General features: G+C 38.8%; 2 long non-coding RNA genes across 2 annotated transcripts; one reads left to right on the top strand and one right to left on the bottom strand.

The window, feature by feature from the left end:
• Nucleotides 1-678: 678 nt before the first annotated feature.
• Nucleotides 679-14,013, bottom strand: LOC110137752 (uncharacterized). The gene is made up of 3 exons (XR_002314008.2): nt 13,738-14,013; nt 2,207-2,274; nt 679-813 (listed from the first exon to the last, which is right to left on the bottom strand). It is a non-coding gene; the product is annotated as an uncharacterized lncRNA (long non-coding RNA).
• A 16,048-nt stretch (nt 14,014-30,061) lies between these two features.
• Nucleotides 30,062-63,236, top strand: LOC110137762 (uncharacterized). Its single transcript, XR_011492953.1, has 3 exons — nt 30,062-30,260; nt 32,045-32,117; nt 62,933-63,236. It is a non-coding gene; the product is annotated as an uncharacterized lncRNA (long non-coding RNA).
• The last annotated feature ends 8,853 nt before the right edge of the window (nt 63,237-72,089 follow it).

The raw sequence follows: 72,089 nt of genomic DNA, 5'->3' as shown, positions 1-72,089 counted from the left end.
GAGAAAGCAGCTTTATCCTGGGGAAATGTTTTCTAGGACTCCACATTCACCATTTTGCCACCCCAAATTAGAGGCAGGAATTGAGTTAGAGACTGACGTCAGCAGCACCCAATCAGAACCAATCTTCCGGTTAGGTTGTCCATAACACATACAGATTCTAAGCTCACTGGCACCCTCTTCTTATACATCAACAATGCTTCATCTGATTTTCCATCCTCTGTCTTTATAAACTGGGATCAGAAGGGATGACTGGAGACTACAGAAATGGAAAGCCTGCTTTTGTCCTTAGATCTCTGTTGGTATCAGTAGCTTGGTGGTTCCCTCTCCCATCAAAGCCAAGCCTAAAGGCTGAGTACCTGAAAAAGCCTGGATAGTTTCAGTCAGTCAGTCAGTTCAGTCGCTCAGTCGTGTCCGACTCTTTTCGACCCCATGAATCACAGCACGCCACGCCTACCTGTCCACCACAGACTCCCAGGGTTTACTCAAACTCATGCCCATCGAGTCGGTGATGCCATCAAGCCATCTCATCCTCTGTCGTCCCCTTCTCCTCCTGCCCTCAATCCCTCCAAGCATCAGGGTCTTTTCCGATGAGTCAACTCTTTGCATGAGGTGGCCAAAGTATTGGAGTTTCAGCTTCAGCATCAGTCCTTCCAATGAACACCCAGGACTTACCTCCTTTCAGAATGGACTAGTTGGATCTCCTTGCAGTCCAAGGGACTCTCAAGAGTCTTCTCCAACACCACAGTTCAAAATCCTCAATTCTTCGGTGCTCAGCTTTCTTCACAGTCCAACTCTCACATCCATATATGACCACTGGAAAAACCATAGCCTTGACCAGACAGACCTTTGTTGGCTAGTTTAGGTACACCTTTTTCCTGAATCTTCCCAGCAAAACAATAGGACAATCACTAGTATCTCCATGTTACAGATGTAACAAATTAGGCTTGAACAGGCGAGAGGAATGCCTTAGGCTCCCAACAGCCTGTCCAGGCTCAAGGCCTCTGACCTTTCCACTATTACATGCTACCTGTTAGGGGTTTTGCTCCATGAGTCAGGGAATATCTCCATATGTTCTTTTCTGTCCTCCTTTAACCCTATTTCTCAGTTCTGCTTTCCCCAGTTTCCATCATGTTACCTCACAGCAGAATTCTGCTGGTAGACACAATACTTTCGGGTTTTTTTTGTTTGTTTGTTTTTTGGTTTTTGGTTTTTCATTTAGATGCAATACTTTTGAATTGATACCCTAGTTCAACTATCTGCTTGGTTGTCTCTATCAATTTCTGCTCTACATACTTCTACTTTAGAAGCTCCTGGGGTTTCAATCCTGTACCCAGTTCAGGCCCCTAGGACACAAGACTTATGTCTAGAACAGAGTTTGGATGAGTAAATGGTCATTTATATATGCTCCCATCTTTTTCTTCAAGCATTATGAGGAAAGTCTTGCAATAGGAAAGAGACAGGAAAGAAGTGAGTGGAAAGGGAAGGAAGAGAATAAAAAAGCCTGTCCTTAAAATGCCAATTCTCACTCAAACTGGGTCCCCTGTCATTCTGTGAGACTTAAGGCCATCTGTAAAATTGGGCTCAAAGTTGGCAGGAGGCTAAGGTCAGATCCAAGCACCTGCAAACAAGTTACATATCAGAGGACATTTGAAAACAAACATAACTGTTTGACCAAAATCCCACAACTCTACAGCAAAGCTGTGCCTAGGAGCACATGGTCCATTAATAACAGAAACCATGTATCTACTGCTTACCATGTGCTGAGAACCATGGGAAGATCTTTACTGACATGTTCTAATTAACACTGTGAGGTGGGCATTATTGTACTCATTTACAAACAATGGAACTGATGCAAGAAAGAGGTTCAATGTCACAGGTCTAGTAAAAACCAAAACCTGTTTTTCAACCCAGGTATATTGATTTCAAAGGGCACATTCTTAGCCATTATGCCATTCTACCTCCAAATCCCTCTACAGAGCTAACATATTTCAATCAAAATGTTTACCTGGTCTTTAAAATAACTGCATTCAATATACTTTGGGAACTACAAAGAACCTTAGTCATTTTTCTTAACATTGCCTAACTGATCGGCCTAGGATTTTATCATCTGAGTCAATGACTGCAAATATTACATCATCTCAGACTAAGGACCAGACTTCACATTTATTCAGCAAACATCTGAGTGACTACTATGTGTCTGGCTTACCTGGAACTTGGCTCTCAGGATCTGGTTGTGCAATAATCACAATCTATGGCTCCCAAGGTGCTCACAACCTAGTAGATGAGACCAATGTGCAAGGAGATGGTTATTATTCAATATGGCAGCTACCTCTGAGCTAGACCCAAAATGTGCTTAGAAGAGGCAGACCTAAAAATGTTTGCTAGAGAGCTAAGGTTTTAAAGATGAACTCCTCCTCACTCAAGAGGCAGAGAAGAGGGTGGTCCATGGAGCAATCTCGGCAGGACCAAAGGTGTGGATGTGAGAAAGAGGGTGGTGTGTTTAGGGTTCCCTATCTTCCAGTCTGTGTTTTAGCATCTGTTATCTAAAACAACAATAAACACGGCTATGGCTACATGAGGCAAGAATTTCCAACTGCACTGTGTTCTTTGGCTCAAAATATTCTTCATCATCTGTTTTATTTGTCTAGTGTACACAAAAGACATAAAAGATAAGGTGGGAACTTGTCCAGGTGAGGTCATTAACTACCCAACCAAGGCCTTGTCTAGAAGTCTTCCTTCTATATGGAAGAAACAGGGAACTGAAACAAAGGTTTAATAAAAGAAAGAAAAAAGGGGGTGGGGAAATAAGAAGAAAAAAAGTTATTTCTCAGCTAAGACCTAACAACAGCTCAGGTGAAACAATTTTATCTCAATATATTTGAGTTTTTCTTCTGTTGTCAATCACAACACTTGAATAAAGCTATCTCAGAAATCACCATATGTACTACATTTATTATTGTAGATAACAATATGAAATAGCCCATAAACCAACAAAATGTGAGTAAAACTTTGTAATCTATTTCTTTTCTTTCTCCTCACTGACCATACCCAAGAAGGAAGTGGTTCAAGTGGTTTGTGTTTATTAAAAGAAATAACAACATTAGTCCAAAATGTCTACAGAGAACTTCATATGTTAGTTAAGGACCAGAAATTAGACTACAATTGATTTAGATGCAGCAGCTTTTACATGAGTAAAAACTGAAATAAATAAAATGTGACTCTTCTTCTTTGTTTTTGACTCTTAGAAGGAATATAGACTAGCATGGCATTTGAAAATTAAATCTTAGTTCTGCCACTGCAGAAGTCTATAAGCTTGAGTAAGTCACTTCACCACTTTAAGTAATTTCTTCATCTTTAAATAGGGTTAATAATAATATCCACAATGCATACTTGATAAATCAGACAAGGCCATGGCCCTAGACTTCACCAATGAGTCTAGACTCTGGATTCTATTGAGTAATAACCCTGACATTAATTTAGTTCAATCTTTTGTTAAGAACATGCTGGCAAGTATTAATATAGAGAGACATGTATGGGGTGTTAAGGGGATTCAGAGTTTGGACACTTAACTCAGCAGAGGAAGGCAAAAGTTAGGCAGATAGAAAAGGGCAAAAGGTGTTGAAAACTACTTGTGAAAAAAACTGAATGCCTGCCAGTCTGGCCCATTCTGAAGATTCAAGTCATTCATTAATCCATCCATCCAATTATTCATTCAAGTTTTACTCTATTATAATAAATTACTCAACATTCCATTCATTCAACACACACATATTGAGACATAGTATGTATAAGGTGTATATTATATCCAAGAGATTTAACATGTTCCCAAGGGGTTTCCAGGCTATTGGGGAAATGGAAATTGAGTCATGAGGAAAAAAAATACTGTAATTCATACTATGGCCATACTATGCACATAATGATGGCAACCACAGAGGAAGAAAGGGCACTTAAACCAGGCTGGCTCATCAGGATGCCTTCCTAGAGGAGATAAAGCCTGAGCTAACTTTAAGGCAAGTCTGGAGGATAACCAGATGAATCAAAGGAGAATGGGAAGAAGAGTCTAAGGTATAACCACACATGAGAAGGTAAAGACAGTTGGAGACTTAAGAAAATACAGGTGTGATTTGTTGGGGGAAGTAGCAGGACTTAACTCTAAAGGGACAATGGAAAGTTGTCCTTCCACCACACTATGGAGGTAGACTTGACTGTGAACTCTACAGAAAGCCACAGAAGAATTTAATTTGGACCCAGCCAAGATTAGACTTGCATTTTAAAACTTTATTTTGGCTGTAAGTGGATCAGGGAAACTGTGGCAATGATACAGTCAATGAATAAGTAAACCATGAAAATAGGGAGGTAATAAATTCTAGAAGATTTTAGAAGGTTGAACAGTACTTTGTGAACAGTTGTTAAGATGGAGTTTAATTGTAGGAGAAACAGGCCCAGGGTGACTTCTGGCTAAAGCAATTAGGAAAAAAATTAAGAACAGCCTAACACTTAATAAAAGTTTTCTATGTTCTAGGCATCATGCCAGTTTGTACATATCATTGATATGTACAATAATAATCCTATGAGATTATTATTTAATCTTCATAGTAATTCTATGACATAATTGTTACCACTTCAACCTCAGATGAAGTTTAGAGTCAGAGACATAATTTTCACAAGAGAATCCAAAAAGGCAAAGACAGGTTTTGGATTCAGATGCATCTAACTGTCTTATCTGTCAGATAACAGTATCCTACTATCCATATCATCTTGGGTGGATGAGTCCTCTCACTAAACAAGACAGAAGATTTTGAATGAAGAGCAGGTTTCAGAGGCAACTGGGTATGGAAATGTTGAAGAAAAAGGACTATCCATGTGATTAAGAGGTAAACAAATACTGAATGTTAATGGTGGATCCCAGGGAATAGAGTGAGTGATCACAATGTTGAGGACTTGTAAACAGATAAGATACTGATTGACAAGTGTTTATTAGATTAGGTGACAAGAATTTCAACAGTAGGTAACCTTGAAAAGAACATTTTGGGGGAAATAGTAGGGGGAAAAAATGGTTGAAAAATGGCAATCAGAAAAAAAATTAAATCCAACTTGAAACTCTAAGTGCTGATTTGATGTAAAAGAATGAACTGTTTTTAAGGGGTAAGCCTTATCAGGGAAGGTTTCCTGCTGGACAAGGCTAGCAAATACATATTTATGGCATCTAGACCCCTGAATAAGGTATTGATATTAATCTTAAAGGAAATGTGGGAAGGTTGCTTGTTCTGTACAACTGACATAATGGATTTACCCCAAGGATTCATCACCAAATTTAGTCCCCAAATCTTCCTCAACTCTTACCTGTTTTATACTACATGGAATCCCAGGGAGGGAAGGGGAGCACGGGGCAGGCAGTAGGGGTAGAGTGGGATCAGGTTCACAACACACGTTGAGAGAATTAAGAAAAAAAAAGCAAATTATATCAAGAAAAAATGTATGTAATTGCATGTATATGTATATCCATATTTATCTATATAAACATCTACTTGTACCTTTAGGATATGTCGCCTGCAAAGATGACAATCTTGAAAATAAGCATCATTTCAATATTTAACTGCCTGTGTTATTTGGATTCCTAAGCTTTGATATTCTAAACTCTGCCCAGTCTAACACCAGGTGTACACAAAGAAAATAAGAAAGTTGTAGGATAAATAGTACTATTTTGAGTTCTTTTAGAAGCATCTATGGAACTGCTTTAAGTAACAAAATGCACAAGAAAGCTTATCTTTCAACCACATAAATTTCAAACAGGTTTACAATTTATTAATAGGTAACAATCCTATGTACTAAGTTCTCCTTAAATTATAAAAGATATCACAATCATCAAAAATTTCAAAATATCTTGTTTAGAAATTGAGCTAGCAGAAATTGTAACAGCTTTGTATTTAAGCTGTTCTTAGTAATATATTTTAATATAACTAATTTTAATCATTTTTATTTGGTCACCTGGAGGTCAGTGACTTTAATCTCAATTTTAACAGTTATAACTGAGAATTTTAAACTATACTTCCTCAGATTTCACTTCAAAGACATAAAGTAATACCAACTGAGCTCTGTGGCTTATTTCATAAGAAATTATGTAACAAGCAACCTTGAAGCTGCAAGAAAAAATTTTTAAATCAGCAATTTTGATATGAGAGAGCAAAGCCTGATTATAGTGAGAGAAAACTGTTTCATTGTTTGAAACTCTTGTGCTATAGTTTATATATAAACTACGTACAAACTGAGTCAGAAACAATAACAAAACTAAATGTTCTCAGAGTATAAATTTCTGATTGATTAATTAGGGAACTTTTTAGGTGATAGGAAAGATTCCAACAAAGACAATAAACAAGAAAGATTTAAAATCAGGGTTTATACCAATTCTGATACTAATTCAAGCTCATTTTTTCTCCAAAGATATTTAGCTTTTCATCTCTTTGTGAACTACCCAAAAGGATACATTCTCCCACAAGGTTTTGGGCATACTCTGTGTCTTGGTTCAGACTGGGTGGCTTAAACAACAAACGTTATTTCTCATAGTTCTAGAGTCCAGGAAGTCCAAGATCAAGGTGCGAGCAGACCTGTTAAGAGCCCTCTTTCTGGCTTGCAGATGGCTATCTTCTCATACATATCATCATACCGCAGAGAGCAGAGAGAGAAGAAAGCCTTCTTCTCATAAGGGCACTAACACCATTCATAAGGGCTTCACCCTCACGACCTAACTACCTCCCAAGGGCCCCCACCTCCTAATACCATCACCCTGGGGTTAGGATTTCAACATATTAACCTGGGGTGCATGTAAACATTCTGTCCACAACATCCTACATTATTTTTATTTTAGGCTACCTTAAAAGTGGCCTAGCGCCATAGAAATTTGCCAGATCTGTTTAGTGAATCTCATTCAACCCTGTCACCTCAGAAAGCTTGCCAGCAAAGCTGGAAAGTTTATATCGTTCATCTGGTCACCTTATGTCTTCTTATTCCTCCAGAGAGATCTTCCCCAGACCTCCACAGAGGCTGCCAACATTTCTTTCCAGGTACTGGAAAGCTGGTACTATGAGAGCTCTTCTGCTGCCTAAGTCAGCCCTGGTGATAGCCCTTCCAGACTCTGTGCTGTTACCCCTTTAATTCCTCATGAGCTTGGGAGCCTTGGGAGAGACTGAGACTCAGGCGCACTTAACACAATGCAAAGTCTTGCCTTGGCATCCTAGCCCCAGTGTCTGAACAGCTCTTTTATACTCAAGCCCTCTCAGCTATGGGCATTTGATAGAGATCCACACTCCCTACCACGCTCCCAGGGGATGGCTGCAGCAGTACCCCAGAGGCAATAACCAGGAAGTGGCTTTCCAGAAGCCACAGTCCCCATGGGTGATCTCTGTAAGGAGGGCTTTCATTTTCTCATAAACATTGGTGGTTGGTGGTTTAGTCGCTAAGTTGTGTCCGACTCTTGTGACCCCATGGACTGTAGCTTGACAGGCTCTTCTGTCCATGGGATTCTCCAAGCAAGAATACTAGAGTGGGTAGCCTTTCCCTTCTCCAGGGGATCTTCCCAACCCAGGGATTGAACCCAGGTCTCCTGCATTGCAGGCAGATTCTTTACCAACTGAGTTATAAGGGAAGCCTCATAAATTTTAGTTTCTTTAACTCTGTAATTTTTCCAAATTTTCTATGGCTTTATCTTACTTTGTTTTTCAAAAGAGAAGATGACATCTTTTGATAGTTATCTGGTCCCCAGATACCTAATGGGGATTTTGAGGATAGCTGCTCAGTTGATTTAATAAAGCCCATGAGGAAGTGACCAGAAGTGACCTCACCCTAGAGGAATATCTCCAAATTTCTGATTTGTCACTTTCCAAGCTCCTAGGAGATGTGGTGATCATAGCTGTAACAATATAGAGACAGGAAAGAAAGTTCATTTGGATCACAGACTAGTTAGATCAGTTTTCAAGCAGGGCAGTGTATTACCACCACATTTTTTAAAAAGTCATTTTTTCTGTACCTGAGGAATAGTTTTTCTTTTCTGGTTTCCAACATGCCCAAATGAGAGCCATGGGCTTTCTCTTGTTCTCACTTAGCCTATTCCATGTGTCTCTTAAAGTACAAGTCCTCTCCAGGGCTGGAGAGTTTACCCACAACTTCTCTTTGGCATTAATCGCCACATTGCAAGAGGTTTGGATTTCCTTGCATTCGTACATGCTCAATTGCCTCAGTCATGCCGACACCTTGTGAGTCTATGGACTGTAGCCCATCAGGCTCCTTTGTCCATGGGATTCTCCAGGCAATAATACTGGAGTGGGTTGCCATGCCCACTTCCGGGGCATCTTCCTGACCCAGGGACCAAATTCCCATCTCTTATGTCAAGCGGATTCTTTACCACTGAGTCACCAGAGAAGCCCTTGAGTTCCTTTACACTTTCAATAAATTTATGTCCAACTTTCCTTTGGCTTAATCCTTTCCCCACCTCTAACTATCTGTACTATTTAACCACACCTTAACCAAGCTGTTATCTGAAATGTTATCAGCAGGATATACTGTCATTCACAGATTCATAATCGAATTATAGCGGTTTGCATACCATGATTACTCAAAGTCAGGTAAGAAGTTTCTGGAACACCTTACGAAATACCAAGTGACAGGATCCCTACCCTGAAGCACTTACAATTGAGGTATCTAGGTCAGACGAAAACTGGAGAGGGTAACAAAAATGGAGAGGGTAAAAAAAAAAAAAAATCTTCTGCAAGTAGATTTGCAGAAAAGGAGATGAACATTAGAAAGATGTAAAAAAGAGACGACTGGATATGTAAATGACGGCTACCTTTTCGGTGAGTAATATAAAAACAAAGCATGAAAATAAATGTATATATTAAAAAAAATAATAGTCCCAGAGGCTGACACAAAAGTAAAAGCTATGAAATGAAGTAGAAGATCAAGCTGGATTCCAGACTATGCAGAGGCCCAATGAGAACAAAATCACTGAACTCACTTTGGAAAAAAACTAAGTGAAAGAAGCTCATCACAAAGCAGAGTGATATCTTATTTATGGGAGGAAAAACTAGCACGCCTAACAGAGATCTAGATAAAATTTTAATGTAAAAATTTAGAAGGTGAAAATTCACAGTTCAAAATAGATTTAAAATTGCTTTTACCTCATTGTAATCTAATTTTAGATAACTTTTCATTGTTCACATTTCATAGATTGTGGTAACTAAAGTAGCAAGGGAACATTAATGAAATCAAAATCATTGTGAGATTTTGTGTGTTTTTTCCTCTCAAATGTTCAAAATTCCTTGGTATTTTGAAGACACTCTCATTTGGATTTTGTTTTTAAATTATTTTAAAATAATCGTTGTACATCAGATTGTACATATTTTAGCTTAGTCAGCTGGCCTCTTATTCTGTTTTACAGATGACAATTTCAGACTTTGGCACTTCATTTCTTTCTTTTTTAATTTCAATTATCCCACACTGAAGTTGGCAGGAAAACCAAGTAGATGGTTTACAAACACAGATAAAGTGCCACAGAGTAAATAACACACTATGAGAACACCCAGCGATTTACTGTTGAAATCCAGGGTAAGCTTGTGAAAGCTAGTTGGCTCCACAATGGTGCTCCTCTCCAGAACTGAAGGCTGGCTTGGCTCCGTGTGTTAAGGTGGGGCTGCAAGGGCGTGGGTCAGGTGGGACCAGGACCCTTCCCTGGGCTGGGAAAATAGCTCATTAGTCATTACCCTGTGCCTCTCCCCAGCACAGAGTCTGAGCCAAGCTGAAACAGACTTCGTAGGGGGAAGATTTTCTCAGTTTGCCTCGAGATGAGGACTGCTGCCCTCCTGACTGCCCTGTCTGGGATTTCCCAAAGGACAGTCACTTTTCTCTGTGGGGTGAGGAATGGCTTTCCTGACAAGTCTCCTCTGGCCACTGCAGAGACCTGCTAAAGACAGGTCATTTCTGCTCTGCGCCTTAGGAACCAGTGCTCTGGCTCATGTAGGAAAGTCTCAAAATCACTCATTACATCTAGGGGAGAGTTGAACAGTTATCTAGAACCTAAAATCATCCAACATAAAGGAGACCCAAAAGATCACTGTCATAGGTTGAATTGTATCCCCTTCAAATTCATATGTTGAAGTCCTAACTTCAAGTATACCTTAGAACGGGATGTTATATAGACAGAGGGTTTTAAAAAAAAAAATACCCTTTTATCTTGATTCTGAGATAAAGCAAGGTCACTAGAGCAAGCTCTACTCCACTAAGACTAGTATCTTCATAAAAGAAGAGAAGTCTGCACACAGAGACACATATAGAGGGAAGAGGATGTGGAGAGCCAGGGAGAAGAGGCCAACTGCAAGCCTAGAAGAGACCCTTTCCTTCACAGCACTTGGAAGGAACCAACCCAGCAAACACCTTGATCCAGACTGCCAGCCTCCAGGACTGCAAGAACTGTGAGAGAATGCATTTTCATTGTGTAAGCTGCCTAGTCTGTGGTTCACTGTTATAGCAGCCCTAGAAGAACAATTCAACAATTCAATCACTAAATTTCATGAAAAGATCGTCTAATACAACTGTGATTCTAGCTGAGGAACCCGAGGAAGAGGGACAGAAAAAGAGCTGCTTTTGCCCCACAGTCTGTCTGCCCCACAGTGCCAGGCCTGACACCCGATTCAGTGTGCACCGCCTCCCCAGATGAGCGGCCCCCCGCCACCATCAGAAGGTCATTGAAGGGTCACGTTTAAGGGATCAGAAGAGGTCACACCGAAGAACCCACACTCACTCAGCAACTCTGCACCATGACGGGGGCTAAGTGTGGACAGACCCAAGCCTTCACAAGAAAATGGATGCTCTGAGCTTTCAGCACTTCATTCGCCTTCCTGAGGTGAAGCACCCGCAGCAAAGTCCCTTTGAGGGCCTTCCTGAAATAATGGAGCTGCAGGGGAAGGTTTAAGATAAATGTGCCTAATGGTTTATTTTCATACACCTATTTCAGATCCCTAGCTCCAGGGCCCAGGACTAAACTTCCACCAGCATAACATAAGCAATCTTTTTCCACCCTCTCCAACTCAGTACGGGAAGTCATGGAGGAAGCTTGTTCCAGGGATCTAGAGAATGAATGACCCAGGAGAAGCTGCCCCAAGGGATGATGATATCTCACAAGCAACACCTGTCTGCAACTTCATGCAGTCTCTTAGGTGGCCAGGTCACAGGTCTATAAGGGCAAACAAGTGTTACATCTTGGTGTGTCCGCTGCCCTACCCTGCCATGGGCTGTACTTTGTATAGTCTTTTCCTCTAGTTAATTGGCAAGAAATTTCTTAGAAGTGACATATTTGAACTGGGAAGCAATGGAAGTTTTTACATGACTACTATCTACCTCTTTCTATAATATAAGGGGAATTTTAAGCTGGGGCTTGAATTCAAGCAGAATATAAGCTCAAGGTTAGAATTCAGGGAGTTTATGAACTCCCTGATGAGGGAAAAAAAAAAATCACATCTTTATTCTCACAAACTTCTAACTAACCTTTAGCGTTTCCTTCTTTTTGAATGTAGGCAATAAAGCAGTGGTATTAGCAATATGCATTCGAGAAGGAAATGGCAACCCATTCCAGTTTTCTTGCCTGGAGAATCCCAGGGACAGAGGAGCCTGGTGGGCTGCCATCTATGGGGTCACACAGAGTTGGACACGACTGAAGCAACTTAGTAGTAACTGAAATAGAAGTCATTGATACAATCATAGACACATCAATTGTTAAGAATATAAAATTTTCATTCATGCTCATCACAGCCTTGAAATATTGGTAGTTAATATACCTATCATTTGGTATTACTGAATATTATTTTATATATTCATTTTAAAAGGCAAACAATTTTTTTCTTTGATAATTGCATTTCAGTATAATTCATTTTTAGAAATCCTGTATGTTTTATTTATGAATTTATAAACATTATCCTAAGAAGGGAGTTGTAGACTTACCAGACTCCCAGATCATGGCACAAATAAAGGTTAGGAACCCCTACTGTGGCAGCAAGCAGTCACTGGGAAAAGGGATCAGAACTGTGAACATTCCAGCCTGTCACTTTTAATAAGAAAAAAATTAGAAAGATCCTCAATAAGCTCCTGAATCATAGGAAGCTGATTAAGAATGCAGATACCTGCATTCTATCCCCAAAGAGTTGAGTCCAGGTGGCCCTCGGTGAATTTGTTTGTTTTTTAAAAGAGATTTTTAAGCAGGTGGTATAAGGCCCCAGTTTAAAAAACCCAGATGTTGATATTCTGCTAATCTAACCATTTTACATTAACATTTAATAGCTATCCTGGATTATTTCTTTTCCATCCCTGGCTTCTAAATCCATGATTAAGTAGCATAAGCAAAAAATTTTTAAAAAAAAAAATTTTTTTTTTTACTTTACTTTTGGCAGCAAAAAATAATTTTAAAAGTATTTTCACAAGTAACCAGTTTAGAATAGCATTTATGCTTCAGCACTTTTTAAAGATAAGAGGCAAACAATGTCAAAAAGAGAAAAGCTAGAGAGGTGTGCAGATGTCAGGGACCTAAAAAGGATTAATATTTTTTCTGAGCATGATGTACTTTGTTGATGTGAAAGATGAAGGAACTAAAGGCTGTAATGCTTGCGGGCTTGTTCAGCTCTTTGAAAGTTTGCTTCTGCAAATACCTCTGCCTCTCTTGAGTTCTGTGATTCATCTTGTGTTCACATTGACAGCTGACTGCCATTTTGCCAAGAAGTTGACACAATTTGCAAAGCAGTAATTGACATCTCCTGGAGAGGTACATAGCCCTTAAGGTAAGGAGGCTTTAGTTAGCGGCCCTGTAAACTCAGCTCAAGTGTTCCAAGTAAACAGACTAATTACAATAGCACTCGAAGGACCAGCATGTTTGCTCCGGGAGTGGAGCAAGCATTGTTTTCTCAAAGTTACTGCAGAACCTTGGAGGCCTCTTAGCTCAGCAGCTACTATAGTACAAAGCATCAGAAATTACAAAATAAGTTTTAAAGAAATGATTTGTATAGTATGTATCCTTTTCTAATCATTAAGTCATGTCCAACTCTGCGACCCCATGGACTGTAGCCCACCAGGCTCCTCTGTCCATGGGATTCTCCAGTCATTACTAGAGTGGGTTACCATGCCCTTCTCCAGAAGATCTTCCCAACCCAGGGGTTGAACCTAGGTCTCCTGTGTCTCCTGCATTGGTAGGCAGGTTCTTTACCACTGTGCCACCTGAGAAGCCCTTATCCTTTTACCCTGGCCCGTTTTAACTGCATATCATTGTATCTGGAACAAAAATGCAACCAACTATTAAGAAACTTAAATTGTAAACGTTTCTCCAACTTTGCTGGTAGCTTTGTGCTGTGCTGTGATGAGTCGCTCAGTCGTATCCAACTCTTTGCGACCCCATGGACTGCAGCCCTCAAGGCTCCTCTGTCCATGGGGACTCTCCAGGCAAGAACACTGGAGAGGGTTATTGGGAGCTTTACCACAGGCCTTATTAGAGCCTACCTTGCACTCTTATCCTGGACTGAAAGCCCCTGGAGGACAGGAATGTCGTTTCAGAGCTGGCCTGGTTCAGAGCTTGCCTGACACAGCTCTTAACATTAGAGACCCTTCCACAGCAGGAGCTTAGATGGAGGGACTCAAGGACCTTACTTGGGATCTGTCCTCCTGGCCCAGGGCTGGGGCCTGGGTTGGAGTCTTGTCTCTGCCACTTACCAGCTGTTATGACCTCACTTTAGGCCAGTGAGTTACTAGATAGTTCCAAACCTCAATTTCTTTGTCTGTGTAAAGGAGATAATAAGAGCCTCTTTCTCTCAGACTTGTTGTGGGAATCACAAGAGGTGATGTATATGAAGTAATTAAGACAGAACCTGAGAAGTACTCAGGAACTGTCGGTTACTGTTATTTTCAACCAAAATCCTGGACAAAACATAAAAATGATGCTACTGTGAAATCCTGAACTAGGAGAACCTCAGATAATGGCAGTCAACAATCTGAGTATTAGAACTCCATGACAGCAGCTTTTAGCCAGTGATCATGCATCAGAATCACCTAGAGAGCTTTCTCAACATTCTAATAAGCCAGAATTCCCAGGAAGCTGTGAGTAACCCTCCTTTTGAACACTTATCTTTTTGTGGTAATGACCCTGGAGCAGTATTTCTGGGCAGATGGTGCTGAGGGAGTCTGGGATCTATAAGACCTCTGGGAGTCACAGGGCACCTCACTGCTGATGGAGTCTCTTAAGAACAGTTAATGACTTGCTGCTCATTTACAGAAGAGTCCATGTCAGCATGTCTTTTCAACTGGTCTTTTATATTTCAGTATATTTATTTTCTTTTCAGATTCACAGTGACAAGCAAGAGATAAGTCATAGAATTCCCCTGTAAAAAATGATTTAAAAACTCTGCACTCAATTGTCACTCAAAAATAGTTAGAATGGAAAGTTTTATGTCATATATGTATATATTTTGCTACAATTTTTAAAAATTAACAATAATATATACCAAAACCCAATATACTTTAAATGGGTACCTTATATATGAATTATATCTCAATAAAGCTGTTTTTTTTAATGTCTATTCAAAATATGGAAATTTTTTTCAATCTTCCTTGCATAAAAGAGGCCCCAACAAATGTCTTCGTCCTCAGTAGCTAGAACTCATAAATAAATTCCTCTATGCATGTTCTCAGTCAAAGCAAAGCCTTTCAGTCATTTGGGATTCAGGGATTTTCCTTGGAAAATGCTAACTTACATCTTCCAAGAAGAGGAAAAAGGAGGGGAAAAAGGAGGAGAAAAAAAAACCTAAAATAAATATGTAATTATAAGGGTTTTTTTCCTGTCTAGCTCAGTAATCCTATGTTTATTGTTAGGACATAGCACAATAGTTCAATTCTGATATTATTGTTCTCCAATCTCTCTTTTCCCCTTAATCTTGCTTTCTATTCCCTAAAAAAATAAGATTCTTCCTTGGGATGCTCTTGGGAAGGAAAGAGTCACTGCATCAACTCCCCACTGCAGCTTGCCCTTTCCTCAGACACACAGAAGATTGCTCTTCTTATCTGCATCCAATAAAGTCACATGAAGGTGTGAAGTGTTATAAAAAACTAGTGAGGAAAAAAAAAAACCCACAAAACTACAGTGGGTTAACTTTCCCAGATATGCTTCTCTTTGAAAAGTTTAGCTCGTTAACTACAAGGGATGACTGTCTGGGGGCTGTATATATCCAAGGTAATTTTGATCAGATGGGCTTTTCCATCCATCTCAGATATAACCACAGTACACTGGGTCTATGCTGGAGGCTGTCACCATCTGTCTTTCCCTTGGAATTAGAATCTTCCACTTCGGGTGGATGCCACTGAGATGAATGATACAGTTGGCCTTACCTTAAGACTCAGTCTGCTTGACCTGAAGGTGGTCATTTAGAAAATTCCTTTCACTGGAGAAACAGCAAAGGCATTTGTAGTGCATGTATCCACATCCTTCACTGTTTATGAATAGTGATGGAAGATTTAAAAGGTTCTTTTTATTTATATGGCTGCACAGGGTCTTAGTTGTGGCACGCAGGATCCAGTTCCCTGACCAGGAATCAAACTCAGGCCCCTGCATTGGGAACGCAGAGTCTTAGCTACTGGACCAGGTATTTCCCAGATTAAAAGTTTTAATCACTGAGAAAGCACCACTTTAGTGTTTTAAAGGTTAAGAGATTTAGCTATGGTCAACTGGTCAACTAATGGCCAATAGAGCTGGAAATCGAAACACCCAGTTATTCAAGTCCTCGAATCACTGCCTGGGCTTTAATCGCCTCACCTGTTTGCTACTGTTGAGATGCTAAGAAAAGGATTATATAACTTTCAAGGTCCTTCCTAGGTCTATGACACAATTTTACAGCAGGGAAAGTCTCATCAAGATAGTGACAAATTAGCCAGCATTGCCCCACCTAAAGATGAAAGGATGATTCAGGGTCATTCCTGAATAAATGAATAAAATCATTCGTTTTATCTAGGGTAGTGGGGCTAACTATCCCTCTTCTGAATACAATATTAGATATACAAATGCATTGATGAGAATCTGTGATCATCATAGAAAAATATCCAAGGAGTGACCCAGATATATGTAGTCTTATATAATGATGTCATTGTACAGTGGTAGATTGAGATGTCTGTGCAGCAGGGTTGTCAGCAACCTGTGATGTCAGCTGAGAAGAGGCATTATAGTCAGATTTCCTTTCCATCAGCAGCTCTCTTCATGGTCTCATTTGTATCAGGAGGACAGGAGCCACGTTCTCCATCTGCTGCTTGAGAAACAGCACAGGCTTTGGGATCAGCTCACCCTCCCTTGGTTCAAGTCAGAACCCTTACTTGAAATAGCCCAAATTTCCCCTATGATCATGTTTCACTCATATTTATCTTCCACATATCCCCAGTAGTGTCTCCACCTCATCCTGTCTTTATTTGGCGCCCCTCTACCCCCTCCACAGACCCCACTGTACCCTGGGCCTCCCTGTTTCTCCCTTGGGAGGTAGTTACTGTTGTGTGTGTGCATGTTCAGTTGCTCAATTGTGTCCGACTTTTGTGACCCCATGGACTGTAGCCCGCAAGTTTTATCTGTCCATGGGATTACCCTGGCAAGAATACTGTAGGGGTTCCCATCTCCTCCTTCAAGGGATCTTCCCCATCCAGGGATCGAACCCGCATCTCCTGTGGCTCCTGCATTGGCAGGTGGATTCTTTGCATTGAGTCACCTGGGAAGCCAGTTACCATTATTATCCTCATTTTACAGAGGAGGAAACTGAGGCACATTGGATGTTGACTTCAAACAGTTGTGGAGATTTTGAAGGGGAAGAATGCGTGATGAAGCTGTAGAGAGCAAGAACTACTTAAGGAGGCTGACCCAGAGGGTAGGAAAGAGGAAGGAGACTCTCCTCTCCTTGCCTTTCTCCTTCACTTTGCCCAGGGACCTGGATGGAAGTCAGGATCCTTGGAATGACTCAGTCAGTCAGTTAAATCATTGAAGTAACATCTTTTATGATGTGACCCAGGTTAAATGAGGACTAGGAAATTTGCTACTGATTCCACACTTCTTTGCAACATTAAAGGATTTCAGATGCTGCTTTGGGCACACTTATTATGAAGACAGACCTATGTGGTGCTCAGTTCTGTGAGGGCACTTAGTCACTCAGCTGTGTCCGATTCTTCGTGACCCCATGGACTGCAGCCCACTAGGCACCTCTGTCCATGGGATTTTTCAGACAAGAAATACTGGAGTGGGTTGCTATTTCTTTTTCCAGGGGATCTTCCTAACCCAGGGATCGAAACCCACATCTCCTATGTCTTCTGCAGTGCAGGCAGGTTCTTTAGCCACTGAGCCATCTGGGTTCTCTGCTTCCTTTCAAAATTCCCAGAGATATGAGGAGCATAGCAGCTCCTGGGTGACATTTTCCCAAAGAAACGCCTATAAAATATAGATTTGTAAATTAAAGAAGAAACCTACCACATGTGATTTGTATCTGAAGCCAAAATTATACCTGATCTGTGATCCTTTGGTATTCAATTGACATGCATAATTTTCATTTATGAAATTCTGGTGATGATCAGACTAACAGATGAATTTAGCTTCTTTATTTGTATTGGCTTTGTTTCAATACTGACCCAAACCACTTTCGAAATGTGTAAACAGTACTAGTTACTTAAATTTCCTGGGCCTCAGTTTTCTTATGTACAATGAGGATAAAAACAGTTTCTGCTTCTCAGTTGGAAAAATTAAATGAGTTTGTTTATACACACACACACATATATAAACTGCCTAGTCCATAGTAACATTCAAATATTGCTATTACTATATCATGTATAAAACATATATTTATTGAGTACCTTAGTACCGTCCAGTGCTGTGTCAAGCCCTAGGGATCCACAGATGAGTATTTTCCTTCTTAAACCTTCCAAGCTTAAAATTTTTTTCAGATGATTTACTAAGATATAAACAATGATGCCAGATAACAGGAATTAGAAGTAGATAAGACAGATAAGGTCAAGGGAAGAAGAAGAAGGGGCAAACAGGGGCAGGAAAACTTCCCTGAAGGGTCACATACTTACTAAGGGTGGGCCACCTTTCTGGCTCTGACTTCCCTGCAGCCAACAGGAAGCTGCAAAGTTGAACAAGAGGAGATTTCCGACCTCAGGGAGCTCTGAGTCTAGTTGAGGAAACAGATGTGTAAACAAACAATTACAGTGCAATGTGATGAATGCAAAAGTGGAAGTTCTCTGGCAGGCTTTGCAGAGGAAATGATATTTGAGATTGGCTTTCAAGGATGGAGAGGGTTACAGAGAATAACCAGGAAAAGAAACAGCGTAGGCAAAGGCTTAGAGCCTTGAAGAGCACCACTGTCAGCTCGGAAAACAGCATAAAATTTTTTAGAGTCTTGTCAGAGAAGTTCTAGAAGACATTCAGGTCCTCAATATTTTTTTTTTCTCCATGAAATAATGACAGGGCTCCTGATAAGTGTTCCATGGCAGCAAGAACAATAAACACAGCATCAAAGAAATGAGAGTGAAGTTAAAAAATCAGGCAAAATGCCAAAGAATGAAAAGAAACCCTAAAACTCTACCCCTCTCACTATTTGTCCACTAAGATTTTGCTTTCCCCAGTAATCTGTGGGGAAGGAGAAGGTTTTATGCTTAGATATAAATATTAAGTAATTCACAGTCATCTAAAAACAGCATCAGAAAAAGAGAACTAATAGGATGGAATTTTGGAACTGTGTCAGATTATTAGAAATTATAAAATCCCACACTCATTTTAATTAAAAAGAAGCATAAGCAATTAAAAAAGAATAGCTAGATAGTGGTAAAGCTGAATTGACACTAAAGTTTTTCCTACTTTCACTTTGAGTCTCTTTCTAGTTGACCACATGGTTTCTGCCAATCCAGTGGCAAGGTTTTGAGATTTGATATAATTCTTCAAAAATTAAGGAGCAACACAGGGCCAGAAACAGGAGAGAGAAGCTGAGGAACTAATTCAAATTCCAAAGTCAAGAATATCTTTTGCAATATGTAAGAGGTTATTAAATACATGAACAATCCTATAGAGGAGTTATGTATTTGAAAGGGGAGGGAATTACAATTAAGTACATTACAACGTTTTAAAAAATCTTCCACTTGACATAAATGTTTCCTTATATTTACAGCTACCCAATTCGAGAATAATTTATTTTCAAAGAACAATGACTGTAACTTGACAGAAGTTTTCTTTCTGCACATTGCCATGCCATTGACTGCACTGGTTTAAACTGTGTCTTCACAGAAATCCTTTATCCTCCCGGCTAATGAATGATCTTTTAGCACTGATTCCTAACATTGCATAGTGGGCTGGTTCCATTTGGCTCTCAATCAGGTCATCTATGAACATATGTTTAAGAGCACTGAGACAGTTCCATATTCAAAGAAACTCTTTGTTGAAATCTTTTAAGTGAAGCAAAGATAAATAATTACTCCCTTATTGTATTCTTTTGGAAGTTCTGTTTACATATTCTGCATTCTATTGTTCTGCTTTAAAAGGGATCACCTGTTTCTTTTTCAAAACCGACTGGATTTTCCTGGTGTGAATGATTTGCACATATTCACTTTTGTAGCATGGCCAGCGATTTCAATTTTATAGGACCTCCTTTGCCAGGTCCAGAGCCTGCTTGCCAAACGAGCTTTTCAGGGGCACAAAAGCCCTTCCCAGCCAGGACAGGGATCAGTATGCACATCATGGTATGGGACTTCCCTGGTGGCTCAGTTGGTAAAGAATCTGCCTACAGTGTGGGAGACCTGGGTTCAGTCCCTGGGTTGGGAAGTTCCCTGGCTTGGTATGGCCAGTGCCAAACTAGTATCTGACTGGAGAAGCACTCAGAGGAACTCTGGTGAATGAACTGCAAGATTAATGATCAGGACCAGGGTAACACAGGTCAGGATGGGATGTGTATCTCTGGTAACTCCCAACTTCCTTCTCAGCTATAGGGGCTGTTCTTTCTCTCCCCCACTGAGATATCAATTACACATTGCCCAACCACTGTCAAAAACCTCCACTTTTACTTTTCACCCTTATGACTGTCAAACACTGTACATCATTATTAGCAGTATACTACATAGTATAAGAGGTCATTTCTTTTATCACCCCAAATCCACAAAACAAGCAAGGATTATCACTAGGACCCACACACAAGAAAGCCAGGAGGAGGAAGCCTGAAGGACCTGGCCATTAGCACACAGTGAAGCAGCAATGGGGTTCCCATCTTCACAGCCCTTCACCCTGCTTCACAGAGTTCTCATTCTACAAAAGTAGCCCTTACTATACACTACTTTCATTCCACATTAAAATATCCATAGCTTAGCTACGTCATTCAGGAGACTCCTGAGATAAGGAAGTAAAGCTTAGTTTCAAATCCAGTCTCTGCCACATACCCAATTGCCTAACCTCTCTGAATCTCAGCGGTCTAACGTATACACTGGGTTCATATACAATTTCCTGTTACAATAAGTATATACTCTTTCACCATCTCTGCAACTTATACATTTCAAAACAAATATAAATAAATACGTGACAGTTCACTGAAATGACACGTGTAAAGTACTCGGCAGAGAATAGGTCCCAAAATGTTTGTTCTACCCTGAGCAGTTCAATTACCTCGTTATCAAGGCTGATGAGTTTTGCTGTGACACATTTCTTGTACGAAGGTGTCCATAACTTGAGTGTGTTTCTAGTTGGTGGAGTGTGTGAGAAATAAGCTCACTGGCATTTCCTCTTACCCTATCCTCCTAGGGAATTTCAGGCTTCCCTGCCTGCTGGGAAGAGTGCACTAGGCTTGGATTGATCTCTGGGCAAAATAATGAAGTAGGATAGTTTCCTTTTCCTGTCCTTTCACTTTCCTCTCTGATTACTTTCTCACATTTGGGTTTTTCCCCTTCACCCACTCCATCTTTCCAAGATCCTGTATTTTAGCATTCCCCTCAAAAACTAATAATTACACATCTGTTTTTTTTAAGGTTATTCCACTGCATTAAATATCCCATGTACCAAATATATATTTGGTTCCTATCCTTTAATGCCCAGGGGACAACTAACTACATACACTGAATCTAGGGTTTAGAATTGCAACTATTGTGTATGTATACACACACACAGCCATAAATAATTTTTATAGCTAATGATTACAGGTATAGAGCTTCAAGACATTCTCTTTCAGAAGGAATATATCCTTCTACTTCAAGAATGTTCAACAGCTTTGATTTGTCATGGATAATTATCCTGGTCTCTCCACACTGGGATGGCAGTCAGGAAGTTGTATTTTCTGTCCTAGGGCCAGGATTTTTACCAATGCTTCCATGGCATTATGACTTCCATTAACCAACAAGGCCACTCATCTTTCAGAGAACACAGGGATACATAAACAAGCATGCCAGTTCTTATGTGTACACAAGAACACACATACACTGACCCTGAAATAAGACTTCCTCTTTCCTCTGACTGAAATGTATTTCCCCAAAGTGGAAAAGTCGGAGAAGGGAAAGTATTTTTTTCCCATTTGGTTGTCTTCAGTGATTGTCAGTTAAACCTTAACTTTGATGAATAATGCAATACTATGTCTAGTTCTACCTAAACATCATCTATCTAAACTTTGTAGATGTACATTTTTACACACACATGACCTGAGGAGAACCTATCCAGATCTAAAAAGAATTGGATCATTCTTTATGGTGTTAAATACAGAAGAACTGAATCCAAATCTGTGAACTCTCCAAATCTATGCTGTCCAAAACGGTAGCTACTACTCGCAGGCAGCTACTGACCATCTGTCTGAGTAAATGCAAAATACATACTCTAAGCATTTAAATACACAGTGGGTTTTGGAGATTTAATATGAAAAAGGCATATGTAATATATAACCTTTATGTTAATTACACATGGAAATGATAATCTTTAGAATATATTGGGTAAAGTGTTATTAAAATTAATTTTCACTTGTTTCCTTTTCTTTCTTAATGTCTGTATAGCTTAAACCTGTAGGTTGCATTATACATCTATTGGACAGCACTAGCCTAGATGTTAATTCAGTCATGAAAAAGTCATTGACATGAAATGTTTTCTTACTCTAGAGTATATGGGCTAGCTGAGCAATAATCTCCAGTGGCCATGTAACATCTGACATACCTTACATTTACATGCCTATTTGTTCATTCTCTCTCTCTCTTCCCCCAATGGAAAATAAAGTTCATATGATAGCTCAGTTGGTAAAGAATCCGTCAGCAATGAAGGAGACCCCAGTTCAATTCCTGGGTCAGGAAGATGCACTGGAGAAGGGATAGGCTACCCACTCCAGTGTTCTTGGGCTTCCCTTGAGGTTCAGTTGGGAAAGAATATGCCTGCAGTGCATATTCTGGCTCGATCCCTGGGTTAGGAAGATCCCCCGGAGAAGGGAAAGGCTACCACTCCAGTATTCCGGCCTGGAGAATTCCATGGACTGTATAGTCCATGAGGTAGTTGGACATGACTGAGCGACTTTCACTTCCAAATAAAACTTTATAGACTGTTAACCCTTGGCATGTAAAGTAACTGAAAATTCAAAATGCATCTGCCCTTCTCCTTTACAAGCAAAGCTTTGCAGGAAGGCATTTCAGCTTTTGTCCTTTGAGATGTGTGGGTATCCTGCATGTGGATGCACGCCTATTGCAGTTGCCCGAATGGTGGCGTGCTGGAGTCTGCCAGCTGTCAACTTCTGGGAAAAACTCCACCTCCCACAAAGTGTCTGAGAAATCCTGGGGCCCACCCCTGGACACTGTAATTCAGTTTTGTTTTAAATTTTAATTTAAATAGACACCATGTGGCTGGTGGTGGTTTAGGCGCTAAGTCATGTCTGACTCTTGCAATCCCATGGTCTGTAGCCTGCCAGGCTCCTCTGTCCATGGGATTTTCCAGGCATGAATACTGGTGTAATTCAGTTTTGGCTTATGGCTTTCCCATTATCCCCTCTTTCCTCCTTCCTTCCTGATGCTTAAGCAAAAACCCTCCAAGTTGTTCTTGACTCTTCCTCTCTCATTCTCCACTTGTAGTTCATTAGCAAATCCCATTGTTTCCTCCTTCAAAATCCAAACTCTGCCACTGCCACCCTGGTCCAAGTCACGTGCATCTAAATGAATGGAAGTCAGATCTTAGAGCTCCTCTCTTTAAGAGTATCCAATGTCTCCACTGCAGTCAAGGCAAAGTCAAAGCTCTTAAAATGACTGAAAGGCTTATCTTACTCCCAAATTCTCAGATCTCAGTCCCCTAATGTTCTCCCTTTGGCCCACTGTGCTCAAGGCATACTAGTCTCCAAGTTGTTCCACACACCCAGGCACACTCTCCGCCATGCGCTTCTATTTCTGTTGCTTGGAATACCCTTCCTCCAAATCTTTGCCTGGCTGTTTCTTCACTTCTTTCATCTCTGTTCACATTGCATGTCTTCCTTGGCCACCTATATAAAATACCACCCTCTCCCTGTTATTTAATTCATTTTCCCCCATATCAGAATCTTACATAGCATATATTTACTTGTTTGTTATGTCTCACCACGAGAACTTAAGGTTCAGAAGAGTAAAGATTTTGCAATTATATTTTCATTGCCTACATATGGCTTACACCATGAGTGCTCAATGATATTGCATATAAAAAAAAATACTTCGTAACCCACTCCCAAACTTCAAATTGTAGGTTTTTAAACATTCATATCTACAATTGGCAAAGCACACCAGAGGCTTTTTTGGAACCCTAGAAAACAAACCATTTCTTTTAGTATTCTCCCCCTCATTGACATTTATAAATCATTTCATATACAAACAATATATATATATATATATATATATACACACACACACACACATATATATGTAAAATGATGGTTCAGATTACAATTAATATATATGTGAATACATTCATACATATACAAATTATATATTATTGATATATATTCTAAAGTTTATACATTTACATGTCAGACTTCTGTGGGTTAGACATAGCTAGAAATTTCCAGTCTTAATTTACCCTGCTAACTAGACCTGGAGTACCCTTCCATGCATTAGAATTCTATCCACTTTTCAAACACTGCATGCATGCTCAGTTGCTCAGCTGTGTCTAAGTCTGTAACCCCCACCAGGCTCCTCTGTCCAAAAGATTTCCCAGGCAAGAGGGTGGCTCTTTCCTCCACCAGGGGATCTTCCCAACCCAGGGATCAAACCTTTATCTCCTGCACTGGCAGACAGATTCTTTACCACTGAGCCACTTGGGAAGCCCTTATTAAACAGTACATTATCTCTATTTTGAAGCTCTAAATACAATTTAAAAATAAATGTTAATTGTCAGACTTAGTTTCTTTTGCCCTCAATTAGAGGTTTCGGGTGAGGTCTCATTCTGTATTACCTGTTTTTGGACTTAGCCTAAAACACCTCAAGAAGATTCTGTCTTTTTCATTTTTATTTCCTGTAGCTGCTAGCACAATTCCTTCTGCATAGTAGGTGTTTAATTTTATTTGTTGTATAGGATTTACATATATGAATATTTCTATTTTTAAAAAGCTTCATGAACATTTCTTAAGCCAAATTTGAAGCAAACTTTTTAGACAGAAATAATTTCTAAGTTAAAGTCTAATATAAACTGGCTGTGTCTTGGCATACATGTTTGTCCTGTCCATTTAAATTTCCCACTTAGGAGAATTTTATTCATTTCCACTACCAGCATCTCTTAGTACTTCAGCAATAGCCTCCCTTTAAAAAAAAAATTATTTTAGTTGGAGGCTAATTACTTTACAAGATTGTAGTAGTTTTTGCCATACATGGACATGAATCAGCCATGGGTGTACATGTGTTCCCCATCTTGAGGCCCCCTCCCACCTCTCTCCCCATCCCATCCCTTAGGGTTGTCCCAGTGCACTGGCTTTGAGTGCCGGTTTCAGGCATCAAACTTGGACTGGTGATCTATTTCACATATGGTAATAAACATGTTTCACTGCTACTCTCTCAAATCATCCCATCCTTGACTTCTCCCGCAGAGTCCATAAGTCTGTTCTTTATATTTGTGTCTCTTTTTCTGTCTCGCATATAGGGTCATCATTACCATCTTTCTAATTCCATATATATGCATTAATATACTGTACTGATGTTTTTCTTTCTGACTTACTTCACTCTGTATGATAGGTTCCAGTTTCATCCACCTCATTAGAACTGATTCAAATGTGTTCTTTTTAATGGCTGAGTAATAGTCCATTGTGTATATGTACCATAGCTTTCTTATCCATTCATCTGCCAATGGACATCTAGGTTGCTCCCATGTCCTAGCTATTGTAAACAGTGCTGCAGTGAACATCGGGACACATGGGTCTCTTTCAATTCTGGCTTCCTTGGTGTGTATGCCCAGCAGTGGGATTGCTAGATCGTATGGCAGTTCTATTTCCAGTATTTTAAGGAATCTCCACACTGTTCTCCACAGTGGCTGTACTAGTTTGCATTCCCACCAACAGTGTAAGAGGGTTCCCTTTTCTCCACACCCTCTCCAACATTTATTGTTTGTAGACTTTTTGATAGCAGCCATTTTGATTGGTGTGAGATGATACCTCATTGTGGTTTTGATTTGCATTTCTCTGATAATGAGTGATGTTGAGCATCTTTTCATGTGTTTGTTAGACATCCGTGTGTCTTCTTTGGAGAAATGTCTGTTTAGTTCTTTGGCCCATTTTTTGATTGGGTCATTTATTTTTCTGATATTGAGCTGCTTGTATATTTTTGAGATTAATTCTTTGTCAGTTGCTTCATTTGCTATTATTTTCTCCCATTCTGAAGGCTGTCTTTTCACCTTGCTTATAGCTTCCTTCATTGTGCAAAAGCTTTTAAGTTTAATTAGGTCCCATTTGTTTATTTTTGCTTTTATTTCCATAACTCTGGTCATAGAGGATCCTGCTGTGATTTATGTCAGAGACTGTTTTGCTTATGTTTTCCTCTAGGCCTTTTATATACATTTAGATCTTTAATCCATTTTGAGTTTATTTTTGTGTATGGTGTTAGAAAGTGTTCTAGTTTAATTCTTTTACATGTGGTTGACTAGCTTTCCCAGCACCACTTGTTAAAGAGATTGTCTTTTCTCCACAGTATATATATTCTTCCCTCCTTTGTCAAAGATAAGTTGTCCATAGGTGTGTGGATTTATCTCTGGGCTTTCTATTTTGTTCCATTGATCTATATTTCTGTCTTTGTGCCAGTACCCTACTGTCTTGATGACTGTAGTATAGTCATGAAGTATTTGTAGTTTAGTCTGAAGTCAGGCAGGTTGATTCCTCCAATTCCATTCTTCTTTCTCAAGATTGCTTTGGCTATTTGAGGTTTTTTTGTATTTCCATACAAATTGTGAAATTATTTGTTCTAATTCTGTGAAAAATGCCATTGATAGCTTGATAGGGATTGCATTGAATCTATAGATTGCTTTGGGTAGTATACTCATTGTCATTATATTGATTCTTCCAATCCATGAACATGCTCTATTTCTCCACCTACTTGTGTCATCTTTGATTTCTTTCATAAGTATTTTATAGTTTTCTATATATAGGTCTTTTGTTTCCTTAAGTAGATTTATTACTAAGTATTTTATTCTTTTCATTGCAATCGTGAATGGAATTGTTTCCTTAATTTCTGTTTTCTCATTGTTAGTGTATAGGAATGCAAGGGATTTCTGTGTGTAATTTTATATCCTGCAACTTTACTACATTCATTGATTAGCTCTAGTGGTTTTCTGGTGGTGTCTTTAAGGTTTTCTATGTAGAAGATCATGTCATCTGCAAACAGTGAGAGTTTTACTTCTTCTTTTCTGATTTGGATTCTTTTTATTTCTTTTTCTTCTCTAATTGCTGTGGCTAAAACTTCCAAAACTATGTTGAATAGTAGTGGTAAGAGTGGGCACCTTTGTCTTGTTCCTGACTTTAGGGGTAATGTTTTCAATTTTTCTCCATTGAGGATAATGTCTGCTGTGGGTTTATCATATATGGCTTTTATTATGTTGAGGTATGCTCCTTCTATGCCTGCTTTCTGGAGGGTTTTTATCATAAATGGATGTTGAATTTTATCAAAAGCTTTTTCTGCATCTATTGAGATAATCATATGATTTTTATCTTTCAATTTGTTAATGTGGCATAACACATTGATTGCTTTGCAAATATTGAAGAATCCTTGCATCCCTGGAATATAGCCCACTTGGTCATGATGTATGATCTTTTTAATATGCTGTTGGATTCTGTTTGCTAGAATTTTGTTGAGGGCTTTTGCATCTATGTTCATCAGAGATATTGGCCTGTAGTTTTCTTTTTCTGTGGCATCTTTGTCTGGTTTTGGTATTAGGGTGATGGTGGCCTCATTGAATGACTTTGGCAGTTTACCTTCCTCTACAATTTTCTGGAAGAGTTTGAGTAGGCTAGGTGTTAGCTCTTCTCTGAATTTTTGGTAGAATTCACCTGTGAAGCCATCTGGTCCTGGGCTTTTGTTTGTTGGAAGATTTTTGATTACAGTTTAGATTTCCGTGCTTGTGATGGGTCTGTTAAGATTTTCTATTTCTTCCTGGTTCCATTTTGGAAGGTTATACTTTTCTAAGAACTCATTCACTTCTTCCAATTTGTCCATTTTATTGGCATATAGTTGCTGATAGTAGTCTCTTATGATCTTTTGTATCTCTGTGTTGTCTGTTGTGATTTCTCCATTTTCATTTCTAATTTTGTTGATTTGATTCTTCTTTTTTTTTCTTGATGAGTCTGGCTAATGGTTTGTATATTTTGTTTATCTTCTCAAAGAACCAGCTTTTAGTTTTGTTGATTTTTGCTATAGTCTTTCTTTTTCATTTACTTTTGCCCTAATTTTTTACTATTTCTTTCCTTCTACTAACCCTTGGGTTCTTCCTTTCTTCTTTTTCTACTTGCTTTTGGCGTACAGTTAGGTTATTTATTTGATTTTTCTCTTGTTTCTTGAGGTAAGCTTGTATTGGTATGAACCGTCCCCTTAGCACTGTTTTTACTGAATCCCATAGGTTTTGGGTTGTCATGTTTTCATTTTCATTCGTTTCTATGCATGTTTTGATTACTTTTTTGATTTCTTCTGTGATTTGTTGGTTATTCAGAAGCATGTTATTTAGCCTCCATATGCTTGTATTTTTAATAGTTCTTTTTTTCCTGTAGTTGACATCTAATCTTACCACATTGTGATCAGAACAGATGCTTAAAATGATTTCAATTTTTTTGAATTTACCAAGGCCAGATTTATGGCCCAGGATGTGATCTATCCTGGAGAATGTTCCATGGGCACTTGAGAAAAAGGTGAAATTGTTTTGGGGTAAAATGTCCTATAGATATCAATTAGGTCTAACTGGTCCATTGTATCACTTAAAGTGTGTTTCCTTGCTAATTTTCTGTTTGGTTGATCTATCCATAGGTGTGAGTGGGGTATTAAAGTCTCCCACTATTATTGTGTTACTGTTAATTTCCCCTTTCATACTTGTTAGCATTTGCCTTACACATTGTGGTGCTCCTATGTTGGGTGCATATATATTTATAATTGTTATATCTTCTTCTTGGATTGATCCTTTGATCATTATGTAGTGTCCTTCTGTGTCTCTTTTCATGGCATTAATTTCAAAGTCTATTTTATCTGATATGAGTATTGCTACCCTTGCTTTCTTTTGGTCTCCATTTGCATGAAATATCTTTTACCAGCCTTTCACTTTCAGTCCATATGTGTCCCTTGGATTAGTCAGTTTATTTAATCTCTTTCTCTCAGAAGATGTTTTGTTTGGTGAAACTTTACTGTACACCACACAGTCACAAAGATAGTGTCTAGGGCTGAACCAACTTACTTACAAACTACTTTCCTTCCTCCTCATCTCTGCCCTATCCAAATAAAGTATGTTTTTTATTTAATTATTTGTGTCAGGTCTTAGCTGTAGCATGCAGGATCTTTAGTTTCAACACGTGGATTCTAGTTCCCTGACCAGGGATCAAACCCAGGCCCCCTGCAATGGGAACGTGAAGTCTTAGCCACAGAACCACCAGAGAAGTCCTAAGTATATGTTTTTTAATTTTGAAAAAAATTAGTTCTAGAGAAGAACCTATGTCTTTAATCTTTGGAAAGAAGTAAAAAGGGGAAAAAAAAAGCAACTGTCACCCCATCAAGGTTTTCATTTGTTAAAAACTGTTCTGCTGGCAGAAAATTCAGAATTTTTTTAAGGATCTTCCCAAAATTGCTTTAGCTTAAAACAAAGTGAAAATGATTCCCAGCCACCTCTCATTTTCTTACCCATCATTCAGGCCTTCTAATTTCATCTCTTCACCACCTTGAAATGAAACAAGCTTACATAAATGACATGTTACTGGTCTAACTCGAAAAAGTCTTTTTAGACAGGATTTTAAAATGTGTTCTCTCATTGGGTAAATGCTCAAAGAATACACTGAGGTCTTCTAAGCTTAGCTGGAATCAATTTATTGGGCAAGCAATGAATCTAATTGTTATGCTAGCTTCCATGTCAGCAAAATAACAGATGTACAGTATAATGGTGGTGGGGGGGGGGTTGCTTTGGGATTGCTAGAGCAGGTGCGACTTTAAAAAAAAAATCACATGGAACTTTATCAAGTGCATTTGGAAACAGTTGGAAATGAGCCAGGAGGAACATTCTCCTTCAATCCCTTAGACATCCAGTTGTGGACTTGGATTAGGCCCCTGAACAGCTGAGTTAGGAGGACACTGACACCTTGTCACTCTTTCAAGCTCTTTATTCCCTCCTCACCCTCCAACAAAAGCACCAGAGATTGCCCTCCCCTAACTAGACACACACACACACACACACACACACACACACGTCCAGCTGCCAGATACGCCAGTTCCCTTTCAGAGAACACTAGAGAGTGAGTCCAGGCAAGTTACCATGGTTCTCTGACTATTATTGTGTCCAGCCCATCAGGGAATGGAAATAAGCGTGCACATGTTCTTAAAGGCCCTTTGGGGAAGATCAGTGGGGCTGCATGGGGGACACAATGGCAGGCTTTGTCACAAAGAAAGGATTTGGGCTGGCAGGCAGCAGCAGTCCTGCTGGACACAGAGTTTGTCTGCAAAGGCAGTGGGGGGAAACCATGTGCTGGGTTACAGAGCATCCTCACTGGGAAAAGTAGAGCATTTCGCATAATTAAAAGTCATCCTGAAGACATCAGGTAAGAACCTGCTGTTTTTAATTAATTGCTCCTGTGATCTTGTGGCTTTAAAAGGGGTGCTATTCAGAGAGGTTATGATTCACTCCAGAAACAAGTTATTCAGATGAGGGCAAAACACAGTGTATTTGAAAGTTTGATAAAGGCAAAAGAGGAAAGAGAAGGAAAACTATGTGAGAGAAAGAACTGAAAGTCGAAATCACCCATGTATAATTTGCTAAAATAATCGTGTTCTCTTTTCATGCTCTGTGCCTCAGCACCTTCACATTCAAAGGACAGCTTCCCCCTGACCTACATCCTACCTTGATATATAAATTATTTTGAGGAAAAAATCCTCAGAGTCAAGGTTAACAGAAAACAGCTGGAAAACAAACTGAGAGCCATATGTCATAGATTCCTCCAAGTAGAAAGATTAAAAAAAAAAAAAAAAAACTCCGTTATGAAGAGTCAGCACGTCCAGAACAAGCAGGTGGAACCAAGGACTTTACATAGTCTCCATGATGATGAAAATAAACATGGTGAGGACTATATAATTGTGTCAGTTACAAAAAGAGGGACTGGACAACATGAGAAATCTGATCTGAAATCTTTTTTTCTTTCTCCATTATAAAATCCGCAACTCAATCATCTTAAGCAGTTAACTGCCATTCTGCTTTTCTTGTGCATCTCCTTAGATGGAGAAAGGGTTGCATGTTGGAGAATGTATCACAGCTCATGCTTTTCAAATTTCTGATATGTAAGCCTCTACTCTTTATAGATCTTTCAGATGAAAGAACACTGGTGGCAGCAGAATGGTCCCTTGATGACATGAGGTCCCACCACCCATCAAAAAGAAGAAATTTGAGACCTAAAACAGAGCACTGTCTGTGTCCTTTCTTGAACTATCTACCCTGTTTTCTCTTTCACAAATCATGATAATAAAACAAAGTTTTTCTTAAAAAAAAAAAAAAAGAATGCTTCCATCTAGACTCATTCCTTATAAGGTATATTATATAAAGTAGTATCAGCACAGGAGATAGAATTTGATTATATTAAAGGCTATAAAGGAAAACTAGGGAGTTCCCTGGTGGCTCAGTATTTAGGATTCTGTGCTTTCATTGCCAAGGGTCCAAGTTCAATCCCTCGTTGTGGAACTGAGATCCTGAAAGCTGCTCAGTGCAGCCAAAAAAAGAAAGAAAGAAAGAAAGATAGCATTAACTAGCTAAATCAAAATATATTTTTTTAAGTTGTACGTTTTCTTCTAATCTTCCCCATTGTTTTAATTGTTGTATAAATTTGTATCCTTTCTCACTCAATATAGTAAATATTAGTATCTTCCCATGTCACAACAACAATGTAGTTGATATTCCTTGAAAGGTGCCAGAAAATTATTCTTCCCTCTTTTCAGAAGCCCCGGGGTGGGTGTGGGGTGGTGGACAGGTGTGGCTGTGTGCGTGTGTAGAGCCAGGCTCTCTGTCATGTGGCTCTGCTTCCATGACCTGATTCGGTACTAGGGTTGACATCGTGCTCAACATGGGCACTCTCTGTTCTACTGCATGTGTGCTAAGTTGCTTCAGTTGTGTCCGACTCCTTGTGACCCTATGGACTGTAGCCTCCAGGCTCATCTGTCCATGGGATTCTTCAGGCAAAAATACTAGAGTGGGTTGCCATTGCTTTCTCCAGGGGATCTTCCTGACCCAGGGATCGAACCCAGGTCTCCCACACTGCAGGCATATTCTTTACTATCTGAGCCACATGCCACTCTGTTCTATTAGGATTTGTCAAATCTGTCATATTTTCTATTACAGACTGCCACCCTTACAACGTAAGAGTTGGTGATTGGTGGGGTGATGAGGAAGCCCAAGGAAAACCACAGAAAAGGTAATACAACTCGTGATGTAGGGAGTGGAGTAGAGAGAAGCTGTGGCTCATTGAAATTAAGTTGAGTCACCCTGTTGTGTAAATTACTAACAGATAGTCACTTTCAGAAAATGATCAAATAATTGAGTCAGCAAAGATATAGTAAAAGCTCCGTAAATATGTATGGCTGAGCCCTTTCACTGTTCACCTGAAACTATCACAACATTGTTAATTGTCTATACACCAATAAAAGTTCAAAAGGAAAAAAGCTCAGTATTAATAGTTAATATCTAAATAACACAGCATGTCAGGCAATGTTCTCTGTTCTCCGTGTTTGTCCTTCTGTCTAACCTTCCCATCATTCCTACAGTGTGGGTCCTATTATTGTCTTTATTTTAAAAATGGGGAAACACTTGAGCAAAGCTGTTAAGTGACTTGACAAACATTCAAACTCAGGAGGGCTGGTTCCATGGCTGTAATATTCTTTTTTATAATAAGAAATACATTTGGTTTTCATCCCCCATTCTGGCACAGAACTCCTGAAATTCCTGGAATCTCCTAAGTGACAAGAGAAGTTAACGGACCTTTATATTCATAACAAACTCCTTTCAGCCACAATTGAGTTTATGCTAATGAGGCAATTTGAGATGCACCTAAAAGTTAAGGGCTAGTTGCCAGAGGAATCAACCACAGGATTACAGGATTGGAAAATTTAACCCCACCTCTCTAACTCTGGGGAGGGGAGAAGGGAAAAGGGTTAGAGACAGGGTTAAATCATGATTTAGCCAATTGCATCTATGCAAAGAAGCTTCTATAAAAACCTAAATGCGGGACTTCCCTAGTGGTCCAGAGGCTAAGTAATTCCATGCTCCCAAAGCAGGTCGGGGAACTAACCCCACAGGGGGCAAATAGGAATACACATGCTACAACTAAAATGCTGAAATGAAGACCAAAGATCCCATGTGCTGCAACTAAGACCTGGCACGACAAAATAAAATAAATAAATAAATATTTAAAACAAAAAGTCTCTAAAAGCATAGGGTTCAGAGAGCTTCTGGGTTGATGAATACATGGAGATTCTGGGAAAGTGGTCCATCCAGAGAGGGCATGGGAGTTCTGCATCCTTGCTCACATCCCTTGCTCTATGCATCTCTTCCATCTGTCCATTTTTGAGTTACATCATTTTATAATAATTAGACTGATCTAGTAAGTAAAATGTCGCTGTGAGTTCTCTGAGCCATTCTAGCAAATTAATGGAACCCAAAAAAGGAGTTGTGGGAACCTCTCATCTATTGCTGAAACAACACAATCAGAAACCCCACATCAGACGGGATTCAAATTCAGCCAAAACTCAGACTGGGTCTTGAACCCATGGTCTTTTAATTGAAATCACATATCTGACCTCAGAACTTAATGAAGCTCAGGTTCAAGGGTAAGAAGCAGATTTACTGAGAGACATATACACACCATAGACCATGAGTTTGAAACATCTCAGAAGGCAAGAGGCCCTGAAAGATACATATTCCATAGACAGAATATGGTCCATCTCAAAAGGGGAAATGGATTCTGAAATACTTGGTGGTTAGTTTTTATGGGCTGAGTAATTTCATAGGCAAACAAGTGTGAGGGTTATTCCAACTACTTCAGGGGAAGGTGCAGGGATTTCCAGAAATTGGGCCACTGTCCATATTTCTGCCTTTTGTGGTCAGTTGAACTGTCATGGCATTTGTGGGTACGTCACTTAGCATATGAAAATGTGTTACAATGAGCATATAATGAGGCTTGGGCTTCCCTAGTAGCTCAGATGGTAAAGCATCTGCCTGCAATGCAGGAGACCTGGGTTCAATCCCTGGCTCGGAAAGATCTCCTGAAGAAGGAAATGGCAACCCACTCTAGTATTCTTGCTGGAAAATTTCATGGACAGAGAAGCCTGGTAGGCTACAGTCCATAGGGCTGCAGAGAGTCGGACATGACTGAGCGACTAACACACACATAATGGGCTCAAAGACTACTGGAAGTCGAATATTCCACCATCTTGGGCCTAACTGGTTCTAACCAGTTTTTGTCACATCCTCCATGGCAATGTCATTCTTTTGAGGGTTGTACCCTGCCCCCTGTTCCCCCCATAGCCCATGGATCACAATCACCAGTGACAACCTGGACTTGCTATAGCAGTCTGTAGTGTGTACCCTGGGACAGGGGCAGGGAACGGGGGTCTTATAGGACTGAGCCCTTAACCCATGGGATCTGATGCTTTCTCTAACTTTTGTATGCACATGAATGCCTGATTGTGTCTCCATTTTTACAATCTGAAAGAGTTCATTTCATAAAAGTCTTTGTTCAGTTCAGTCATTCAGTCACGTCCAACTCTTTGCAACCCCATGAACTGCAGCATGCCAGGCTTCCCTGTCCATCACCAGCTCCTGGAGCTTGCTCAAATTCATGTCCATCAAGTTGATGATGCCATCCAACCTTCTCATTCTCTACCATCCCCTTCTCCTCCTGCCTTCAATCTTTCCCAGCATCAGGGTCTTTTCCAATGAGTCAGTTCTTCATATCAGGTGGCCAAAGTATTGGAGTTTCAGCTTCAACATCAGTTCTTTCAATGAACAGGACTGATTTCCTTTAGAATTGACTGGTTTGAACTCTTTGCAGTCCAAGGGACCCTCAAGAGTCTTCTCCAACACCACAGTTCAAAAGCATCAATTCTTCAGCACTCAGCTTTCTTTATAGTCCAATTCTCGCATCCATACATGACTACTGGAAAAACCATAGCTTTGACTAGCTAGACCTTTGTCAGCAAAGTGATGTCTCTGCTTTTTAATATGCTGTGTAGGTTGGTCATAAACTTTCTTCCAAGGAGCAAGTGTCTTTTATTTTTGTGGCTGCAGTCACCATTTGCAATGATTTTGGAGCCCAAGAAAATAGCCTGTCACTGTTCCCATTGTTTCCCTATCTATTTGCCATGGAGTATTGGGACAGGATGCCATGATCTTAGTTTCTTGAACGTTGAGTTTTAAGACCGTATTTTTTTTTTTCACTCTCCTCTTTCACTTTCATCAAGAGACTCTTTAGTTCCTCTTCACTTTCCGCCATAAGGGTGATGTCATCTTCATATCTGAGGTTATTGATATTTCTCCCAGCAATCTTGATTCCAGCTTGTGCTTCATCCAGCCTGGCATTTCGCATGATGTACTCTGCACATAAGTTAAATAAGCAGGGTGACAACCTTGACATATTCCTTTCCCAATTTGGAACCAGTCTGTTGCTCCATGTCCGGTTCTAACTGTTGCTTCTTAACCTGCATACAGATTTCTCAGGAGGCAGGTCAGGTGGTCTGGTATTCCCATCTCTTGAAGAATTTTCCACAGTTTGGTGTGATCTACACAGCCAAAGGCTTTAGCATAATCAATAAAGCAGATGTTTTTTTGGAATTCTTTTGCTTTTTCTATGATCCAACAGATGTTGGCAATTTGATCTCTGGTTCCTCTGCCTTTTCTAAATCCAGCTTGAACATCTGGGAGTTCACGATTCAAGTACTGTTGAAGCCTGGCTTGGAGAATTTTGAGTATTACTTTGCTACCATGTGAGATGACTGCAACTGTGCAGTAGTTTGAACATTCTTTGGCAAGTTTTTGTACATACATATACATGTACATGGGCTTCCCAGGTAGCACTAATGGTAAAGAACCTACCTACCAATGCAGGAGACAGAAGAGATGCAGGTTCAATCCCTAGGTCATGAAGATACCCTGGAGGAGGGCATGGCAACCTACTCTAGTATTCTTGCCTGGAAAATCCCAAGGACAGAGAAGCATGGGCAGAATACAGTCGATAGGGTCACAAAGACTCAGACACGACTGAAGTGACTTAGCACACACCCACACATAAATGTACATATATGTATGCATATGTATGTATGTATTTGTGTGTATGATATATAGAGAGAGATAAAATGTGTATGTGTATATATATAATTAAACTACTGCCTATGTCAGTATTTACACAGCCCATAGCCATTTCAGAGAGATAGAAAGACAAGTGGTTGGGAATTCCCTGGTGGTTCAGTGATTAGCACTCTGGGCTTTCAGTGCCCAGAATCTGGGTTTGAGCCCTGACCTGGGAACTAAGATCCCAGAAGCCTCTTGGCACGGCCAAAAGAAATAAAGGAAGGAAGGAAGAAAAGTGGTTGTCAAGGATATGGATGCGGGAGAATGAGGAGTGACCGTTTATGCATATGGGGTTTCTTTTGGAAGTGAAGAATATATTTTAAATTCAACAAGGATGCTGGTTGTGCCATAATGTATTAGTGTAAACACACTAATACCATTAAATAGTATACTTTAAAAGATGTGAATTTCATTTATCTAAATTATAGTTGAATAAAGCTGTTATTTTTTTAAAAAGTCACACTACACAAGCATTTCTCCTATAGATAACATTTCCTACCTCTGCACATCAGAAGTCATATCAGAGAGATGGAGAGCATCTTAGAGGTCATCTACTTGCCTATAGGCAACCAATTCTCAATTCCTGGCAGAAACTTAAAATCTTATCAATCTTTAGGGCTTTCCTGGTGGCTCAGGGGTAAAGAATCCACCTGTCAATATTAGAGACATGGCCTCAGATCCTTGATCCAGGAAGATCCCACATGCCTCAGAGCAACTAAGCCCATGCATCACAATTATTGAGCCTGTGTTCTAGAGCAGGAGCCACAACTACCAAATGCCACTAGACTTACAGCCCCGTGCTCCACAACATGAGAAGCCACCACAATGAGAAGTCCGCGTACTGCAACTAGACAGTAGCCCTCACTCGCCACAACTAGAGGAAACCTAGTGCAGCAATGAAGACCCAGCACAGCCAAAAGTAAATAAATAAATTATATTACTTTTTAAAATCTTATCAACCTTTAGAATAATGTCAAACAAGATCTATCTTCCTAATTACACTTTAGCAAAATGTTCACAAGTATGAAGCCCCTGATTTGGATAAAAGGAAAGAATTCTAGTTAAAAGTTGATCCAAAATTCTCTCGGAGGACTTCCCTCGTGGTCTAGTGTTAGGGATCCATCTTGCAATGCAGGGGACATGGGGACATAGGTTCGGCTCCTGGTCAGGGAAGTAAGATTCCACTTGCCCCGGGGTAACTATGCCTGCATGCCCAACGACTGAGCCTGGATACTATAAAGACCGTGCAACACAACTGGAGAGAAACCTGTGTACCGCAGGGACAAGTCCATGTTCTACAACTAAGACCTGACACAGCTAAACAAACAAAATTCTCCTTAGATTTTATAGCATATATATCCTGATGGAAAAAATTTTTTAATTCTTTTACTATATATATATATATATATATATATATACACACACACACACACACACATATATACATACACACATATGTATATATATATATATATGTATATATATATATATATATTTTTAAAGCTAAGCAATGCTAATAAAGGAACATGGAAAAATGTGTTGCACCTTTGATTCTACCTACATGTGGCAAGCTATTAGCTGTGAACTCCAAAGTCAACTTATAAGTTATCTTCAAAAAGAGAGGGCAAATGTTAACCGATGGTTCATTTCCTTGCTGCTCACCTCCCCCCTCAAAAAAAACCTGTTTTCATCAGGCACAGAGCCAGAATTCACTGAGACTGATTATTATTCATGCTCATCTACAGTGGTCAATAATACATGCTCCTGTCCGTGGAGTGTCCCTAAACACTTCCCATGTGGAGCTGCCCTCTTTGAATGGGTGTTTGCTCAAATAAACTCTTAAAATCTCTAACATGCCTCAGTTTATATTTTAACAAAGTAAGACCTCATTCTGTGAGATATTCATGGGCATTCCACAGAAGAAAACAAAACAAAATCTCCTCAGCATTAGCAGTATTTTCTCTCAAATTACTCTAGAACATATATAAGAGAAATGTGAAACATGTAGGTATTACCTTTTGATTTTTTGTGATAATTTTCCTTTAAAAACAGTGTGGCAACAATGTCAGTCAAGTGAAACGATATATCACAATCCATGTGATGTGAGGTCTGCCACTGCTACACAAGCTATACTTACCCAGCAGCTAGGATCAAACTGTGTTATCTATTATTATTACCAGTCTATGTTAGGTATCTCATAATTTTAGCATGTATTTTTAATGTCACCCAATGTCAATTGTATATTTACATACAAATTAAATGCTAATAGCTTCTAATTGAAATTAGCTTTTTTCATGAGACCCTTTTATGATTTCTGTTAGTTCAATTCTATTTCTCATGAACTCCAGTAGCTGTCCTATCACTATGTTATATTTTTAAAAATACTGTATCAACAAATGAATTTGGGAAATTCAGACCTAAACATACAAGAACATTTGTGCTTAGAGAACTCAATAACTTTGAGTTTTAATCCAAATTCCACCAGTTATCATCTAGTGAAACAAGATCATCCAGATAAGTATAACCAGTTATACTTGTCATTCATTATACCCTAGGCACTTATAGGAGTAGAGACAGAATGAAGAAACCTGCCTTTAGGTCATCACAGTCCAGAAGCACCATTCCTTTCTTCTAGCCACACTATGATAGCAAATAGAAATGACTGTTTCCCAGAATCATAGAACTTCAGAACAGAAAGGATGAAGATCATTTAAGTCGCCCATTTGATAGCTGAAGATCAGAGAAAGTATTGTGCTGCATATTCAGGAAGAGGTGATAAAATTATGATTAGAACTTGAAATAGACTGTATCTCTGATTCCAAATATTCACTGCCCTTTCATATGAAAGGTTTAATTAATTCCACCCATTGCAATATAAGATGCATTGCCTGGTACAGAAGTATATACCTCTACTCCATTGACAGTGGGCTTGACCATGTGCTTCGGCCGCTGGCACGAAAAGGAACATTGCATGTGCCATGGCCAAACAGAAACTTTAAAAGTCACCATGTGATGTTGCCAGCTTCCTATTCTTTCCCTTCTGCCACATGTCCTAGAAGAGACAGCCTCTTCAGCCTGGAATGAAGAGGACACTGGAAACAGACATGCATATGATCCATCTTCTCACGTGTCAAAACATGAAAAACTCTTTATTTTCTATTGTTGTAAGCCACTGAGTTGTAGAGTTGTTCATTCCTAGAGCAAAGATGAATAATTTAGAACACAGAACCAAAAGGGTACGTGATTTGCTCAAGTTTACACAATTAGGCGGCTAAATGGCAGAACCAGAATTGAATCTCACTTCTTTTAACATCCAGTCCAGTCTTCTCTCCTTATTTCAGAACTCCTTAAATGACCGATGTAAATATCTACACAGGATACTGAGATATTTAGAACATCTGAAAAAGCAATTTACTCCAAGACAATGGCTTTGTCCAATTAATTGTTCCTTATATGCAACTAATAGGCTACTAGCAATCCATGAAACTCATTGTGGTCACTAGTGACCATACCAACCAGGAGCCATTCCTCTTGATGTCAACTGGGTGGTGTGGAGTTGGGGATTGAGTAAGGTTTGCCCTTTTACATTTGTTCTTGTTAGCCTGGTCGTCTTCAAGTGCCTGTTATCTGAGGTGAGATACTGGATTCCAGCAACAGCTCCAGTGTATCAGTATAGTCTTATCTTAGGAACAAATGGACTCTTTCACACTTGGTTTCCCTAAGTAGGCTTTTAAAAGTGATGGCAAATTCTGTCAACAACTCACACCTGTTTTGTGTCCTCTCCAGTAAAAAAAAATCTGTCTAGGCGCTTCAAGAAGCTCCTTCTACTATGAGGCCACTTTGTCCCCTCTTCCATTTGCTCCTGTAGCCATTTCCCTCAGGAAGTTTTTCAAAATATATGTCTTCAGTGAGCCCTTCCGGTTAGAACTAGAACCTTTTATCTACTGATTATGTTCTTTTTTAGACCTTTATACCCCATCTGAACTATATGATATAGATTTTCTATCTAACTCAATATTTGTTCTGTCTTCACTTGGTCTATCAGTCATATTAGACTATAGGAATTTGAATGTGGAACTCAAAACTAACGTACTATGTTCAGTGCTATAGACCTTTGAAGGCATTAATTATATGCTGAATGTTGTTGTTATTCATGGTACAGTTTGTACAGTTATTCATTCCTAGAACAAAGACAAATAATTTAGAACACAGAACCAAAAGGGTAAATGACTTGCTCAAGTTTACACAATCAGGCAGCTAAATGGCAGAACCAGAATTGAATCTCACTTTTTTTAACATCCAGACTCTTAGTTGCGTCAGACTCTGCAACCCCATGGACTGCAGTACACCAGGCTTCCCCGTCCTTCACCATCTCTGAATCTGTTCAAACTCATGTCCACTGAGTCAGTGATGTCATCCAACCACCACATCCTCTGTCATCCTCTTCTCCTTCTGCCTTCAATCTTTCCCAGCATCAGGGTCTTCTTCAATGAGACAGCTCTTCACATTAGGTGGCCAAAGATATGCTGAATAATTATATAATATGATTAATTAGGCTTGTCTTATGAGAAGTTAACTGTTCTTGGTTAATTTAAGGTTGAACCCTTGAGTTTGGTAAAGTTGGAAGTTATACAGCTAATATGCAGTGAAGGGTATTTTTGGGTGAGTAATCATTGTAGACAACCAATCTGACCCATTATTTAATAAAGAGGTTCAATTTTTATTCTAAACTATAAGACGGTTTTATCTTAGTTTTTCTGATTATGTCAAAAGATTGATCTATATCTCATATTGTACCCCAAGATAAATTCCAAGGGGATCAGAGATATAAACATAGAAAATTAAACCATAAAGAAATACTTTTTAACTTTGAAGTATGGAAGAATTTTAAAATATGGTTCAAAATTTAAAGACCATAACAGAAGTTGATAATTTCAACAACATTTTAAAAAATTCTGAAACATAGACACAAACACATATACACAGCCAAGTAATTTTATAAACTGGCAAAAAAAAAAACTTTTCAAGTTAAATTAAAAAATAATTTTTCTAATATACAGAGAGCACCTAAAAATCAATAATAAAAAACATGACAACTTAAAAGTAAGTTTTATGACCAGAGTATTCAAAAATGGAATTATGAATTACTCTGAAACATATGGATAGATACTGACCTCACTCATCATAAGAGATACAGATTAAAATTACACTATTACTTTTCATCTAAGAGATTGACAAAAATTCAATGACTTGAAAATGTACCTATACGAGTATAAATTTAGACAAAATCTCTATGATGGCAGTATTTCAATATTAACCGATTAATAAGTGCATACAGAAAATTTCCAGTAATATTATTTTTGAAAATTTATTGACCAATAAACGTGCCAATTTGTAAAATGACATTTGTACAAATTATTCATTGAATAATTGTTTATAATACTAAAACAATGGAAACTACCTAAGTGTATATCAGTTGAAGACTTTATACTAATTGTGATACATCCTTACAAATACTCTATAACACTAAAAGAGAATAAGAAAATTCCCAATGCACAATATGAAAAGATAGTTGAGGAATATTGTGTAATGAAAAAAGATAGGGATGGGGAACAGCCAGACAAGGATAAGAATAGGAGACTTACCTCCAAATAGTTGTTATGCCTTTCAGTTTTTTGAACCATGGAAATACATTACCTATTCAAAAAATTTTAGGACAAAAAAAAGATGGTTTAAAGGGTCAGTAAATGAAGAGTTAGGAAAGCAAATTAGATGAATTAGTTTTCAAAGTCTATTTGACATTAATAAATAGAGCCTTAGATATTTTTCTTCTTAAAACTCTAGAGAAATGTTGTATGCTAAATTGAATTGCATCTCACAATGCTGTTAGCCAAAACCTCAATGAACCATGTTCTAACACATTTTAAATACATAGGGCCTGAACATTATTTCCTGGTACTCTTTTAAGAGTAAGTATGTGAGAAGAGTTTGGGGATATAGCAATTTTTATTTTGATATTTTGATACATTTCCCACAGTGTCTGAAGAAATACCTGGCATTTTGCTTTTTTTTTTTTTTTTTTTTTGGTGTGGGGTGGGAGGAGCTGTATTAGTTAGATAATCTATTTCCAATCATATGGTTTCACACTTGATGACTATATAAGAGGAGGAGGGCTGCCCTGTGTTTCTTTGGATATTATTGTGGATCCATGATATGATATATTTTAAATACTAGGGGTAGAGATTATTTTCTAGTTAGATCATTAACCAGGAGCCTCATAGAAGGAACTACTTGGTGAAAAAGGAAAAAAAAAAGAAGAGGGCCTGGCAATAAGTAGAATACATATATATGAAGATACATAGATACATACTACATACATAGAATAGATAAATCCTATGTATTAAACTTCTATGGAGTGCAAAGCAGAACTATAGGCACAAAGAAAGATACTAAAGATTACTAAAATATGATTCCTATTAAAAAGAGCTTAAATTTAATACAACAAATGAGATAGGTAAGACAGTACATAAAAATACAAAGCTGAATGTAGTAAGCTATTAAGGAACAGATTTGCAGAGCACAGAGTTACATGTCTTGGATAGCTGCACTGTCAAAAAAAAAACACTAAGAATTGCAAAGTAAAAATGTAGGAGCATTCCTTTAGCACCATATAAGGAAGACGGGGTCTTCAAGTCTTCTTGGTCTTCAAGTGACTTCTGGTCATGTATGAAGACAATTTCTCTGGCTCTACAACTGCCTGGACATAATAACCTCCAATGTTGACTGGTGTCCTTTATTATGTGGTGATTCTTTTCACCATGAGAAATTTTCTGGTTACTGACCTAGGATTTCTTGAAGAGCAGAAATTCTTTGTTGTTGTTGTTGTTGTTGTTTTTAATATTTTTGGTTGTAGTGGGTCTTTGTTGCTGCACACAGGCTTTCTCTAACTGCAATGAGCAAGGGCTACTTGTGGTTGCAGGGCACAGACTTCTCGCTGTGGTAGCTTCTCTTGTTGTGGAACACAAGCTCTAGGTGCTTGGGCTTCAGTAGTTGTGATGCAAGGCCTTAGTTGCTCTGTGGCATGTGGGATCTTCCTGGACCAGGGACTGAACTCACGTCCCCTGCATTGACAGACAGATTCCTATCCACTGCACCATCAAGGAAGTCCAACCAGGAATTCTTTGATGTAGACTAATTCCAAATATGAACTATTTCCATTTCACACTGCAAATTACTACGTCTGTATGAACAAATCTGTCATAAGTAGACCAGCATGAGAAAGCGAGTCACCACAAAGCCCTATTGACCCTCAATCAATAGAAAACCTCCCATTTCAGAACTTAGGAAGATGAGCTTCAGGCACAAGATCTGCTGGGACTTCAGGGAAATGTCAGCAGCAGAAGCCACTCAGCCAGAAACAAACAGGAGCCCCCGCCTCTATGACGTCTTTCCATCTCTCAGTAAATTTTAGTATTTTTGGAAAATAAAATTCAGTGGGCAAATAAACAGAAAAACAAGAAAGTGTTTTCTGAGGCAAATGCATGTTTAACAACAGTGTGAGCTAGGCAGTTATAACAAGTCCCAGGGCAGGCCGTCTAAAATATTTGCCAGGAAAAGACTGTCCAACTTAGAAACACGGTTCAGCAAAACTCCATTTTTTGCATCCTAACATTAAATATTGATGAACGAGCTTTGGGTTGTTTTGTGTGCCAGCGTATTTTATCAGAATTTAACAAGTTTACATATAAAAAAAAAAATTCAGCCTAAGCAGCTGTTTCACAAATTGCTGTAACACCTCTAAAACTGTCATGGAGTGGATTAGAAATTTACAAAGAAATGAATTCTTGGATTAAAGTGGATTGCAAAAAAAAAAGTCAGATCTAATTTGTGAAGTAAAATACATAGCATTATGCTAAAAATGATCTAACTTCATACAAGAAACTCATTCATATGGGTACTTCTGACATTTACCTCTCAGCACTGGTCTTCCTGTCTTTGAACATATCTGGAGGACACTGTAGTGATAGCTGAAGTTCTTCTTCAGGGTCTTCTCCAGAAAACCCATCTTCCTTTCCCTCCATTTGTCGTTTTCTCCCTGCCATCCCTCCACACAACCTCTGTCTCCATTCACACTGTTCTTTCCATGTCAGCATTAAGAATCCTCAAACCAAACTTTAAATTTCTAAGCAATAGTTTCATCATTAGGTTTTTGATTATACACTCTGCTCAGAGTTACATTTGCATTACAGAGTAAAGGTTACTAAAGTTCAACATGTGTTTGGCATTATTTCTAAAAGGCGTTGGTCTCTAGTAAGCTACAGGGAAATTTAAGATTGCAAACCCGCAAGCTAGCAGCCCAAAGCATCTACTCCATGAATTTGCTGCAATAGAAATCTTCACTTTTCCCTTCTGCTTTTGGTTACATCAGCTTAAAACAGGAAAGGATCCATAACACCATCACTAGCAGCAAACTTCTGTTATAAACTGAGCACTGTACTTGTGCTAGATGTGTCTCTGCCCTCCAAGAAGGTATACAACATCAAAATACCTTCAGCCTACAAAGATTCGAGGAAATCCTGGAGCAGTGCAGGGAGGATTCTAAACCCTTAAGAATGTTTGGAAGGAGAAAAGCTTGATACCAAGTCTAATAAGAAACAGGGAAGTAGTTTTAATTCTGGCCATGGTATATTAATTCTGGCCCTGGTATAGTCTTCTCCCCCAACCCCCATTTTTTTAAAAAATAATTTTTTTTTTTAAAATTTCTAATTGTGCCCCTTGGTATATTCTCTTCTTTGAGCCAGAGACAAATCATTAAATGACTTAAAATTCTCTCTCTCCCCCTCTCCTTCCTTCTTTCTCCCTTGTCCTCTTCCTCTTTCTATTTTAATAATACTTAGCTACCTCAAAGTGTTGCTGGAAGGATTCTTAAGTATGTTAAGTGCTTTGAAGATGAAAAGCAATATATAAATGCTTAAGTATTACTATAAAAGTACAAGTAAATGAGCTCAGAGCATGTGATTTAAATGGAATGCCTGTGAATACACAATCCACAGATAGCCAAACAACTAAAGAAGCTTCAGCTAAGACTCATAACCCACATGACAATAAGCCTTTAATATGACAGAATGTTTTCAGAGCTGAAAGGCTCTCAGAAGAGATCATTCAGATCTAGGCTTTCCTTTTACAGGCTGAGAAAAGGGAAGTCACAAATGACCCATTGAAGGTACTCGGAGGGATAGGGAGAGACATGAAGAAGACACCTCAGTGCCCATCAGCACTTCTTATGTCACTCCAGCTAACTCTAAGCTGTCTAATATAAGGAAGAAAACAGCATGTGTAGTTCAAATGCTAGTATTTGTTGCCACATATCTGGATATTGGTAAATATACTAATTTAAGATTAAATTCTCTTTTATTAAGAATAAATGTTCTTCTTTAGATATACCTTGACTCTGTATATTTGAAGTTGTTTTTCCATTAGAAGGGTAGTTGCAAGGATCTGTAACTATACTCACATTCTAGAGACCCTCAGAAAACTAGTAAATGTGAGCGACAGAAGGAAGTGTGAATATTTTCATCTGACACCAACCACAGCAACTGGAGCAGTTGGTAAAAAACAGTAAATAAGCACTGATACAACCCCTAGGGGCTTCCCTGGTGGCTCAGCTGTAAAGAATTCGCCTGCCAGGCAGGAGACTTGGGTTCGATCCCTGAGCTGGGAAGATCCCCTGGAGAAGGAAATGGCAACTTACTCCAATATTCTTGCCTGGGAAATCCCGTGGACAGAGGAGTCTGGTGGGCTACTGTCCATGAAAGAGTTGAACATTACTGAGTGACTAATCAATGACAACAACCCCTAAACTGACAGATATTCTTTAGCAAACTTCTCAAAGGAGACTCTCCATGCTACTTTGGAATTATCTTTTTGAATGAAACATACAGACATGTCTGGGACTTCCCTGGTGGTCCAGTGGCTAAGACTCCTTACTTCTAATGCAGGGAGCCTGAGTTTGATCCTTGGTCAGGGCACTAGATCCCACATGCTGCAACTAAGTTCAAGTGCTGCAATGAATATCAAAGATCCTCAGTGCTGCAACTAAGACCTGATGTAGCGAAGTAAATAAATAAATATTTTTAAAAGAAATATACAAAGTAGCAATTAATGGGGTAATGATATCCGGCACCATTTGAAATGGAGCACACCGGCCTTGGATGCTGGTAAGGAGTTCATCTTATTACCAAACCAGTAGATCTGTTCTGGTTTAATAAGGCTGTCTTAAATTCTCCTCAAGTAAATTGGGGCCCTCCAACTTTTAGTGGGCAGCAAAATCATAAGGAGGGGTTTGTTAAAACAGATTTCTGGCTCCATTCCCAGAGTTTCTGACTAAGGTTGGGGCAGGCCATCTGAAATTAGCCCACTTCACAAGTTTAATTTGTATTTCTAACAAGTTCCCAGAAGACACTGATACACCTTTGGACGACACTTTGAGAACCAGTGGGTTAAAGGAAAGCCATGCAAGTAAGAGTCAATAACTTGTTTGGCTCTGCTTCAATTAGCTGCCTGGGTAGAAATCTACTCAGAATGCAAAGAGGAGTTGGTAATTAACCAGGAAAAATGAATCCCTGAAGATGAATTTACAAATTAGCAAGGCCAAATCTAGCTGGTCCAAATCTGTTTTGTTTGACTCACATAGTATTATTTATTTTAATTGAACTTGTTGCCAACAGTTAAAATGCATAACACTTTGTATAAAAATTTGTTCTAGCTTCTCTCAATAAATCAACTATTTGGCAGCACTGGGCCATATGCTCCCACCAGTCAGAACACCACGTCAGTCTCTACCTGACTTGCTTCATTTGCTCAGATTGCCTCCTGCCTTTGACTTTGGGTTTCATGTGAATAATGAATCCAAAAATTTCAAGCCTCCAAATCACTTTTTCAGTTTCTACTATACAAAGTTTTACTAAGTAAACCAGGCATGTCACCCTTCATTTCATTTTACTGTATTCTGTTTGAAAGCAGTCTATGCATATACAAGAGGAGCAAAATGAAATCTCACATCATTGACCAGTATACCTAGGACTGGCGAGGCAATTTTCCATTTTCTTTTACCTTGGAATAGCTAAATATTATATCACTTAAGTTTCCAAGGAATTAGAAGAAAAAGCCCAGAAATGACATATTTATTATATAGAATTAATACTCTCAGATGTATATTTTATTAAATAGCAAAATATATTTTATTTTCTGTGTCTTTTTAAAATAGTTTTTATATATATGTGCTGTTTGGTTTTATTTTACTACTCAAACTTTACTTTTCACTCAAATTTCCTTACTTTTTTTTTTTCTTGGGCTGCACTGGGTCTTAGTTACGACATGTGGTATCTAGTTCCCTGAGCAGGGATCGAAGCCAGGCGCCCTGCATTGGAAGGGTGGAGTCTTAGCCACTGGACAACTGAGAAGTCTCCTTTACCTTTTTTTTTTAGTTTAACCTATTTATATACTTTTAGAGAATTGATCAAACCTAGTTTGGAATAAAAATAATGCTAAATATTCACATTATTCTTTACACAATTATAATGAGCTTTTGGGGAGAGGTGTTGAAGTTCTACTTTAGTTTGCTGTGGTCCTAAGATCAGCCTCACCTGGGAACTTAGAAATGCAGATTATTGGATTCCCACCCCAGACCCATCAAACCAGAAAACCCAAGAATAGGACCCAGCAACCTGGATTTTACCAAGTTCCCTGGGTAATTCAGATGCACAATAAAGCCTAAGAACCACTACTTTAAAACATCAAATGGGTATGGAAAATAATTGTGCCTGTGTGAACAGTGAAATATGAAGCCAAAGGATTTGTGAAAGTGACTCTTGAATCATTTGAAAGTCTGGTGTTTTGGTTAATGTTGTTCTCTTCAGTCAGAACATAGAGATTTTTCTTTCTCATTTTTTTGAAGGAGGGTTTTGTACTTTAGAATTTGCTTTCATAACTAGCTTTGGGAACTATAAGACATTTTATCTGAGACAGATACAGGGGACCACAATACTAGTGAAAAGGGCAAGGAGATAAACTTACACTGTCATTTTGCTTTATCTTTTTTTGATATAATCTTGAAAATAAATTGTCTATGGATAATTTGGACAACAGAACCAATATATTCTCCATCTTTTTTATACTTATCATCAGCATGATAATATCCACGATGAATCCAATGATTCTCAACCATGAATGCTTTCAAATCGCTACAGAACTTTTAGAAAATATACTGGCCTCAGCTCCAACCTCAGAAATCCTGACGTGGTTGGCCATATATGAGGCCAGGGCCACTGGTACACTTTGAAGAGCTCCCTGAGTGGGAGCTCCCTGGGCTAAGAAGCCCCGTTTGCATCCTTCTTCACTGTTGGCAGTGACCTAAAAACCAAATTTCTGATCTCAGTCCTTATGTCCCTGTGGAACATGAAACTACCTCTCTTTACATGAGCAGAGATAATTTCAGTAACTAGGAAATCTTGAATAACTATCAAGTGAAAGGGCCTATATACAAAGTCACTCTATTTATATCAAGCAAAGATAAAAATATGTGTGAGTAATTCAGGTTTCCAAACACTTTCTACCAGATAATTAAAGCCAAATCTCTGTTTCTTTGGCTTGAAAATTTGGATAATTAGCTTATCCCTCCACCTTGCTCTGGGGTACAGATAAAGTCCATACAAAGGTAGTGCATTCTGCTGTTTGCTTGACCTAAATGGCAAACAGGAGGGGAGGTAATCAATTTCTAATTTTATTTTGTGGGTGGAATGTTGATACAATCAAATCCAAAAGCCTTCAGTCTTTTGCTGGATGAATTTACTTCTGAAAACATTAGAACTGGATCAGAATTCAGAAACAAAATGTTAATTCCTTTTCTCTACCCCCTCAAAACTCCTATTTATTTATGCAGCTCCTGTTATTTTTGTGACAATACTTTCTTTCCACTATTTCCTCATGGCATGCTAAAGGATCTCTAGTTTTTGACCTTTTGATATGAAAACAGGCATTACAGCCATGCTTTGTGGCTCTTTTTTTCTTTGATTTAGGGAAGTGGCAAGAATGTGTGGAATAATCACAGAAGTTCATGTTTCCTCTTATAAACAAATGAAAAGGGCAACTCACCAGTTTCTCACTGACTTCAGGGACCTTTTATTTAAGAAGAATAAGAGAAAAGAAAATTTAGAAAATATTTAATTTTATGATATTCACAAAGACCATGATATTGAAGAGGATCCAACATTTATTTTCAAAGTCTTAGCAAAATTGTTCTATTGTGTTTACCAGCAAGAAGATCTGAGATGGAATCTTAGTTCTAGTCATAAACTAACTGTGATTTAGGGAAAATTACCTAACTACCCTAAACCTTGTTTTGTATTCAGTAAAATGATCTTATGTAGATTATATTAGATAATATGTATAAAGTATTTGCCCAGTACAAAATCAGTAAGTGGTAATTCATCATTATTATTACTCTGGGAAGATTCTCTGAAGGCTAGCTTTGACTGCATTTCTCAAACTCTTCTCTGCTACAACAAACTGAGGTATTAAACAATTAAGAAACAGAGATTTGAGATGTTTCCATAGTAGATGAAGTCATTAAAAAACTGCTTTTAGAAAAGGAGGGAACTGGCAAACTCAAGAACCACAGGATATATGAAAACTGGATAAGCAGGTTTCTATATTGCAACATTCACTTTGGAGAAATAACCCATAAATATGAGCGTGATCAATCAAAACGGATCAGTAATTAACACAAAGGCTGTGTCATCAAGAAACTAAGGGAGCATCTTTGTTCCTAATTCCATTGGATTCTACAGTGATTGGACTTTGAAACATCTGCACAACACATACACTTCAGCAGACAGTACAGAGCAAGCCTCCCAGAGCACTGTCAGAAAAGTCAGCTGCCCAGTGACCTACTGGTTCAGAGTCTCTACGGGACCTTCCAAGCAAGCCACAACCCCACTTCCTGCTACACTCCAGATCCTCCCCTGGGCTCACAGTCCAAGCTGCCCTGACTCTTCCTCCCAGGGAGTCCTCTAGGTCACAGCTTGAGGAATTCTACGGTTGGAAGAAGACACTCTGAGAAGACTGGGGATGGGAAGTATTTTAACTCACAAACAAATCTGAAAGGGGGATGGGACTCTGTGCTCCCAGATGAAAGAGATTCGAGCTTGTGAATCACTGAAAATAGCAGGGTATCAGACAAGAAGGGCCTTGTCCCAGAGTAATAGCCTTACTCAGAGATTAAAATAGGTCTGACCTTTGTCTCTGGGACTGTGTTTCTCAGTCACATTTAGTTGCTCCAGCTGAGGGCTTCTGGAAACCTCTATATGGGTGTTGCGAAACTGCAACAGGGGGTGGTCTCTCCTTCAACACAGAGGAGCTACTTATTCAGGGCAGCACTTAACTGGAGCTTGTGACTTCGAAGCCAAGAAAATGGAGCTTACTGAAATTCCAGTTGTCTTTTTTTCCTCTCAAATGAAGTTAGACACAGAGAAATGTGACAGTCAAGGAAACTGAAGTTCTCCAGCCAACACTGAAGTTCCTTGGTCATCACCCACACATCAGCTTGCTTCTGGAGGGGCCTAAAGATCCCATTCTTCTTGTGTGGCTTCTTTACTTAAAAAACTTATTCAGAGAGCCAACTATTGTCATGTTTGGGGACACAGAGGTGCAGCTCTGTTCAACAGGATCAACAGAACAGAAGGCAAGCTATTCATAAGAAGAGGACCTGAGATTAGGAAACTAGAAGCCTGTTTTCTAAGGCTACCTTGCCAATGAGTCACTGCCTCAATTTCAAATTATTTCTCTATTTCTCAGTGTCACCTTCTATAACTATAAAGTAGAGATAATAATATCCATTCCTCCCTGGTTCCTCGGTATATTGTGAAAATAAATTATTATATATGTGAGCCCTGGGGAGAAATGGCTTAAATCAAAGCATTATTATTACTATTTCTTACTGCCAAATAGTCTCCATGGTAATCATAGTTTTCTTTCACCAATAACCCATGATACCTCTGGCCGAGTAACCTAAATGTCAAAATGTGGATATTGCATTGCAGGTTTTGAAGGCTTCTCTTCTTCAAAACTGTGCTTTTAATTCACCATGACATCTAATTTGCTTACTTCATTTTGCTAAACATCATTTTGCACAAGCAGCCTCCATTTGGAGCTGAAGTGAACATTCAGATCTTTAAATCTGATGTAGATGAGCTAGGAATGTAAGGTCTCCATTTAAGAGACTCATAGACTCTCACAGTACCATCTCATAGACTGCTGCTGCTAAGTCAAGAATACTGGAGTGGGTTGCCATTTTCTTCTCCAATGCATGCATGCATGCTAAGTCACTTCAGTCGTGTCCAACTCTGTGCAACACCATAGATGGCAGCCCACCAGGCTCCTCTGTCCACAGGATTCTCTAGGCAAGTATACTGGAGTGGGTTGCCATTTCCTTCTCTGATCTCATAGACAGTGGTGGTCATTTCCTATTCTGATTTACTTTTCTGTTGGTCTCTGACCTGGAAAGAACAAGGTAATACTGCTTAACCATGTGTTGTATTCAAACCACAGTGACCACCAAGCATGATTTCCAAACTTGCCTGGAATGAGGTAGAGCATGTGGCCCATGGCATCAGACTCTAACGTCCCTAAAACAGCTCTTTGTTATTTTATATTAAGAGTGACATGGGGCTTCCCTAGTGGCTCAGTGGTAAAGAATTCACCTGCCAATGCAGAAGACATGAGTTTTATCCCTCATCAGGGAAGATTCCACATGCCACAAGTGATTAAGTCCATGTGCCACAACTACTGAGCCTGTGCTCTAGAGCCCAAGCAGCAATTACCAAGCCCTTGCACCCTAGAGCCCCTGCTCCAAAATAAGAGAAGCCACTGCAAGCACATAGCAACCACAGAGCAGCCCCCCTCTCGTCACAACTAGAGAAAAGCCTGTCCAGCAACAAAGACCCAGGGGTGTGTGTGTGTGTGTGTGTGTGCGCGCGCATATGTGTGTGTGCATGTTAGTTGCTCAATCGTGTCTGATTCTTTGCAACCCCATGAAGTATAGTTCCCCAGGCTCCTCTGTCTATGGGATTCTCCAGGTAAGAATACTGGAGTGGATTGCCATGCCCTTCTCCAGGTGATCTTCCCAACCCAGCAATACAGCAACAAAGACCCAGCATAACCAAAAATAAATAAATTAAAAAAAAAAAAAAGAGTGATGTGTAACAAACTTGAAATTCTATTTTTTAAATTATCTTTTATTTTGGTAAAACACCCATAATTATTTTTCACATGCAGTTTTCTGGGATTAGGGTTAGAGTTAGGTATGTAATTTTCCCATATTTTCTTTTCTTTTTTTTAAATTAAGGTTAAAAACACATAACAGAGAATTTACCATCTTAACCATTTTAAGTATACAGTTCAGTCTCTTTAAGTACATTCATATTGTGCAATCATCATCACCACCCATCTCCTGAACTTTTCTTCTTCCCAAACTGAAACTCTGTATCCATTAAACAACAACTCTTCATTTCCCTCTCAAGCTAACCCTTGGTAACCACCATTCTATCTCTATGAATTTGGCTACTTTAGGTATCTTCTGTAAATTGAGTTATATAGTATTTGTCTTTTTGTGATTGGCTTATTTCTCTTAGCACAGTGTTCTCAAAGCTCAAGTCATCACATGTGTCAGAAGGTCCTTCCTTTTTAGGCTGAGTGGCATTTCCTTGTTTGGATAGATCACATCTTGCTTATCCACTCATCAATGGCCTTGCAGCTTCCCCCTCTTGGCTATCATGAATCATGCTTCTATGGATACGGGTGCCCAGACGTCCTCTCTGCTTTCAGTTCTCTTAGGTGTATGCCCAGAGTGGAGTTGCTGGATCGTGTATCAACCCTGTTTCAAATTTTTTTAGGACCTGTCATAATGTTTTCCATAGTGGCTGCACCATTTTACATTCTCACCGATGGTACACAAAGGTTCCAATGTATCCACATCTTCACCAACACCTGTTATTGTCTATTTCTTTAAAAGTAGCCATCCTAATGGGTATGCTGAAATTCTATTTTTGATAAGAGAGTAGGAGATAGAGGTGCCATGAAACAGGGTACAAGGCATTCTCATATAGGAATTTCTCTTGAACAGAGTGATGAAGACTAAAACAGTATGACCAAAGGCCATCTCAGAGAACTGTACTTCTTGGATACCCTTGCTCTGACTGGAGAGGAAGTGTACAAAAAATGCCTACAAAGGATGTTGGGGGTTTCCATGCCAGCTCTAAGTCAGCAAGAGAAAACTGAGTCCAAGAAGAGAACAATGGCGGAAAGAATTTAATGCAAAGTACTCCTTACTTGTACCACACATCTGGCATACAAATGTTCTGCATGACCTGAGATGTATTTCAGTGTTTCCCCATTTTACACAGTTTTACTATAAAATCTCCAGATTATTGACAGAAGCAGATAAACCACTGAAGGAAGAGTAGGAGGGGTCTTCTCAGGAACTGAGCAAGGGAATGGAGAAAACAGTATCTATGGCTAACCCTGGTCAAAGGCAGAAATTAAAAGAATGAGATGGGAAGTTAAGCCCAGAAAAACTCTCTTGCTTCTGCTCTTCCCATCAGCAACCCCAAACAATCACCAAGAGAATGGAACATCAGTTCTTTGTTCTACCCCTCACTTCCCTTTGTAAAATGCTGATGTTCTAATGTGCTGCCCCAGGGGCCTCATACTAGCCGGCTACTCTCCAATACCCACAGTCTCCTTCTGAGAGATTTCACTCATCCTCCATTCTCTCTTCTAGTTAGACATTCAAAATATATGTTGGATACCTGCAAGCCATGGAACATCTTTAACATTTTTTTTCCCTAAAATTGTATTCAAAGCAAAATTCCTATCTTCCACAACAGTGAACCCAGGACAGGGAAATGGGAACAGTGTGCCCCAGGTGCAGGCAAGTCATTACTGTCTGTAGAGAATTATAAAATTTGTAAATATTAAGAATTTTTCAATAATAAACTAAAAGAAATAAGCTTAAAGGCATACTGCTTTCTATTTTCCCTATGCTCTGTCAACTCTAAACAAAGTCAATGATAAAATACTTGTCCCACTTAAAACGCCTTTTGTTTGTCAAAGTTCTAAACAATTGCTGTGGTTACTGCTGAATTTTAATAGTACATATGTAATCTTCATATATATATATATATATATATATATAAAACATCATTTACAAATAAACACTATAATCTGGAACCTCCACTTGTACACCCAGAGACTCAGCTGTCCACATTCTTTTTATTTTTTTAATTTTAAATTTATTTATTTTTTAATTGAAAGATAATTGCTTTACAGAATTGTGTTGGTTTTCTGCCAAACAGCAACATGAACCAGCCATAGATATACAGAGTAAGTTCAAAATAGTTTGGAATCCTTTGAGCTCGCCTGGATGGCAGCTAGCAGCTCCAATTCCTAGGGTACTACAGCTTCCAGTGTTTAGAATAGTCAAAACAAACAATGATTGTAAGGACAAAGAAGGAAAACTTGAGCTACTTCAATCCTCCCTTTGGAAATCATGGAGTACATGGCAGTATAAAATATGTTCCTTTTTCCCAAGAAACAATTAATGTCTTATATTTTATAAAACTAAAATATTTTTGTTCTATGACATTTGTTTTGATTTTTAATTTATTTGCATGAGTATATATTGTTTAATGAAAGTTTATTATGTTTTTCTTTTGGCTGTTATTATTATTCATTTCATAGCACAATTCTTACTGAAATACATCTTTCATATAAAATGCATATAAAGTGCATACCATTAAAAATGATAGGCACTGGGTGTCAAAAATACTAGATATATGGCTGCTTTGCTAGTTTTTTCTTAATCGGCACATACTTCATCATTCAATTACCCAACAAAACAGCTGACATCTGCCAGGCACAGCTCAATCGTGGATATACAGAGACCCATACAGGCCAGACCAGGCCTCAAGGTTGGTGTCTCTGGGATACAGCAGATAGAAACATCCCAATTTATGGCTATAGCATGAAGTCGAACTGAACACACTGACGCAAGCCTAACTTAGTGGAGAAGTTCTAGACAACCCAAGACCAGACTGACCAGGTTGCTTATTTCATTCATTTTCCCATAAATGAGAGACCTAGCATATGCCTCAAAGAAAGGGCCTAATATTTTTTACACCTACTTAAAAGAATATTTATGAACCTCTTCCAATCCAGTTCTGTGATTATGTTTAAGAATTGCCCACTATCATGTTTCCTTAGGCCATGTCAATAAGCACACAAAAAATAAAGCAGACCTATGCATGGCAAACATAAATGAACCTAATTCACTTTAATTATTATGAGTATTCCTATCAAAATAAGCATTCTGCAAACTTCTGTGAAGGACTATACAGGTGGTCCAAGGGGTAAAAGAATGAAATTGAGCAAAACAAAAGTTTAGATTAAAAATTGGGTTTAAAATGTACCTGCAACAAATCCCATTTTCTGAGGAATAACCTCCCAGGGGAACCTGTAAAAAATGGCCCCAGCACTTGTGTGCATTATTCTAAACAAGGATGGAAAAATTATTTGAGGATATTCTGTGAGGAAAGGAGCCTGTATTGGAAAAGAAAAAAGAAAAGGACCTAATTTTCCACCTGTAATTTTCATAATTCTGCCTTGACTGGCTTCATCACACATAATACCTGACAATTTGAGTATAAGAGACTAAAAAACACAAAAATGAACTTCGGCCAACACTTTAAGGCAAGAGTTAGAGGACTCTAAATTATGAAAAGGCACTCATACTTATTTCATATACATTTATAGACTTATTCAGTGTGCGTTAAGATCAAAATCCTAATATGTTTCCACGAGCTCGTCACTGCCTCAACATCTCCGTCACTGCAGCTGAGTCTGACACTTCCGGTTGCAAGTTAAAACCCATTTTTTAGGCTGAGACAGGAAATACCACTCACCACTGGAACACTTACGAAAATCAGGACACTTTCAAAGATGTAATGCAGGAAATAACACGAGAGAATATTCAAATAATCACAACGTGCCTAACATTTAAAAAACTTTCAACATTTTCTTCCTCTTTGAAACAAATGTTGAAGCAAAGCTTTCTGTGTCTCAAAACCAACATCCATGGACTCTCAAAATGGCCAGTCTCACGTATGCATTATTCCTTCTCTTCACACTTAATTTCCCTGGCCTGATGTGAGGTTTCCAGGGCTTTAAAGATGGCCTATAGAACACAACTATGTATTCACACTTAAAATTCCGTCTTGTGGAGTAGACAGAAAGTAATACTGGCCATTAACATCAACAATTTGCTCCTTTGAGTTACTACTGTGTCAGGGGAAACTAGGATACCAAGAGGTAAGCAACCTGTTGATGCAGTTCTTGAGAGGATTACAGGTAGGTGGGGAGAGGCGATGTAATCTAGCAACCTAGATAATAATGCAATGTGACCTGTGTTTCCTTACCTATAAAATATACATAACATACTTACCTGGTGGTAAAGAATTCGAAGGAATGATTACTGCAAAGAATTCAGCACAGTGCTTGGCACACAAATACTGTATCAGAGGTATTGACCAAAAGGTCAGGAGACTTGCCAGATAAGTAAATTTTTTAAATACCTGGAGCTGAGGAAAAGCAGAGGTCAAGGAGAGGTGAGGCTGTCTGTGGGAACTCAGGAAAGTTTCTTGGACAAAGCAGGACTTAAACTGGGCCTTGAAAAATGTGGAAGCCCAACCCAAAGGCAAAAAAGTCCCCATTCACTTCCAAAAATGGCAATTGGCAGGGCTATCCAAGGTGATGGCACATTCTTACAAACTCCTTTCTTGAGTGATCGTATGGCTTGATTTCCTGGATCTTTTAAACCTGTTTTTCCAGGTAAGTACAAACATCAGAGCATTAGATCATTTACAATTTAGTCCAAATTCAACTTTGTGCCATTTCAAAACTCTGTAGCACAACTGAAGAGCACTCACCAGCCGGTATTTCCTGAAAGAAATCTGGGGGCAACACCTGAAGACCCTTAGAGAACAACAGGGAAGGGGGTTTCAGAGAGGACTGAGACTACTTTTTCAGCAGGAGTCAGAGCAAACCAGGTAATTCTGTTCTAGTCGGTGTGGGCCGGTGACAGCCCCACGCCCTTTGTCAGTGGGAAATAGTTTCTTAACTCACTTCTGGGAAATGCTGCTAGCGATTCAGCACTACAGGCTGGCTCACTGGGACTCACAGGCACATTTCCCTCACAGCCTCCCCAGCCCCCTGGGTGAGAGGCAAGTTTCCCAGGCTCCAGTGTTACCCTCAAGTCCTGCTGCTACAATTGCAAACTGTGTCAGAGGGTCAAGGGCAGTCTTTCCTTTAGCAACATGACTGAGGCTCTAGAAGTCTCTTTGAGTAGATACTGCATTATTTATCATCCAAACTGGGAACTTTTTGAGAATAAAGTGTGGCACTATTAATAACTGTGCTACAACAGCAGATGTAAATGCAGAATGTCCCAGGTCAACTGGATATATGATCATCCTATCTCAAAGTCCTGGGTCCCTGCACTCTAGAAATACTGTATTATCTTTGCCCTAGAAGCCTCAGATTACTAGGAAAAATAAACACATGAATGAGCATTTATATGCATTAGAGGTCAGTTCAGTTCAGTCACTCAGTCGTGTGTGACTCTTTGCGACCCCATGAACCGCAGCACACCAGGCCTCCCTGTCCATCACCAACTCCCGGAGTCCACCCAAACCCATGTCCTTTCAGTCGGTGATGCCATCCAACCATCTCATCCTCTGTCATCCCCTTCTCCTCCTGCCCTCCATCTTTCCCAGCATCAGGGTCTTTTCAAATGAGTCAGCTCTTCGCATCAGGTGGCCAAATGATTGAAGTTGCAGCTTCAACATCAGTCCTTCCAGGTAACACCCAGGACTGATCTCCTTTAGGACGGACTGGTTGGATCTCCTTGCAGTCCAAGGGACTCTCAAGAGTTGTAGAAGTCAGACAACCTGGAAACTCCCTGAGGCAACTTTTAAGAGAGACTTCCAAGGAAAGGGGCTAACCTATCTCCATCTTCATCAGATCATGAGAACAGGACCTGAATTCCAGGAAGAAATGTCCTTGAAAAACAAAAATATCTAATATTTATCAACTACTTACTGTGTATTGGCTACCTTATAAAAAGTCTCACTTAACCCAGACTTCTAGGACCTCCATTTTACCTCCAAGGTGCAAGTTTTAAAATGTTGAAAGAATCTATGTTCCCTACCCTTGAATCTTGCTACCATCAATAGAGTACAGTGGAAGTGACACTATGGGACTTCTGGGGTCAGATCATACAAGGCCAAGCAGCTTCCACTTGGTTTGCTGAAACACACACGTTGGATCCTTGAGCTGCTTGGCAAAATGTCCAGCTACCAGCAGAAACCATTCTGATATCCATCAGCCTGGGCACCAGACTTGTGAGAAGTCATCTTAGAAATGAATCCTCTGGACCCAGCATAGAACTATCCCTACTGACCCTTTTCTGAATCTGGACCCACAATATCTGGTTTTAAAATAGTTATTGTTTTACATCACTAAATTTTGAGCCTGTATTCTAGAGTCCCAGTAGCCGCAACTCTGAGTCTATGTGCTACAACTACTGAAGCCTGCATGACAGAGAGCCTGTGCTCCACAACAAGAGAAGTCACTCCAATGAGAAGCCTGTGCACCAACTAGAGAGTGGCCCCCACTCACCACAACTAGAGAAAAAGCCCATGCAGCAATGAAGATCAAACACAATCAAAAATAAATAAATAAATAAATAAAATTATATAAAAATATATATATTATATATCTAATCAGGCAATAAAAGAGAATTCAAATCCAGAAAGCTTGGTATCAAAAAACACTCACTCAATTACTTTTTTGTATACATACAATCACTTGTTGTAGCTGACACAGGAAGTTCAGAGAAGAAAGTGATGAGAGATGAATTTGGAGAGAAAACAAGAATCTATCAAGTTATAGATTTTCTTATAAACCGCATTAATGAATTTGAAGCAATAAGGAAGCCATTGAGAAATTTTAAAGCAACAGAATGTTGTACTCAGCTCTGTGTTTTAAAGGGATCACTCTGGTGTTTATGGGGAAGAAGATCTTAAAGGCAACAAGATTTGTAGCACTTAGGAACCTGTTAAAGTAATTCAGTCAAGAAATAAGTCAACAGCAGCGGCAGAACAGAAAAGGAAGAAGCAGGGGTAAAGTGAATAAATAGTAGCTAGACTGAGGACAACTGTCGAACATTATTCCCTAATTCCACAAAGATATTCTATAATCATTCTACCACATTTGGAGGCAGAAAGAAATTGAAAGACAGGTAAAATGATTAGGAAATACTTCCAGAGGTGCACTGTACTGAATGTTCAGGGCTACAGTTGCCAAGTAAACAGAAAACTACAGCTGCTTTCAGTTTTCTTCTCTTTCTTGAAGATGGTGGAGAAGGAACAAAGCAAAAAAGGAAGATGAGTTACAATCACTTTGAGAAAATGTAACTGCATTGTCAGTAATGAGAGTCAGGCTCCTCACTGTCAAAGAAAGTAAATAAATGAGAAAGCTAGGAATACGCCTGAGGTTATGAACTGCAATTGGAAATACTAGGTGAAATGGTAGTCTTGGATAACAGATGACAGACAGACATGGATTGGTGTACATAAATAATAATTATATGAGCATAATATATATACATACACATAAATATACATGCACACCTACATATGCATCTGTATATATATATCAATACATATAGAATTTCAGCTCTGTTTCCCAAGAGAGTCTAGAAGCAATGACACTCCAGTAGCAATGAGCACTCAGAGCAGATTTCGGCTTCCAATACCATGCTTCACTGAAAGGAGCCAGGACTCCTTAGATAAACAACTGATTCCAGCACTTGGGTGAAGAAGATACAATATGGGCTTGGATTATCTTTTTTGTCATAGAAAGTAAGGAAGTGTTCAAAGAATGATATAAACACTGTAAAAAAGACTTGGGAGCAAATTTACAAAGGTTCCAACTGGTCATTTCTGGAAAACTATCAGAATAATAATAGTAACAGACCATAATCCACTGAATAAAACAGGAATCCATAAATCTATATTGATATAAATAATCAAATGAATAGATAAATGAAGGAGAAGGGGAAAATCTATCCAATCCCAGAATGCCAACTGATAAACAATGGAAATAGAAAATCATCATTTGACAGTCATATAAAAGTCATTAATTCAGGCAGGAATCAGGAAAGGATGCCAAAACTGGTGAGTGAAGGCTTAAAGATTTTGAGGCTACTGGCATAGGTGTGAACTATCTCAACATAAAATCTTTATCAATTACAAAGGGGAGAAATGGTGATTTTAAGGTGGAGAAAGCTGGCAATTGACTGAGTGCTCTAGGTTGGCATCACCTGGGGTGGGATGGGTGCTCATCCTGAGCCTCCATCGTGTGATCAATTTAGGAAGAGCACAGCATCATTTCTGAAGTCTTCCTACCAGGAATGAATGATCTGAATCTGGTCATAAGAAAACCTCATAAAAGGCCCAGGTTGAGGGACATGCTATCAAATGAAATGTCTGTACTCTTCAATCTATCAAGGTCATGAATTCATGACTAAGACTAAGGAAAAACTAAGGAAATGCTCCAGATTTAGAAAACTAAAGAGTGGTAAAAATAACCACAATGCATGATTCTGGATGTTAAAGGAAAAAGCTGCTATTGCAAAAGCTGTCAAAATTTGAATGGGGTCTGTGGACTAAAAGGTAGTGTGTATCAATTTCTTAATTTGGAGGATTATTTGGGATTAGGAGGAGAATATCTTTGTTTTGAGAAATGTGCACCAGAGTTTTCAGTATTGTGTCTACATGAGATATGGAAATATTCTGAACTGTCCATGCAACTTTTCTATAAGTTTGAAACCGTTATTTTTTAAAAGTCTTAAAGAAAAGTTTTTCAAAATTTGAAGTAATTTGCAACACAGATGGAAAAAATAAAGTATAAGTACTCAGAGCTTCCTTCATAACAGGAGCTAAAAGGGTTTTAATTCATTATTAAAAGAAATTTAAGTGCCACTCCATAGCATTTCACATGTGCCTCACCAAACTCTTATGAAAATGACTAAATACAGATGATAAAATGCTTTGTGGTTTTGATTCACAGGTATCACTGGAATTTGAATAAGTAAAAAGAAAACTAAGGTTATACTTTTCAAACTGTCTTTCTGAAGATTCCCGGTGATTCATCTGTTCTATAAATATTGAGCTCACATTTCATTATAAAAATATGCTTTCAAATAAAAAAATAAAATATGATAAAAATACATTCAATAACACATAGATTTATAATTTAAAAAGAAAACTTATACTACACTGAAATACATTCTATACCAAATAAGAAACCACCAATACATTCACTTGAGCCACTTTTTCTTGACACCTCTATACAGATATTTGAATTTACTGCAAATATGTCATTTATTAATAATTAATAAATGTGCCTGAATGTCTTCTTTTTATTCTGGAGAGATTCTGGCTGTATAGCTAAAAGTGTAAATTCAGATACTAATTCTTAACAGGATGAATTATAACTTTTTCTTGAGTCAATTTTACTTCTCAAATAAAAATACAGAAAACAATTGGATAGTAAAAATAATATAATGCTGCAACTATCTTTTCTCTTTTTAGTTTTTAATCTTTTCTAACTCTTGATTTTGAATACCAATGTTCATAGGAACAGTCTCTTAACATGACTGATTTAATAGTAAGCAAACAGTATAAATTGATCTTACAACTGGTATACTGTTTTCATTTATTTTATTGTTTTACTTATTTATTTACTTTTGGCCATGTCTTGTGGCATATGGGATTTCAGTTCCCCAGTCAGGGATCATACCTGTGCTTCCTGCAGTGGAAGCACCGAATCTTAACCACTGGACCACCAGTGAAGCCCTTCATCTGTTAAACGCTATTTTTTTTTTTTAATAGATGTTTAAGGAAGAGAGTTTTGCAAAAAACAGAAAAGGGAAAAAAAAAGTTAAAAACAACAGTGAAAGACACTGTTTTAAAATATGTTGTGAGACAAGGTACATTCCTCCTGCATTTTGTTAGGTGATCAACAAGAACAAAATAGAAAAGTCAGGTCATTCTGGAAAAGTGAGCTCCTATCTTTTAAATGGCATATTTTTCCAGATAATCTGGAAGAGGGTAGAGTTAATGACTGATAATGAAACACAACTGTATGTAATTTGACGTCTTTAGCTCCTTAGTAATACAAAAACCTACATTGTATCAGTCAAAGCCAATTGATTAGACATAGATTTTTTACTGTTGATCTTTAGCAAGTTATGTAATCTTTCTAACCAGTGTTTATCTTATGTTTAAAAAGGGGAAAGCAGTTCTAGAATATTGTGAGAATTAAATAAGCCATGAAAGAATTTCTAGTATAATGCCTGCCCCAAATACATTTGCTCTAAAATCACTGTGAAAGCAATTTAATGATTCATACTTAATAAAACATTATTTACATTTAACTACGGGCATAAATGCTTACCTATTTGTTTTTTTAATTAATGAGATGAATGTTATTTAGAATTGTCCTTGTTTTTTTAAGGCAAGAGTAGAGCAGAAGAATAGGCCTGTGATTTGAGACGTGCTGGAGGATGGCTCTGAGTAGAGTGATCCAGAGCTTAATCCACTTTCCCTGATGAGGTCATCCGTACAATAGAGAAAGCATCTGCTTGTTTGTAAAGTGATCAGATTGAAAGTACCAGGCATTGTCTGTTAAAATATTTCTTTTCATTTGTAGATCTCCAATCTTTGCCTTTATATGCAGCCTGACAAGTGAAGTGGAATGCCAGCAGACTTCTCTCAACAAACTAAGAGGGGATAGAGCAGAAAAGAAAAGGAATGTAGTTAGAGAAAGGGTCCAGGACTTCACACAGATGACACCCACTTAGGAAAAAACAAACAAACTTTAGCCTCAGCAGAAGCAAGACAAGCCAGAGGGCTTCTCACAGTCAAAAACTGGGATCTATCCCAGGCTGGATCCAATTAATAAAACAAACTGATCCCGATTGGTTCACCCATCTTGCCTAGAAAAAAAGTCAACTGCTTAGAGTTCACCTAATTGTTCACACATCATTAAATAATTATCCAAGAGCACCAAATACATCAAAACCATCTTTAATGTGTGTAAATGTGTAATAATTTTTAAAAAACAGTAACCGGCAAGGGGTTGCCCTGGTGGCTCAATGGTAGAGAATCTGCCTGCTAATGCAACAGCCACTGGTTTGATCCCAGATTAGGGAAAATCCCACATGCCTCAGAACAACTAAGCCTGTATGCCACAACTATTGAGTCTGGGGCTCTAGAGCCCAGGGACCACAACAAGAGAAGCCACTGCAATGAGAAGCCCAAACCACCGCAACTAGAGAGTAGCCCCTGCTCACCACAACTAGAGAAAAGCCCACGTAGCAATAAAGACCCAGCACAGCCAAAAAGTTAAACAAACAAACAAACAAGACACACAGTACCTAGGAAGACTGTTGATCCATGCTTCCTCAGTTAACTGCCACTGCTTCCCCCACACCAGGGGCTTCCCTCGTGGCTCAGATGGTAAAGATTCTGTCTGCAATTCAGGAGACTCAGGTTCAATCCCTGGGTCAGTAAGATTCCCTGGAGAAGAGAATGGCTTCCCACTCCAGTACTCTTGCCTGGAGAATTCCATGGACAGAGGAACCTGGCGGGCTACAGTCCATGAGGTTGAAGAGTAGGACACTACTGAGCAACTAACACTTCCCCTTTCCCACAAACTATTCCCCCAACTCTTCCACTAGCATTAGAAAACAACTAGCTGTCTCTTTCAGCTACAAATTCTCATAAGCATTGCCTGCCTTTCCCTAGGTCTTTCTTTTTTTGGCCTTGGCTCTCCCTTCCCCTATTTTTAAGCAAGCAAAGAGATTCAGTAAAGCACAGAGCACTGAAAAGAATCCATGAAAGCTGTGTGACCTTAAACACATTAGAAAATGCTCACCTGAGAAATATGTATAATTCCTATCTCATAAGGATAGAGAATTAAGCAAGTTAATCCATGTAAATTGTTTAGAATAGGACAGCACAAGACAGGTGCTGTTTCAATTGGGGAATCACACATCCCTCTTTCCTTGAGTTGGTCCAATTTATGACTGTTGTCTCAACTTCCCAATTAGTTTGCCATTTAGCATTCTCAGGACCAGGGGGTCCTGGTTTGGATGACAATTCATGTGTACAACCTGTGTGAAAATGGTGATTATTGTTATCAGTAGACTAAAAACTTTTAGTAGTTTATTCTTGATTGCAAATGGTGAAGTTGCTATTATTAGTAGTAGTAAACTGTAATCACTTTTAGTAGGTTACTCTTGACTACAAATGCACATATATGTTGAAATATTAATCAGTTCAGTCGCTCAGTCGTGTCTGACTCTTTGCGACCCCATGAACTGCAGCACAGCAGGCCTCCCTGTTCATCACCAACTCCCGGAGTCCACCCAAACCCATGTCCATTGAGTCAGTGATGCCATCCAACCAACCTCATCCTCTGTCACCCCCTTCTCCTCCTGCCCTCCATCTTTCCCAGCATCAGGGTCTTTTCAAATGAGTCAGCTCTTTGCACGAGGTGGCCAAAGTACTGGAGTTTCAGCTTCAACATCAGTCCTTCCAATGAATACCCAGGACTGATCTCCTTTAGGATGGACTGGTTGGCTCTCCTTGCAGTCCAAGAGACTCTCAAGAGATATTAATACATGTTGAGATATTCCAGAATCATTATAGTGATAAAAAGCACTGATTCTTTTTAGAACATTTACTTGCTATATGATTTGAAGGAAGTTATCTCGACTTTCTTAAACTCAAATCCTCTGCAGTAAAACCAGATAATATATAGTCTCTGAACTCAGCAGCTATAAGAATCCAATAACATAGTATATATGAAAATACTTTGTCAATTATAGCACTTGATACAAATGAAACATAATTCTTAAGACTAAAAATTGAATTAAAATATCATGTTTCCATAAACACCATATTTGGAAGATGGCCTAAAATTTCCACAAGGCTTCTGTGTAGCTGGGCCTTCCCAAATGGCTCTGTGGTAAAGAATCTGCCTGGAATGCAGGAGACACAGGTTTGGTCCTTGGGTCAGAAGATCCCCTTAAGAAGGAAATAGCACCCACTCCAGTATTCTTGCTGGGATAATCCCATGGACAGAGAAGCCTGACGGGCTATAGTCTATGGAGTTGCAAAGAGTCAGACTTGACTGAGCAACTAAGCATGCATGCTTACACATCGCTATGTGCCTAGCAGTACAGACGTACTATTAGATTTACAATTTTTTTTAAAAGCATTAAAAAATCAAAATGACCTGTTTGCTCAACCGTGCACTAAAAACTCTCTAATTTAGTACTTCCTACTTCTTGACTTTCTTTGGGTGCTTGAATAGGCACAACAGAATCAGACAAGTGCATGGTTTCAAGTCTTTGCCATTAATGAGCTGAACAGTATTAAGCAAATTCCTTAATGAATCTGGGTCTCAATGGGGTAGTGTTATTACCTATTTGGACAAAATTATGAGCTATAAGTAAGATCATGATTATAAAAGTCTTAGCACACACACAAAAAAAGTCTTAGCACAGTGACCTTGCTGTGCCTGATATACAGGAAAATCTGAATGTTAGCTATTGAATGAATTTTTTGATTTTTATTTTACATTGAAATATAATTGATTTACAGTGTTGTGTTAGTTTCAGTTATACAGCAAAGTGATTCAGTTTATTGTATGTAATTTTAGCATACTGTTGTACATAGTTCTTAGCAAAGCACTGAGGTCAGTTCAACCTATTTTAGAATGCATTTCATCATTGTGGAGTAGGAGGAGGCCAACAAGCAGATGACTTATTTCCTGACCCTAAAAAAATTCTAAATTGTATCTTAAGGTTGGCAAGAGGGCAGCTGTTAACTGAGGTCAGCAAATGTTTAACAAATGCTATGTGCAAAGCACTGTTGCTGCTGCTGCTAAGTTGCTTCAGTTGTGTCCGCAACCCCACAGACGTCAGCCCACCAGGCTCCACTGTCCCTGGGATTCTCCAGGCAAGAACACTGGAGTGGGTGGCCATTTCCTTCTCCAAAGCATGAAAGTGAAAAGTGAAAGTGAAGTCACTCAGTTGTGTCCAACTCTTCCTGACCCCATGGACTACAGCCCACGAGGCTCCTCCCTCCATGGGATTTCCCAGGCAAGAGTAATGGAGTGGGTTGCCACTGCTTTCTCCAAACACTCTGTTAGGCACAGTGAAATATAAGAAAATGAGTAAAAGCTCAATGAAAATTATAATACTGAGGTCTCCTGGAGATAAGGTCATGGACATAGACCTTTTGGACTCATTCTGAAGGTCAGGACAGGCAAGCAGGAAGGCAAGAACAATCTAGGTGGGGCTGCAGAAAGAAATAATTTATTTCCAGACATTTAGCTGACTGTTGGAGTTAAAGTGCATACATGAACTATTGGTGTGAAATTTAAAAACAAGACAATCAATTTTTAAAGTCTCTGTAACAACCCTGCTCACAATAATCTACAAAATAGTTATAATTCACTTACTAAATTTATTGTGTCATAGTTACCTAGTATTGGGGGTTTTAGAGGTCAAAGGCATTGGGACCATACTGAACCTTTGAAAATCATTTCAAGTAGGGTGATCCTGCTTTTTATATTATGTTTTACGTGTATAAGCCCAAATTATAATCATGATACCTAATTGCCTTTTCCTCTCTCACTGACAGAACAGAAGATGCCTTGAAAAGTGTCTTTCAGTTCTAAGATTTGGGCTCTTCACTTTTCAGAATGTCAGAGATCTTTGGGGGGTAAGGAACAAAAAAAGGTTGCAGGTGTAGAAAATGCAGATATGGGGAGAGGAAAAGCTAGTGTTCAATTCTCTGGTTTGTATGGAGCTGCACCAACATCTGAGGTGGTACTGAACCCTGCTAAGCAAATAGTATTTACTCCAAAAGGCACTTTGGAAGAGAGAACCAGAACATCCTCCTCCTATAGCTCCTGCTCCTTCCTCCAGCAACTCTAAAACCTAGAAGAATACAGTCAGTCCCCTCATCCAGGGACAATACATTTGGTTGAATGTGTGGATCCAGAGAGCAACCGAAGTACACCCTTTTACCTAAGGGACTGGAACATCTGTGGATTTTGTTATCCACAGGAAGTCCTGAAACCAATCCCCCACCCCCACACCCTGCACATACCTATATACACACTACACAGTCTGTGACATTTCTCTCTCAGTTTCAGCAGCCTGCACATTCAACTGTGGTGACACTGACTGCCACTGTCTTTTTCTCCACTCTCTTACATTTCCCTTCATGCAAAGGGGAAGCTAGAGACATCCCTCCCTGACTAAATGGCCTCTATATCTAGAAAAACATGGAACTACTGTAAGGAGAGAATAAAGACCTCAGTGTGTCTCTATTTCTGTATCTACTTTTTTCTAAAATCTGAAATATACACTCTGTGGGTCTAGACATTCCAACATCAGAGTTAGGTTCTATAATTTTCCATCACTCTATTACCCCCAAAGAATTCAAATTTAACATAGTTTGCAGCTTAAAAGTGGCATAAAATAAAATTTCAGAAAATGTCATGGCAACACATCAAAGATTTAATGTCAGGTTCCCTTATGTTCATTGCATTGCAAAAGGCAACCACCAATTATGCAACTTTAGAATGATATTTTACTTTGTAATTAAAAACCAGGTTCCTTGTATTTGGTATTTGTACAGCATATGTGCAAAGCAATTGCTCCTTGGGAAGGAAAGATGATATGAACTTTGAAAGACCTCTGCCTGCAAGACTGTTGTAAATAAGCTGTTCTCTTTTGTTAGCATGGAGCACCTAACACTTAGACGTGTTATCACGGAATCACCAAAGAGCAGGCAAGTGTAAGCCCCTTGTTCAAATCTTGGAGTAAATTTTATAAGACCATTTCTTTGTTCAATATGACAAATACTGCCTTCGTTTAATTACAATATTGAGAACTTCATCTGATATGGTCTCGGCCTTTGTTTTTCAAACCTAAATCAACATTATTGTACTATTTGAATATAATTTGAATAATACTGTACCAATTGATCTGATGCTGAGGAAAAGGAGGTATGTGTAAAACTGCCTAAACACACCACCTTGTTTATGGTCTCTAGCTTCCCCTTTAGCTGTAGAGCTCCAACAGTGAGAGATGTACAACTAATAAAGTCTCTTCACTTGAAGTCCATCCATCTGGGTGAACTTCTCCTGTATGCTGATATGGTAGGCATCCCTGATTCTGATACAATTCAGCTTCAATGTGCCTAAATAAATAAGAGTGCTACAAAGATTTCCTGGTGGCTCAGATGGCAAAGAATCTGTCCAAAATACAAGAGACCTAGGTTTGATCTCTGGGTCAGGAAGCTCCCCTGGAGAAGAAAATGGCAACCCACTCTAGTATTCTTGCCTGGAAAATCCCATGGGCAGAAGACCCTGGCAGGCTACAGTCCGTGCGGTTGCAAAGTCGGACATGACTGAGTGACTAACACTTTCCACAAAGATTTAAGTATTACTTCATTATTTATTTTCAATCAGTGGAGTAAACACTTTATATATCATATAAAGGTCCGGTAAGTTAAGGCACAGTCATTAATAGAGGCATCTAAGCAAAGGAAATACTTTAATTGGTATACTAATAAAACCTCAACTATGTAGACAGCAAATTTTTTTCATATTACTAAATCTTTCCCTCTGTAAATGCCAAATATTTGAACAATTTTAAATGGAAATCATTCTTAAATATATTACACAACTTTCTACATGACATGAGTTTGAGCAAGCTCCGGGAGATGGCAAAGAACAGGGAAGTCTGGCATGCTGCAATCCATAGGGTTGCAGAGTCAGCTATGACTGAGCTACAGAATAACTACCACCTTAAATATGGAATATTGATCACAAGAAAAATTTTTTCAAAATGACTTGAGGTCACTTTGAGCATCAATTATAATATCACACTCTAATATAAAAATGACCTCAAAACCTAAAGAACTCTTTTCTCTGTTATTAAATGACTCCAGGCAATTGCTTTCAACTTACTGTAGCATTTCATAGTTTGCAATTCCCTGCAAGTCACTGAGTGCTTAAATTTTCCTTCTGAATCTGGTCATTGTACATGGGAGGAGTAAAATGTGCCCTCTTTTTATTACTGTTTCTCTGCTTTGAACTTAGGAACTATATCAGGAAAACTTATTGGTACTGCATACAAACCATGAGTACACAAAGATCAGCTGAGTACTCGGTTACATCTGCCAACAAAGCTTTGAGCTTTCTTATGTGGACTTTGTAATGTTTGTGTTGTCTATTCAGAGGTTTTCATATAGCTCAAGTCCTGCACTATTATATCAAGTAGGAGAGCTGATGATTCACTGAGTTCTCCATCACAAGGGTATCACTCTGCTATAACTGATTCAAACTTCATAGAAGGCAGGTATTGATTTATTTATTTATTACTGATTCCTAGGAAAGAGCTTTAATAAGATATAGTCAGTTATTCTACTTAAAATAACAATATTTTAAGCAGTAAACAAAAGAAAGTCAGGAAGAACTTCAAATGATAGTTGATTCTGAAAAATTCACCCTTGGTTGGTAATATTAAACTTTAAACATGTGACACAGGATAGAATTTAAAAAACAGGCCTAACTACTTAACAGCCTATCCATGGTGCTGCAATAAGAGAAGTGTAAGATTCAACTTACAACACAGTCCCACAGCACAGACTCTAAACGTGATGTTTAAGCAAAACTCTACTCTTGGACTAGAGTTTTATTCAAGTTTGTACACTGTAATATTTATTAAGAATCCAGCACTGTACAAACACAATGTTAGATTTCAAACAGCACTAAACAGGTGATTAAAATTGGAGGGAGAAGAGTGATGACTCTCATTGTATATTTTACATGATACATAGCTTAATTTTTTAAGATAATATATGTGTGAATATATATATGCAATTGTTTCTAGTAAAATTCTTTTCACTACAAATAAAAATCACAAAAACTCTCAATTCCATTTCAAACAAAATTTCACTTTACTCTGTGGAATGACTCATATAAATCAGAATTTCTGCTACTTACTTATTCCTTAAAATTTATTCAGGTTGGGTGTTGTTTTAGCTAGCTAGGGCTGCTGAACAAAGTACCACAAACTGAGTACTTTAACAATAGGAATTTTTTATCTCCCTGTTCAAGAGGCTAGAGATCCAAAACCAAGATGTTGACAGAGTTGTTTTTTCTGAGGGGTATGAAGGAAAGATCAGTTCCAAGCCTTGCTCCTTGGCGTTTTTTCATGTTCACATGGCATTCCCCCTGTATATGTCTTCGTTTCCAAATTTCCCCCCTTTATAGGAATACCAGTTATACTGGATTAATGCCTACTCTAAAGACCTTGAACTCGATTATACTTTGTAAAGACCCCATCTCCACATAAAATGATATCCAGAGGTGCTAGGCATTAGGACTTCAACAGATGAATTTTGGTGGCACTCATTCAACTCACAACAGGTGTCAACAATTTAATAGCTCTCATGGAGCCTGATTCTTCCAGTTCCTTTTTTTTTTTCCTCAAGACTGCTTTGGCTATTTGGGGTCTTTTGGGCAGATCCAGTCAATCAGGCCATTTTATGAAGCAGTTTTGTTCCCACTGCCTCTCCAGCCCTACTGTGACACCACCTCTGTCTTCCTCTCAGATTCTGCTCTCAATTCCAGCAAAGGTGGAGGCAGTCACAGATCACCCCTGCCATCAAGCAAGTCCTGTGACAACTCCATTTTCATAGTCTTTTCTTTGTTCTCAGGGGAGTAATTCAAAGAGTAGCTGAAAAATGTCTTTCTATGAAGACAGAAATTTTCCTGAAAGTTGAGAGTCCTGCCTACACACTTCCTACAAAGACAAAATCGGCATTTAATTTTTTCCTTAGAGGATACATTATTGCTTGAAAACTCATTTTGTTAGTGCTAGCACAACAGCATATTAAACCATGTTAAAACCAAAAAAAAAAACAAAAAAAAACAAAAAACATGAAGATACTGAGGCTGGGAGACTCATTTTACCTAGTGCTGGGTGAATGTTTTTATGATGAAAGTGTGTACCTTAGGGTAACATCCATTAATATCTTCCTGATCCCTATTTTCTGAAGTTTTTACACTAAAATATCTGAGATTTCCAACATTTCTTATTTTAAAAGAAAATTTCAAAAATAATTATCCTTATAGAATCATAAAAGACTCTTTAGCAACTAGCCATTGTAAGCCTTGGATTCCCAGGAAACTGAACCCAAAGGTTTGATGATGCCAAGTTAATCACCAGCAGAAAATGGTCTTCATTAGAGGGAAGACCCCCCAGGTTCTATGCATGCTTTCACAATACTTACAATAAGAAGGAGACATTACAGAATTTTTACAAAATTAATTAATTTGTAGGGAAAAATAACCACTACCCTGGTAGCTCAGCCTGAAAAGGAGACACCGGTTTGATTCCTGGGTCAGGAAGATCCCCTGAGAAGGGATAGGCTACCAACTTCAGTATACAAGGACTTACCTGGTGGCTCAGATAGTAAAGAATCTACCTGCAGTACGGGAGACCTCGGTTTGATCCCTGGGTTGGAAAGATCCCCTGGAGGAGGGCATGGCAACCCACTCCAGTATTCTTGCCTGAAGAATCCCCATGGACAGAGGAGCCCGGTGGGCTGTATATAGTTCATGGGGTTGCAAAGAGTTGGACATGACTGAGCAACTAAGCACACAGCACATATACCTAAAATCTGGAATGTATTTGTTAGTTTTAAATAGTTCTGGTGTAAGAGGAAGATGGAATTTACTGCCAATAGTGCACATTTTATACTGAGTTTGTCCA

Source organism: Odocoileus virginianus, chromosome 19, assembly GCF_023699985.2.
Source record: "Odocoileus virginianus isolate 20LAN1187 ecotype Illinois chromosome 19, Ovbor_1.2, whole genome shotgun sequence".
Lineage (NCBI taxonomy): Eukaryota > Metazoa > Chordata > Mammalia > Artiodactyla > Cervidae > Odocoileus > Odocoileus virginianus.
Note: the sequence above shows the minus strand (reverse complement) of the source record. Positions and strands in the feature narration are given on the sequence as shown.